The sequence below is a fragment of the Dendropsophus ebraccatus genome, chromosome 5, assembly GCF_027789765.1.
Source record: "Dendropsophus ebraccatus isolate aDenEbr1 chromosome 5, aDenEbr1.pat, whole genome shotgun sequence".
Taxonomy (NCBI): Eukaryota; Metazoa; Chordata; class Amphibia; order Anura; family Hylidae; genus Dendropsophus; species Dendropsophus ebraccatus.
Genome location: NC_091458.1, coordinates 139,614,492 through 139,666,062, shown reverse-complemented (window position 1 = coordinate 139,666,062; position 51,571 = coordinate 139,614,492). Strand labels below are relative to the sequence as shown.

At 44.9% G+C, this 51,571-nt stretch overlaps 1 protein-coding gene and 1 long non-coding RNA gene across 3 annotated transcripts; one reads left to right on the top strand and one right to left on the bottom strand.

The window, feature by feature from the left end:
• The first annotated feature begins 11,834 nt into the window (after positions 1–11,834).
• LOC138793136 (uncharacterized) lies at positions 11,835–23,178 on the top strand. Its single transcript, XR_011363215.1, has 2 exons — positions 11,835–11,891; positions 22,987–23,178. It is a non-coding gene; the product is annotated as an uncharacterized lncRNA (long non-coding RNA).
• On the bottom strand, positions 16,527–46,593 carry BAK1 (BCL2 antagonist/killer 1). Of its 2 annotated transcripts, XM_069971472.1 has the most exons (6): positions 46,473–46,593; positions 31,427–31,529; positions 30,580–30,697; positions 28,771–28,914; positions 23,278–23,458; positions 16,528–16,908 (listed from the first exon to the last, which is right to left on the bottom strand). In XM_069971472.1, the coding sequence occupies exons 2-6, from the start codon at positions 31,476–31,478 to the stop codon at positions 16,798–16,800; spliced, it is 606 nt and encodes a 201-aa protein (XP_069827573.1). In that variant the 5' UTR covers positions 31,479–31,529; positions 46,473–46,593; the 3' UTR covers positions 16,528–16,797. The 2 variants fall into 2 exon arrangements, with proteins under 2 accessions (XP_069827574.1, XP_069827573.1); XM_069971473.1 differs by lacking the exon at positions 46,473–46,593 and having other exon boundaries at positions 16,527–16,908; positions 30,580–30,692; positions 31,427–31,523.
• Between the last annotated feature and the right edge of the window lie 4,978 nt (positions 46,594–51,571).

The following is a 51,571-nucleotide window of genomic DNA, read 5'->3' as shown; positions in this document are numbered from 1 at the left end:
TTTGGGGGATCGCTTGAGAAAGGGGGAGGATCACTGAAACGTTGCAATGTAAGAACGTCTCTGTCTAGTTCCCCGAGAGTGAGAGTCTTCTGTAGACCAGGGAGACCGAAGAGCACCGTCTTGCTGGTGTGAAGACCGAATTCCCGTACGTCTCTGCACTGTGGGGATGTCTTTGTTTTGATATTCTGTATCACATTTTTTTAACAAAGAAAGAATTAGCAAAAAGTACTTTGAGTCCTAAGTCCTTTTTTATTAAACTTCAGTGCAATACAACACAATGCTGGTAATAACTGTAAGAGACGGTGCAGGTGACAGAGGAAGAGGAGAGTAGAAGTTGAGGTAGCTTGAAGAGTAAGGATGGGGACCGTCTTGGGGGCCTTGTCCAAGTAGTAGAGTACTGTGCCAGGATGAGGTTTATTAGAAGTAGAGAAGAGAAGAATACCTGTACTCATGTTTAGATAGTGTGCTATCTGACTGCCTTCTGCCCAACTAGTTCAGCGAGTGCCAAGTTGGGTGGTACAAGCCCCAGGCCTTTACAACTGGGTGTAGCAGACTGTCCGAGGCTTCCCAGAAGAGCAGTGTGTCATCAGCAGGATGGGCACGTTTCCAGCTATTTGTCCTACTGGGGGTCAGTACCTAGCTGTGGTTACTGCGCTGAGAATAGTGGAGAGGGATCCCAGGCGTGGACAACTGCTGCTGGTTTTCCCCTAGTATTCTCTAGTAATGTGCATTCTCATGTGTATTCTCATGTGTTCCTGTGTATTATTGCATTGTACAGTGGTATGCAAGGCTGTTGATCACGTGACCTGTAACCATGGTTCCTCCAATGGCCAACTAGCTCTGGCCAGGAGCAACCATGTGACCTCCCACTTCCTGCTGACAAGCCTGTTCAGCCCCTGCTTTCGAGCAAGGAGGTTGTGTTGTTCTGTCCTCTCCCTCAGAAGAGTGACTGAGTCTGCTGCTGTATTCAAGTCTTCGGCTGTATCTGCCTGCTCAAGTGACCGGATTCTTCTCTCTCATCTGGGTGTCATTCTGTTATCTCTCCTCATCGCTGCAAGGATTCACAGCAAGTATTACTCTCAAGCTAATCCACCCAGCAACGCTATTTCTCTCATACTCCTACTCCCATCATCCGGAACGTATTTTCACAGCCTATTGCAGCATCACCCATTATTCTGCTTTATTCAAAATTGCCTTATTTCCGGTTGCATCCGGAGAGACTGTTACTACTAGTTACCACCGTTACAATAAATATACAACTACCGTTGTTTCTGAACCTTGGCATTGGTGTGATCATTGGTGCCCTGACTAAGGACAACGAAGAATCGCACGCCCAGTTTTCCCGCATGGTCAGGAGCCCGGCTTCCAGCTGTATCACCCTCGTGCCTAAACCTTGACCACTACTTCCTACAGCTGCCCCGATTCCTGCACCCATCCAACATCTGTATAGCGGAGTGGCCCCCTAGGGGCCAGGGCATCGCATTCACACATTGCAGTTTCATTGTGTTACTGAATTATTTGCAGTAATTTATGATTTCATTGTGGTCCCACACAGCTTGTTGTATTCTCTACCTGTAACACCACACAGCACGCTGTATTCTCTACCTGTAACACCACACAGCACACTGTATTCTCTACCTGTAACACCGCACAGCACGCTGTATTCTCTACCTGTAACACCACACAACACTGTATTCTCTACCTGTAACACCACACAGCACACTGTATTCTCTACCTGTAACACCACACAGCACGCTGTATTCTCTACCTGTAACACCACACAGCACGCTGTATTCTCTACCTGTAACACCACACAGCACGCTGTATTCTCTACCTGTAACACCACACAGCACTGTATTCTCTACCTGTAACACCTCACAGCACACTGTATTCTCTACCTGTAACACCACACAGCACGCTGTATTCTCTACCTGTAACACCACAGAGCACGCTGTATTCTCTACCTGTAACACCACACAGCACACTGTATTCTCTACCTGTAACACCGCACAGCACGCTGTATTCTCTACCTGTAACACCACACAGCACGCTGTATTCTCTACCTGTAACACCACACAGCACGCTGTATTCTCTACCTGTAACACCACACAGCATGCTGTATTCTCTACCTGTAACACCACACAGCACACTGTATTCTCTACCTGTAACACCTCACAGCACACTGTATTCTCTACCTGTAACACCTCACAGCACACTGTATTCTCTACCTGTAACACCACACAGCACGCTGTATTCTCTACCCGTAACACCACACAGCACGTTGTATTCTCTAGCTGTAACACCACACAGGACGCTGTATTCTCTACCTGTAACACCACACAGCACACTGTATTCTCTACCTGTAACACCACACAGCACGCTGTATTCTCTACCTGTAATGCTGATATTGGAATAAAGAAAATAACTTTTTGATTTTTCTCTTGTTTTAATTTCCACGCACATATTATGATCAAGCATCTTTTATTATCTTTGAAGTTGAGCCCCACAATAAGGCTCTGATCCTTTCTGACGTTTGGCATCATTTACATGTGTTACTGCATCGTTTTGCAGTGCTGCAATGACACTCCAACATGTGTGAACACAGTCCTAATTTCACTGCACACTTCTGCACAATTAGAGAAATCAGTGCTGCACCTGCTTCTGTCCGGTCTGAGATGGTGAATCACTCAGGGGATTGGGGAATCCAGCCCTGCCTCCTGTGATATCATGCCCTGCCCCCTGTCTGCATCATCAGCCTTATCTCAGCAAATACACACAATGTGAGACAGAGGCATGGAAGATTTGTCTCCTAAGGGAGGATAGCAGAAGGAGCAGGAGACAATGTGGATTTGCACAGGGGCCATTTTTTTCACTTCCTGGATTTCTATCAGCTACCAGTGTGACAGAAACATACAGATACGGTAATACATTATATAGACACATATATTTAACTTTTAATGTACTTTTAATAGAAAACAAGTTTTTCTTATCCGGAGTTCCCCTTTAAACTGACAAATTTCAGGCAGGCAAGAACATAATAAAGAAAGTATACTTACCTGCACCCGTACCCTCGTATTTTTTTACACTTACGCTGTTTACTGTGCATGATCAGGAATGTGATTGTTTAATAGTTTGGGAGAATATGCAAGCGGCGATACCAAATATGTTTAATTATTTATTTGTATTCATAAAATAGGAAAAGGGGGTGATTTAAAAAAAACAAAGCAAGAATGGGAGGTATTTCAGTATGAATTTTGGGAGTCTATGTAGAACAGATGGTATAAAGTGGCCTCTATCATAACTATATGGGAAGGTATGGAGGTCATGGAGCAAAAAGAATAAAAATGTGGTGTGAACGAGACCTTAATATGGTGCATTTTTACACCGTCTAGTTTAAGTTTCCACTGACAAGCTAATTGACTTTTTTATTTATTTTAAAGAGGTACTCTGGCAAAAACTTTTTTCTTCTCAAACCAACTGGTGTCTGAAAGTTATATAGATTTGTAAATTACTTCTATTTAAAAGTCTTCCGGTACTTATCAGCTGCTGTATGTCCTGCAGGAAGTGCTTTGTTCTTTTCAGACAGGAACTCTCCAGAGCAGTAGCAAATCCCCATAGAAAACCTCTTCTACTCTGGACAGTTTGAGTCATGAACACTGAGGTGGCAGCAGAGAACACCGAGTGAGACTGGAGAGAATACACCACTTCCTGCAGGACATACAGTAGTTGATAAGTACTGTTTATTTTTTTAAATAAAAGTTAAATACAAATCTTTATACACCTGTTGATTTAAAAGAAAAAAAAAAGGACCAATTTAATTCTACTGAATTCACTACAAATGTGAACCAAGATTAAGACTGTTGCAAATCTTCCTGCTTTTTGGTGTTTTTTCTGGCACTTTTTCTGCCATGTTCTCATTTTAGTGTAAAGTTTAGTTCTCATTTTATCCCCTGTGGGGCTTTTTCGGTACAAATCACGTGATTCTTTATCATGTGATTCCAGGTTTTATGTTGTAGAACTGGGGAAAGAAACACTAATTTCCATATAGACATGACAATATGGGCCCCCCCCCCCCCCCTATAGAAGCTTGTGGCAAAACACAAAAAAAAACACCATTGCAGAAAAATGCCCTATGGGTGTTGTGTTTCGATTTTTCAACTAACATCTGGTCTCTGCGTTTTTGAACCCCAAAAATGCCATATGACATATTTCTGAAAAACGCCTAGTCTGAGTCCAGCCATATAGTACATGAGAACATACCCCTCTCCTAGTCATTCACAGGATAAGGGATAACAAGACCTATAGAGAATTAATGGACCACTGTCCCCACTGTTTATTTGAGGGGGATATGTTTCCCACATTCTCATAACCACTGGGACCCCAACCAATCAGCTTGATATCCCCTATCCTGTGGATTTTGCAGGGGGGGGGGCAGCTACCGAGCCCACACCTGCATGTATGGGTGTGGGGGCACAATACTCTGCCTTGCCCCTGATCCTGCCCACACACACAAGAGCCACTGGGTTATGTATATATGATGTATATTTATGGTGGTGTCTGTGTTGCTATGATTGGTGTGACCCTGTCACTTGATAAAACCTTTTGCCAAGCCTTGTAGATGTAGGTATAAACCTTATGATACATGTTTTTTCTTCAAGATGTGAGTGTTCCTTTAACCCCTTAAGGTCAAAGCCAATTTTCGTTTTTGCGCTTTTGCTTTTTCCATTTTATGTTTAAAAGTCCATAGCGCTTGCATTTTTTCACCTAGAGACTTATATGAGTGCTTATTTTTTGCGAAACCAATTGTACTTTGCAATTACAGGCATAATTTTTCCATAAAATATGTTGTGAAACCGGAAAAAAATCATTTGCGCTGTCAAATTGAAAAAAAAACGAATTTGTTTTGATTTCGGGGAGTTTTGCATTCACGCCGTTCGCCCTATGGTAAAACTGACTTGTTATGCATGTTCCTCAAGTTGTTACGATTACAACGATATATAACATGTATAACTTATATTGTATCTGATGGCCTGTAAAAAATTCAAACCATTGTTAACAAATATATGTCACTTAAAATCGCTCCATTCCCAGGCTTATAGCGCTTTTATCCTTTGGTCTATGGGGCTGTGTGAGGTGTCAGTTTTTGCGCCATGATGCGTTCTTTCTACCGGTACCTTGATTGCGCATATACGACTTTTTGATCGCTTTTTATTACATTTTTTCTGGATTTGATGCGACAAAAAAGTGCGCAATTTTGCACTTTGGGATTTTTTTGCGCTTACGCCGTTTACCGTGCGAGATCAGGAATGTGATTAATTAATAGTTCGGGCGATTACGTGCGCGGCGATACTAAATATGTTTATTAATTTATTTATTTATTAATTTATATTTATAAAATGGGAAAAGGGGGGTGATTTGGACTTTTAATAGGGGAGGGGATTTTTTATTAATAAAAACACTTTTTTACTTTTTTTTTTACATACACTAGAAGCCCCCCTGGGGGGCTTGTATATACATAGCACTGATCTCTCATAGAGATCAATGCTGTGTATATACACAGCAAAGATCCATTAGATCGGTCATAGATTGCTATGGCCTGCTGCAGGCCACAGCAATCTATTGCCGAGCCGGGATCAGCGTCATTCCGACGCTGAGGCCCGGCACGGGCAGAAGAACGGATCTCCCCCCCCGCGATCGCATCGCGGGGGGGAGATCCGTGCCACTAGACACCAGGGATGCACGGAGGAAAGCACTTCAATGCAGCTGTCAGGTTTGACAGCTGCATTGAAGGGCTTAATTAGCCGGCGCGGCAACGGGACCCGCGCCGGCTAATAGAGGCACTGCCCGGCTGCAGATTGCAGCCGGGATCGGTGCCGTTCAGAGCGGGGTCCCGGCGGGACCCCGCTCTGAACACCCCCTGCGGCACCATGACGTATCAGATACGTCATGGGTCGCTAAGGGGTTAATCCAGGGATATGCACATACAAGCAGGAGTTCCACCAGCCACCGCTCTATACTACTTTTGCGCATTGTGCAGGTGATAGATCTGTGTAGCAGGCAGATGTCCAGCTTTATGACTCTGCAATATGTGATGAACTCCCAACTCCCCCAAGTTAAACCAAAGAACGCAAAATAAAGACATAACACATTGTAATCAGGTGTCAAAGGGTCCCAATTTTATTTAAAATTACATGACTCTGAAAATGGCAGACCCCCGACTCACGAAGAGTCACCCTCCAGCACTCAGGCGAGGAAAAAACCCCTGTGGGGGAAACCTCGAGGGAGCCATGGCTGGAGAGCTGCCCCTCCCCTGGGCTTAGAGGGTAATACCATACTATAAGTATAATAAACTGGATGTGAGAGAGATGAGGCTGCAATATCTGTCACCTTATTGATGGATAGGAGGCTGTATCTCTTCTCCTTCACAGATCCAGGTCCCCTGCTAGAACCTCCAAATTTCATCAAGGGTGGGGGGCAGTAAATTAGTCAAGCTCAAGGTCCTCTGGCGCATCCAAGATGGCACTGATCAGGGTGCGGTGCATTGCTTTATGGAACCTTCTTTATGACATAAGCGCTTGTCATCACAGTGCATGGTTGCCATGGTTACTGCAGGTAAACACATCTGAAGCATTAACCCATTAATGACTGGCGTTGTGCTTTACTGCAGAGGTCTCTAAACACACTTGTGACCAAGCAAACAGCCTATGGTTAGGCAACACTAAGAACACTAAATAAGATGGTTTGATGTGGCCCATAGCAACCAATCACAGCTCAGCTTTCGTTTCTCAAATTACTCTGGTAAAATAAAAGCTGAACTGTGATTGGTTGCCATGCACAATTTAGACAGTCTAATCTGCCCATAGCAACCAATCAAAGCTCAGCTTTAATATTATAAGAGCTTGTTAATATATGAAAGGTGATCTGTGATTGGTTGCTATAGGCGAATCAGATTGTGTTTTGTCTCTGGCAGGTTGATAAAGCTGCTCCATTACTGTAAAATCTTATGATGATGATGATGACTGAAACACATGACATCAAGCTTCCCTATAATGCTTTGCAGTCAGCCCTTCCTCCTGCAGTCAGCCCTTCCTCCATACCTCCCAACTTTTTTAGAGGGACACTTGTGGTTCACAGACATTTCTATACACAGTTTAGAATCCCCTGGTATACAGTTATATATGGCGGATTTGTTAACATGAATGAGACGGCTGACAATCTGATTTTGTTGTATGTGGAAAGGGCAGCCAAAGAGTATTACTACATTTCCCAGGCTGTCATAGGAAATCGGTGATCACCCGATTAGTTGATCAATGGAGAAACTGCACTGACTGTACAAAAGGGGCTGTCAAGTTGTTTAAAAGTAAAATAGTCCACAGTATTAAAGAGGTACTGCAGCAAAACAATTATTTTAAATAAACTGGTGCCAGAAATTTGTACTTTACTTCTATCAAAAAAATATCCAGTCTTCCAGTACTTATTAGCTGCTGTATGTTCAGCAGGAAGTGGTTATTCTTTCCAGTCTGACACATTAATATCTGCTGCTAAAGTAAGTAACTGTCCAAAGTAAGTTCCTGGCATGAACAAAGGTGGAAGCAGAGAGCAATGTGTCAGACTGGAAAGAATACACCACTTCCTGCAGGACATACAGCAGCTAAGTACTGGAAGACTTGAGGGGTTTTAGTAGAAATAAATTAAAAATCTATATAACTTTGTGACACCAATTGATTTGAAAGATTTTTTTCTTAGCTTGACATCCCCTATCCTATGGATTTTAGGGGGAGCACCACCTTGAGCCCACCTGGGAATTTGATTCTTGGGGCCCACCATACCTTACACCAGATATAATAAGCACCAAACCATTCACATTACTATAGTGACCTTGCACAGAGCTGTGTATGTGACCAGCGATGCTGGCTCACTACTAGTAACTCTTCAGTCACTCTATGCGAACAGCATAATGTGCCACTTAAGTTTCTTGAAAGGAGAAGTCCCATGAAACTAACAAATCTCAGGTAGGCAGGGGGGTGCAGGGACATAATAAAGAAAGTATATTTACCCATCCCCTTGCCCGCTCAGCCAATCACTGACTGGGGATGGTGCAGTTATTAACTGGCTGAGCAGGCAATCCATCAGCCGAGGATGTGACATTGAGCTGGGGCCGTGACATACTCAGAATCTGTTCGAAAATGACTGAAAAACTTTCAGCAGCTGTGGGAGAGAGCGCGGCCCAGGGGCACAGGGACTGGTGAGTATAGTTTTTTCCACATCTTTCCACACTCCACTGCCTGACTATCATTTGTTACGAGACTTCTGTCAGCTGTAATTCGCGTTCCAAACTGCTGACACTGTTAGATGCTGTTAGGTCAAGAAGACACATGGTACCTTACATATATTTGTCTGTGCTTCTATAGCATAGAAATTGTTTTTATTCTCTGGTAGAAAGAGTCAGACAGGGAGGTCCACCTCCTGCCAGGGGCCCACCAAGGGGTAGGGCCCACCGGGGGATTCCCCTGTTCCCCTGTAGGCCAGTCAGAGCCTGGATAGGGGTAACAGACAGGAACAATACAAGATCAAAAACACATTACATGAAGGCAAATGGCAGACTGGTACATGGGGGAAAAGGACCCTGCCCGTGAGGGCTTACAATCTACCCCCCAATGGTCATCAATGGATGGGGTGGCTGGGTCTAACCTGCTGATAGTTCCCCTCTAACTGTGATGGAATCCTGAACAAGCAGTGCGGTCATTTCTCTTGGGCTGCTGACAGTATTTAGAGCGGCCTAATAAGTGGCAGGACATCTCTGACTCCCGGCAGGCTTATCTCAGGAATGAGGCTTATCCGCAGATCAGTCACTCACTTTTCACGGCCAAATAGGGAAATGGCAGGACACATTGAAATCCATTTAAATGTCACATTGCTGAATAAGAGTTAATATAAAAGCGATATTATTTCAATAATGTATTCATAAAAAATGGTAACCAGTTCTCATATAGTGGCCGATCCCGGAATAAAGAGCTGAGAAATTCATATCACACATTCTAAATTCTGCTTGGGAAAACCTAATGTGTATTGCTGCTGAGCGTGGCGATGTGACAGAGGCTCAGTATGTTCCAGTGTTATAGACCGTGCTCGGCAGGGCGACATTCACTCTTGTTACTGTAAAGTGCTGGAGGAACGTCCAGAATGTAACTAATAAAACCCTCTCACATCACCTATTAGGGTGCGTTCACACAGCTAATAAATGTGCTGTTTTGGATAAGGAAAGGTGTTGATTTTCTCTGTCTAATATTACAGCCCAAAGCCCGGCTTCCATTGACTTCAATGGGAGCTGGGGAAACGTGTTGAAAAGAGGTGACATTTCTGGTGTATTTCAGCATGGTTCAGCTTTGAAGTTTGGTAAGAGCTGCATGGACATCTAGGAAGCCTGTGTGAACATACCCTTAAAGAGTTACTCTGGCAAAATAGTTTTTCTTTCAAATCAACTGGTTTCAGAAAGTTATATAGATTTGTAACTTACTTCTATTTGAAAATCTCCAGTTTTTCAGTTGCTGTATGTCCTGCAGGAAGCGAAGTATTCTTTCCAGTGTGACACAGTGCTCTCTGCTGCCACCTCTGTCCATGTCAGGAATTGTCCAGAGCAGGAGAGGTTTTTTTTATGGGTATTTGCTGCTGCTCTGGGCAGCTCCTGACATGGACAGAGGTGGCAGCAGAGAGCACTGTGTCACACTGGACAGAATACACCACTTCCTGCAGGACATACAGCAGCTGATAAGTACTGGAAGACTGGAGATTTTTAAATAGAAGTAAATTGCAAACCCATTTAACTTTCTAAAACCAGTTGAGTTTCCCTTTACTATTTGTCACAGCTCTATATATGTATACTGTATATGCTGAACACATAGGGCATCATAACAGTGATTATAGATTAGGAGACAATTGCTTTCAAAATGCTAAAATAAATATGAACATTTAATACATCATTATGGATATACAGTACAGTCATTGACAGTTTTCATTTCCTGGATTGTCAGTAACTATATATAACGGCCACCATAGGAGCTCTATAAATCAGATAAAGATGACCATGTGGCAGGAGCACTGCCCATATGAGGAGCTATTTTGCGGTCCCGAAAAGTGGATTTGGGTAGAAATACATGCGCTTTAGGGGACGTTTACACATACAGGATCTGCCACAGATTTTATGCTGCAGATATCAATGTAACTAAAATGATTGACCTGTACATGTGAATGGACCCTTAAAGAAAATCCGTAACTCCCTAAATGCCTATTGATCTGGAGTCACCTCTAAATAGATATCAATAACAGCATTTAGATCATTCCTTTGGTTACTGTGTCTTTGTTTTTATTTCCACATTTAAAAAAAAAAAAAAATTGGGATGTAAATAGTGTCAAGGAGGCAGGAGCTATCATTCTCTGGGCCCTAACATTGCAGCGCCTTACTATTCTGTATGCACAGTGTAGACACTGAATAGGAGAAGAAGCATTCATTCAGCACAGTGAGGTGTAGTGGTGCTAGGGCCCAGGGAATCATATGCCCCGCCTCCTTGACACTATTCACAGTATGAATAAAGGTGTTTTTTGTGAAAATAAAAACACAGACACAGGCAACCAAGATATGTTCTGAATGCTGTTATTGATATCTATCCAGCAGGGCCACTAGCTCAGTATCTGGTCAGGGGGTGACAGATTCACTCTAAGGTAGGTCTGCTAATTTAAGGAGGCACACTAGACTCTCATTATACAGCAGAATACGATAGTTATCCAGGTTACTCAGTAAATATACTGTACTCATACCAAGTTGTTGCTTGGCCTGTGGTAGTGGATTTACTAAGACCTGCATTTCATACACTGGTCTTATGTAAAAGCCCTTGTGTATCAGCTGTCCTGGATTGCGCCTCTCAATAAATCCTGCACATATGAGGCTGCCTGTTTGACATCCTTTCAGAAACCTACACCAGCTCGGAGCTGGCATAGATTTCCGCTACAATTTATGCCTGCTTGCACATGTAAATTATAGTATTTTTGTGAGACCTCACAAAGCCCTCGCACAAAGCCCCATCCACTTTTAAAAAAACTGGCCCTTAAAATCAATTGTTTGCATTTAAAAAAAAAAAAAATAATAATAATAATAATCAGCTTTGTTTATGCCTTAAACCAGGCTCAAATGCATGATTAATTCCCCCTTATTTCATCTATATACTACATAGAAGTACACTTGAAGGGGAAATACATTTAACATTTAACCCTGTTTAATCCCACCAATATTTTAAGCTTGTGTGTAATAGGTTTCTATTACATGAGTTGGTCGGTTTGTCTGCAGCCCATCCTGACTCATTGCCTAAAGCTGCTGAAAATCCTCACTACCTGCTCCACTCTGTCTCCTCTCCTCTGTCCTCCCCCTCCCTTCTGAGACAGAGGTCACATGATCTCTCTTCTGTTGCCAGCCAAGTTGTAAACCCTCATCTGTAACCCAGACCCCCGCTGACATCACACAGTGATCACCTGACCAAGGGCAGGGAAACAACAGCCTCTCCTGAGTAGTATAGGGGAAAGGAGACATTGTGGTTTCATCTTTCTAATCTATAGATAGATCAGCACTACATGGGCACTACCCATCAACCCTAAGACGACCAAGGTCATGGTGTTTCAAAGTAAGGGTCCATCCTGTCCCCCCTGCCAGGAGCAGCATAGACAAGAAATCAGTTCGAGTTCATTTCTGAACTGTGACCCTGCTGTTGCCATACAACATTGCACACACTCCCACAACCCTCTTTGCTTGCATGTGCAGTGAAGACCAACTGCCAATACTAATGGGACAAATCAGGAGATTGAACTGAGCATTAGTGACCCACCCTAGTGGATGTCCAAAGGTGGGCCATAACCAAGGACAACAGGTTATCAAAACAAAAGAGACATATGGGGGATTAGTGGGTATACAGTATGTCTCATACAGTACATTTTCAGAAATTCTTGTACATTTGAACTATGTTTCACTGCACATAATACATTGAGATTATTTATAAATAATATTTGTTATCTCCACTATGTAATGTGACCTTCCAACCTCTTTGCCGGTGTACTGGCACCCAAGGTTATAAATACAGATAATTTCTCTTGCGCTTAGTATATGTATCACTGAGGTCAAAGAGGTTTCAGGTCTCTGCCTTTGTGCCAACATGAGAAGTGTTAGACTTCGTATTTCTCTACTTGCCTTAGTGGTGCCAAATCCTGGATCAAGGAAGGTCAAGCAACCAGCAGCACATTTATATACACGGTATATGCACACAGTCCGACTTCAGCTGCTGCACCATACGTTTCTTTGGTAGTTTGCACTTTATTAGTTTTGCCATGGTGTACTGCATAATAGTCTGCGACCTTACGGTGAGACAATTGACCGTTCTGTATATGAAAGTGCACGTGTATTTCTCTATAAGGTATTGTGTTTGCGCCCTTTTGCAGGCAAATTTAAGGCGGAGCCTATTATTCCCAGACCCTAGAACGGCTACACCTCACTGTGCTGTCTGCAGAGTGTAAGTAATGGATTATACAAGCAGGGCCGCTTTAACCAGAGGGCACATGGTGCACGTGCACCGGGCCCACTGGTTAAAGGGGCCCCCCCGAGCAGGCCGGCCGTTGCTATGTGCGACCAATGCGGTCGCACAGGGCTCCGGCCACCAGCCTGTCAGGGGGGAGCGCCATGGATGGGTAATCTACTTATCCCTCCATGGCGCCCCCTGCAGGGCCCCCCCGTCCGCCGCTGCCCCCGCCCGCTGCTGCTGCGGCGCTTCAGCGCTGCAGCAGCAGCGACACTGACAGAGAGAGAGCCATTGGCTCCCTCCCTGTCAGTCACTCTTGTGGCCGCACTTCCTGCGGTCACAAGAGGCCGCACTCTCCCTCTAGCGCCCGACGTCACTGGAGCGTCGGCGCGAGGGTAAGGGGAATGCAGCCTCTTGTGACCGCAGGAAGTGCGGTCACAAGAGGGAAGAGAAGAGGAAAGCGTGGACCTAGGTGAGTAAAAGTGTTTGTTTTTTTCAATGTTATATAGCAGCTATATACTATTGGGGAGCACAGGGGGCTATATAGTATGGGGGGGCACAGGGGGCTATATACTATGGGGGAGCACAGGGGAGCTATATACTATGGGGGAGCACAGGGGGCTATATACTATTGTGGGAGAGCACAGGGGGGCTATATACTATTGTGGGAGAGCACAGGGGGGCTATATACTATTGTGGGAGAGCACAGGGGGGCTATATACTATTGTGGGAGAGCATAGGGGGGCTATATACTATTGGGGGAGAGCACAGGGGGGCTATATACTATTGTGGGAGAGCACAGGGGGGCTATATACTACTGGGGAGAGTGCACAGGGGGGCTATATACTAATGGGGGAGCGCACAGGAGGGCTGTATATAACTGGAGGAGCACATGAGGGTTTATATACTACAGGGACACCTTAAAACTATGGAGGCACAGAGGTGTGTAACTATGTAGGAGTACAGAGGGGTGTAACTACTGTATAGGGGTACAAGGGACCTAACTACTGTATGTGTTAGAGCCTAAAATATTTGTCTGGCAGATTCTGGAGAGAAGATTCACAGCCAGGAGAAGACTTCAAGGTGGCCCAGGCTGGATGGAGAGAAAAAGAAAAGGTGACAGACTCTGATCGGAGAAGACGCCCCCGGTGAGTCACTGGATGTAACTTTACTCTGTTATAGGCTTGTACTGATAGGGGTCATGGTGTGGCGGTATTATGTAATGGTATCATTGGTGATATCTTTCTGTTTTGTTTAGTGCAGTTTTTATGTAATATGTAATCACTGAATGGTGGAAATAGTGTTATAACGTAACTACTGTATGTATTGGGGCTCTTGATACAGTGTGGGGGCAAATTCAGTACATTATACAATGTGCAGAAAGGTAAGGGGGGGGCCCACTCTTGAGGGCTGTGCACTGGGCCCACCAATGTATTAAAACGGCCCTGTATACAAGGTGCAGGTATACAGAATGGTAAGGCATAACGGCACTGGCCCCAGAGTATAATAATCTCCGCCTCTATCACCATTCACAGCCCAGATTAGGGTGTTTTCAAGAAAAAAAAAAATTCAGGCAAGATATGTTCTTTATGCTTTCATTTATATCTATCCAGCGGTGCCATCAGCTCAGTTGGCAGTCAGGGGGCCACAGACTCAACTGCAACATGCACGAATGAGGTTTATAAAAAAGAAATAATGGATTGTCCAAAATGCATTGAATTTATAGAGCACATTTATATATTTTATTTGGTTTTGCATGTCTAAATCAGATACCAGAGTGGCAGAGGCACTCACCTTTTTTTGGGGCTTACCTACCTTTGGTTATTCTTGTTCCCGTCAGCTAATGTTACTTTCTGTGCACCTGGAAGCTGTCTAGAGTGTGTAAGGTACAGGAGACTGGTGACAAATTGTACTTAGGGAGCACTGAGATACTGTTAGGAACTTTTTCCGCCCCCACAATGCTGATCTGCCCCTGGCCAGCCCACCCTTTCTAATGATTATCAATGGAACGAGCTGACCAGGGGTGGGGCGAATCAGCACTATAGGGATGGGGCAGTGCTCCCAAAGGTCTTACCGGACCATGGAGCAAACAACTAACTGCATGGGAACGGCACTAAGTGTCTTCTGCACAATGGGGAGCTATTAGCAGGTTAGATTTGTCTAACCTTCTGACAGTTCCCCTTTAAGGGGTTAAATAAGCTAAGGCCTTATTCACACGTCCACAAAGTTGTCTGTCATTGCGAATCCGCACTCACGGATCAACTTGTTGCCCATTGCTTTCTATTGTGCCATTCACACAGTCTGTTCCATTGCTGATCCGCAATCCGTAACACAAAAAATTGGATGTGTCCTAGAGCAGATTGTGACAGCGATAGAAGTCTATGGGATCCGTGTTTTTTGCGGACGCCCCGGATGTCACATCTGTGACGTACGTAAAAAAGGCAGATCAAATCTAAACAAACTAGTAAAATTTTTATTTTTACCAGTTCAACATTTTTGCTGATGCGGATACGGATGCACTATTCACCATATTTGACAGATGACTGAGTAGAAATAGCCTGAAAAAAATTAAACAAGTGAATGAGGCCTTACAATTAATGCACTAGGCCCTTGTGATCTATTGTCACAGTTTCCAGCAGTCCTTGCTGTAAGAACGCTGAGTGAGCTGAAAGTGAGTGCTGTGACACTGTGACAGATGCAATGTGTGACTCACTCCCTGGCAGCCATGAGCAGAACGCTTGTTCAAGAAGATGAAATGAAAAGGTTTTTAAGCGGCTTTTATTCTCTGTAATCATTATATTCACACTCCGCTCATTTACTTATTTCTGTAGAAAGCCTTTTTGGTGGTCAGATTCTGATCCACTATGTTCATTCTTGTATATTCAGGGACACATGTGCAGCAAGTATTAAAGAGTTTATTACTATATAGTGAGCTATTACAGCAGCTGAAATGAAGACCAATATGTGCATATTTAAAGGGAATGCGTCACCTAGATTTTATCTTACTGATTAGATTCAGATACAAAACATTTTATTCTAATGTTTCTATTTTCTGACCAATATTTTTTTTTATCTAATTTTTTTGTCCATAGTTATGGGGGAAGCCATCTTGCCTAAGCTGCATTTAGTGACATGCTTCACAGCAAGGCTCATGGACATAGATGACAATAGACAGTCTGTCCTCTTGAGATAAGGATGAAAATTCATATTGGGCAGGGGGTGGGGGAAAAAAAATAAAACAAAGACTGTATACTTACCAGACCTTGTGCCTCCTCTGCACCACACTACCGGGTTCCCGTACCCAACCGGACGTCTGGCTGTAAGGTACGTCACAACCCAGCTGCCACGCCAATAAAGGGCAGGATTTACCCTGCTCAGCCACTGACTGCAGTGGTGTCCCGCCCCAGTCACTGACTGGCTGAGCGGGGCATCCATCAGCCAGGTTGTGATGTAGCTGCAGGGGAGATCTGCAGACCGTCAGCAGGGTGCAGGAGCGGGTCTTGGGCACTGCGACAGGTAAATATACCTTCTTACCTACTAAGTTCCCCTTATCCTCAGACAGAAAGGATTTTTAACCCCCCAGTCCTTGCTGCACAATGACTGATCTAGCAGATCAGCGCTCACTTAAACTAGTCATCGGGCCGTGTAATACGGCCCTTATAGAGGTGTCATCTTCATAAGGCAGAATATGTCCCCCTATTCTGGGTTACTCCTAATCTGAGCACACTGAATGGAGAGTCCCTGACTGGTCCATACAATGAGGTCTCATTCACACGGCACATATAGCCCCTGTTGCACTATGATTCATCATATAGTGACGCCTGATGTAGTCATTACTGCAGACCCCCCTGGTTCAGCAGCTGAGGGTCCATAATTTAAGAGTTTTCTTGTACAATTGTTCAATACAATATGGTGAGGTGGCCGCACACTCTATTTTAAACTATTGTATTGGTGTGTAGTAATATAAAGACAGAACAAGTTGTAAAAAGGGACATTTATTCATGAATATATAATATATAGGACATAACAATTTACCCATTATTCCCTGAGACTGTAATGGAAGAAAGTTACAGATCAGCCTTTTCATGTTGGTCCAAGTAAAGGGCCAGTGTTTAAAATAAAAATAAAACCTACATATCTCATGTATGGTAGGAAGTCTTTAAGAAAATTGGTTTATTCACAAAGTGGATGCTCCTGGCTGCAGTCACAGACATAACTGAACGATGGAGGAACACGCTCCTCATTGGCAAGATGGCGATAAGCGACGCATCACAAGCTGCAGGATCAGGACAACACCCAATGCCATGAGGACGTATTTAACGCCAGAATTAGTTAGTGAAACGGCTGTCTCCTGTTAAAATAAGAACAGAGTGGGAAGAAGATCAGGTATCAGACAAGGATGTATCACAGTTAGGGCTGGGCGGTATACCGCAAAAATACCGATACCGTCACTGGCGTCGGTTAACCGACCTCAACTTAGCCAGGACGGTATCTGCGGTATTTTTGTACTTCTATCTTCCTTTCAGAGCGCCCTCTCCCCTCTCCTGTCCCGTCAGAGTGCTCCCGCACACACGCGCGCTGCCCTGCATTAGCGCTGCACGTTATGTGCAGGGACGCCGGCATCAGAGCGGGAGGTGGGGGAGGAGGAGAAGGAGGAGGAGCAGGAGCAGGGTCCAGGTGAGAATGCCCGCCCCCGCCACAAGTCCCGTCCGAGCGCCCGATCTCCCCACCCGTCTGGTCCCACCTCACCCGTCCGAGGCCCTCACCCCACTGGACCGGTCCCATCCGAGGCCTCCCCACCTTACCTCACCCGTCCGAGGCCCCCCACATCCGAGGCCCCCCGTCCGGTCTCATCTGAGCGCCCCCCACATCCGGCCGGCAAGTGCTGCACATGTGTGTGTGCAGGGACGCCGGCATTTCAGAGCTGGAGCAGCAGCTGACCTGTAGTCCTCTCAGTAAACAGTACAAGACTGTAAGTTAGGAGGAATGGATGGGCTGCAGCAGGCAGGATGTCACACACAGCAATGTCTCCTACAGCTTATCCTGCCTGCTGCAGCCCATCCATTCCTCCTAATTTACAGTCTTGTACTGTTACTGAGGGGAACTACAGTCATACATACACGCCTATCCACCCCCTGTATAGTAGCACATCCCTGTCCCCCCGTACAGTCATAGACCCCTGTCCACCCTCCCCCTGTATAGTCATACACCCCTGTACAGTCATACACCCTGTCAGCCCTCCCTGTACAGTCATACACCCCTGCCACCCCCCCCCCCCCTGTATAGTCATACACCCCTGTCCTCCCCCCCCCTGTATAGTCATACACCCCTGTCGGCCCCCCCCCTGTACAGTCATACACCCCTGTCCGCCCCCCTTGTACAGTCATACACCCCTGTCGGCCCCACCCCTGTACAGTCATACACCCCTGTCCGCCCCCCCTGTACAGTCATACACCCCTGTCGCCCCCCCCCCCCCTGTATAGTCATACACCCCTGTCCGCCCCCCCTGTATAGTCATACACCCCTGTCGGCCCCCCTGTATAGTCATACACCCCTGTCGGCCCCCCTGTATAGTCATACACCCCTGTCGGCCCCCTTGTATAGTCATACACCCCTTTCCGCCCCCCCCCCCCCCTGTAAGTCATACACCCCTGTCCGCCCCCCCTGTATAGTCATACACCCTGTCAGCCCTCCCTGTACAGTCATACACCCCTGTCCGCCCCCCCTGTATAGTCATACACCCCTGTACAGTCATACACCCTGTCAGCCCTCCCCGTACAGTCATGCACCCCTGTCGGCCCTTCCTGTGTAGTCATACACCCCCTAATAATGACAAATGATAATAATAATGATGATAATGATAGACTAACCACGGCTTGCTGCTCAGTGAGCTTTTTTACTTTTTTGATATCAAGTATGGCAAGTGGGTGTGGTTTGCATAGCAAGTGGGTGTGGTTTGCAAAAGGGGAGTGTCATAATTATCGTTCAGTTATCGTTACCGCCGCTACATGTGCGATAAACCGCGATATTGATTTAGGCCCATATCGCCCAGCCCTAATCACAGTATATATGTAAAGGGCTGAAAAAAGTGGAAAATTACATTATTGCGGCCAGTGTAAGTATAACAACACGCCTCCATGACCCAACAGCATCTAATAGCGTCAGCAATATGGAACATGAATCGCACAGGCCAGGTTCACTTTAAGGCTATGTTCACGCAACAGTTGTTACTTGATACTCAATATAATGGCCATTGTTTTTTGGGGTGTGTGGCTACCTCATGTTGGCTTGCACTCCACCCATGTCCCAAGGGTGCTATGTTGTAGGCTCATTCAGCCCAGGAGAGGCCATTGCTAGTGGGAAAATTGTTTGAGTACCAAACAGCCATGGTTTAGCATGTTCCAGCAGCCGTTGTTTCCATAGACTTCAAAGGAAATCATTGAAAAACGAACATGGCCAAAATGTATTTTACAAAGATAAATAGGTCTACACTAAAGATGAGTGAACCTTGAGCACACTTGGGTGCAGAATTTGATTAGCGGTGGCTGGAGGAGTTGGATGCCACCCTAGGGAGTCCTGGTGGACAGCCTATGGCCTATGGCTGTGTCCATATCTTTCAGGACTCCTTAGGGCAGTGGCTGAAGAAGTTGGATGCCGCTAATCAAATGCAGAGCATGCTTTAGGTTCACTACACTAATATAAAATGAAACATATTTCAAACATACAAGCATTTCCTAAAAAAAGAAGAACTATTTGAGAGATATAGGGAGACATTTATTAAGCTCGGCGTACCTTAAATTAGGCCCCACCCCATTCACCCTGCCAGATTTAGTAAGAGGCGTGGGCCACATTAATAAATGTCTCCCATAGACTTATTATTTTGCCCTTGATTACAGACCTCCTAATGCATACACAGACGGTCAAACAAGCTGAGCTCAACTGCAATCTCCTGGTCTGTGCATGAAGTACTGGCAGTCTCTACTGTTTATACAAGCAAGGTGGGGGAGATCTAGGAAAGTTTGTGCACTGCTGCATGAGTGGTGGAGGAGAATAGTTGGTAATTTTACCTACTCCTGTGGTAAACATATAATATTGAAAACTTTTCTTTGTAATAAAGACCTTGAAGGCCTTTCATCAATCATTAGTGCTTTGGAAATATGGACAGTGCACCTACAGTGTTTTCAATTCACTTTAACAGAGACTGACCACATGTGCATGGCGGGGTGCTGACATTCATCAGCTGTTAAGCACCCGCACTACACAATAACCAGGGCTGGAAGCAGTTGGCTCCCTTCGCTTTGTATAGTGGTGGTGACTAGAGAGGAGCGAGCCAAGCCTTCCAAAGCCAGATGCATTCTAAACTTTGCAAAAAATTTGGTTCACTACTGAATTAAACTTTTTGCTAGGTTCAGAACATGGTGGCTGCACATCAAAAAAATACCTGTCTCACCTCTCTACGCCTCCTCAGGGTCTTCTGAGCCTTCAGTACATTCAGTCAACCACTGACTGAGATGGGACAGTGGACGGTTACTCTTGTCTCTAGAGTTACAGCCCACTCAGCCAATCATTGGCCGCGGTGGTGTCCAGTCCAAGTCAGCCATTGATTGGTTGGACAAGAGAGACTGTCTGCTCAGCCAATCAATGGCTGACTGGAATGGACAACACCCACGGCCAGTGATTGGCTGAGTGGACTAGTGATGTCACGATACCAGAATTTTGAGTTCGATACCGATACTAACTTTTTTATTTCGATACTCAATACCAGTTCGATACTTAGTAAAGTATAAAAGAAAAAAAAAAAAAAATGGTAGAAATATAATACCCCTGCACTATTACAGTGATACCAATTTTTGGCCTACCTATTTTTTATTTTATTGTGTTAAAAATAAAGTTAGTGATATCTGTCTAAGACAGCTCTGCTGCATCAGCTATCACTAAGACAGCTCTGCTGCATCAGCTATCACTAAGACAGCTCTGCTGCATCAGCTATCACTAAGACAGCTCTGCTGCATCAGCTATCACTAAGACAGCTCTGCTGCATCAGCTATCACTAAGACAGCTCTGCTGCATCAGCTATCACTAAGACAGCTCTGCTGCATCAGCTATCACTAAGACAGCTCTGCTGCATCAGCTATCACTAAGACAGCTCTGCTGCATCAGCTATCACTAAGACAGCTCTGCTGCATCAGCTATCACTAAGACAGCTCTGCTGCATCAGCTATCACTAAGACAGCTCTGCTGCATCAGCTATCACTAAGACAGCTCTGCTGCATCAGCTATCACTAAGACAGCTCTGCTGCATCAGCTATCACTAAGACAGCTCTGCTGCATCAGCTATCACTAAGACAGCTCTGCTACATCAGCTATCACTAAGACAGCTCTGCTACATCAGCTATCACTAAGACAGCTCTGCTACATCAGCTATCACTAAGACAGCTCTGCTACATCAGCTATCACTAAGACAGCTCTGCTACATCAGCTATCACTAAGACAGCTCTGCTACATCCGATATCACTAAGACAGCTCTGCTACATCAGCTATCACTAAGACAGCTCTGCTACATCCGATATCACTAAGACAGCTCTGCTACATCCGATATCACTAAGACAGCTCTGCTAGCATCCGATATCACTAAGACAGCTCTGCTGCATCAGCTATCACTAAGACAGCTCTGCTGCATCAGCTATCACTAAGACAGCTCTGCTGCATCAGCTATCACTAAGACAGCTCTGCTACATCCGATATCACTAAGACAGCTCTGCTACATCAGCTATCACTAAGACAGCTCTGCTACATCAGCTATCACTAAGACAGCTCTGCTACATCCGATATCACTAAGACAGCTCTGCTACATCAGCTATCACTAAGACAGCTCTGCTACATCAGCTATCACTAAGACAGCTCTGCTACATCAGCTATCACTAAGACAGCTCTGCTACATCAGCTATCACTAAGACAGCTCTGCTACATCAGCTATCACTAAGACAGCTCTGCTACATCAGCTATCACTAAGACAGCTCTGCTACATCAGCTATCACTAAGACAGCTCTGCTACATCAGCTATCACTAAGACAGCTCTGCTACATCAGCTATCACTAAGACAGCTCTGCTACATCAGCTATCACTAAGACAGCTCTGCTACATCAGCTATCACTAAGACAGCTCTGCTACATCAGCTATCACTAAGACAGCTCTGCTACATCAGCTATCACTAAGACAGCTCTCCTGCACCACCCACCACTAAGACAGCTCTCCTGCACCACCCACCACTAAGACAGCTCTCCTGCATCAGCTATCACTAAGACAGCTCTGCTGCATCAGCTATCACTAAGACAGCTCTGCTGCATCAGCTATCACTAAGACAGCTCTGCTGCACCAGTTACCAAGATTGCGGAGGAAGAGAAGAGGAGGTTACACAGGATCCCACACACTACAGCCGATCTTATCTGCTCCTCTCAGCCCCGGCCACCTCCCCCACCTGCCAGCCGGCTGGATCCTCACATGTGCTGCACTTCCCCCGGATCTCACAGACCCCCGCTCTCCCTCTTCATCCTCCCCACCTCCAGCCTTCTCCGTCCTCCTCTCTCCGAGACCTCCCGCTCTCTTCTGTGCAGCTCCGGCTCCTCTCCCGGACATCCCGCTCTCCCTCCAGCCTTCTCCTCCGTCCTCTCTCCCGGACCTCCCGCTCTCCCTCCAGCCTTCTCCTCCGTCCTCCTCTCCCGCTCTCCCTCTCCAGCCGCTCTCCGTGCAGCTCCGGCTCCTCCGCATAAATCATCTCTCTGATAAGAGAGTCTGGCGGAGCCGGACTCTAATCAGAGAGACACCAGCAGCGGGGGTCTGTTACACACAGTAGCCGACCCCCGCTGTATATGGAGCGGGCTCAGGAGGGGTCAGATGCCGCTGTCAGTGTGACAGCGGCATCTATATACTTAAATAGCCGGCACTAGCAATAGCTAAGTGCCGGCTATTTGAAATTGGCGCCAATGGGAGCGGAGGGAGGGAGAGAAGAGGAGGAGACTGCAGGGGGCAGGGGGAGGCACATAGAGAACACGGCCGGCGCTCAGCTAGCCGCCCACCGTGTTCTCTGCTTAACTTAAAGTTTCGATACCAGGAAATCCTGGTATCGAACGGTTTTTTTGCCCGAAATATCGATAGTAGTATCGATATTTCGGTGCATCGTGCATCCCTAGAGTGGACTGTCACAGAAGAGGAGACTGGAGAAGAAGAACATTGGGGGAAGTGTGGACACGTAAGTTTAACTTTAAGAATAATAAGTATAAGAACTTTAAACCGCATTAAAACAGCAAAATATCTACAATTGTTAAACTATCTTAGTCCAGTTTGGTTAAAGTTCTGACGAACCTGAACTTTACATTAAAGTTCGGTGAACCCGCCGAACTGAACTTTTAAAATGTTCTCTCATCTCTAGTAGTGACCCATTCAAGGGAATGTCAGCTGAACTACAGTAAGAAGGCCCGGCTCCTAGACAATGAATGAAGCCAACTGCCCCGGATGCCGTTCACAGTGTAGTGCAGGAGCTAAACAGTGCATGGCTCATGACCTGTCCTGTCGATGAGCCATCAATCGGTTTTGCCCAGTAAACCACTTTGATCTATCAGGTTTCTGTTATTTTTTACTTCTAATTTTGGACACATAGCTGCTGTACATCGATTATTGCATTGCACATGTTTATTCAAATCCACAAATTTTATCCACTTACCCAACCGCCTTGTCTGGCTATCCAGCGTGCAATGTAACTTTCCACTAGATATCTAGCAAGCAACCGAGCAATTGTCTTTAGAAATCCATGCTGTCCTTTTCTCCAGATGTAGACAGCCATCCGATACCCAAAACCAAGCAGGGTTAAGATGCGCCCCCAGTTCACCTCAGTTTCAAAAACTCTGCAAAAGAGGTTTTCAATCATTAAAACATTTTGTAGTTTTTTTTTTCATGAAAATATAACTGAGATGACAGCATAAGGTAGGGATGGGGAACCTAGGCTCTCAAGCTGTTGCAAAACTACAACTTTGGCTGTCCAGGCATGATGGGAGTTGTAGTTTAGCAACAGCTGGAGAGACAAGGTTCCCTACCGCTGGCATGAGGGACATGGAAACCGATAATGATAAAACATTGCAGAGAGAAAATAACATACATGCTAAATTCATGCAAAAAAGGAAGAATTTAGATAGAAAATGTAAATTTTATTATTATTTATTTTTTGTTGCAGGTTATAAAAAAAGAAGCAATTAAACAAAAAAACAAAAAGCAACCGGTCCTGGGGGCCACCTATGAAGAAGCAGTGAGAAGAGACAGCCTGACCCGGTTCTATCCTGGATTGATCTGTGTCCACAACAACAGGCTCTTACTACGACTCTCGGAACGCCCTACACTTATGAAGTTCTCAGGGTTTGCTGGGAGTTGTAGTTTTTGAGAGAACCCTTTAATAAATGTGTTGTGCAAAAACTCCTAATGAGGCGGTAAGTCACAACCATCAGCGCTGAAGGTCCATCAATGACTAATCCTACGACAGTTAGGGTCCTATTACATGGGCCGATGAAGGCCCGATCAATGTTTTAAACGAACTCCGATCTGCTAGGTTGGTGCTCATTAACTGAGCCTGTTACCAATAATTGTTTGGTAAGGGCTGCACAGACATCTTTAGCAATGTCCGTGCAGCCCTTGCCCAAATAGTTAATACTTTACCTATCCATCTTCCCGGTCTTCTCCTGCACTCTGCTTGCTTCCCCATCCCGCGGCTGCAGCTTGAGATCGGTCTCTGAGCTAACAGGCTGCTGAGCCAATCACAGACCGGAACCGCAGTGGCCACTAATTGGCTGAGCGGCCGGTCAGCTCAGAAAAGCTGCGGCGCCCAGAAGAGAGCAGAAGGCAGGAGGAGACCTGGAGCACGGACAGGTAAAGTATTAACAGTTTGTTCAATCATTAGGCGTCAGCCGTGCATCGCTATTACATGTAGCGATGCGCACCCAACGCCCAATGATTTTAGGTCAGAGCCTATAGGGCTCTATTACATAAAGCAATAAATGGCCGAATTGGCCTGATTTGGCCGATTATCACGCCGTGCAATAGGGCCCTTACACTGGACAAAAAATGGTTTTGAAAAATTTTGCTTCCTTGAAAATTTGATGTGATTATGATAAACGATTTGAGCTATGGAGAAATATAATTTCGGATAATTTCTATCACATAGAAATTGTGAGAAACATGAGATTACATTTTATGGATTATGAAGCCTTTATATGCTACCTGCAGCTTTAGCTTGACTGAACAACTCAGGAAGCAAAATCTTAATTGTCCAGTGTTATCCGAGGGTCATCTGTTCATATGTACTACAGATCCCAGCATATCCTGACTATTCAGGGCTGCAGGCTGTCAGTAAATGCTGGGAGTTGTAGTGTTTGCAGCTGTTGTAGTTAGAGGGGGGGGATAGGTGTATTGTACACTGGATGCTTTGTGGGAGATCAGAATGCACAGATCTGTGGGGGCTCAGTGTGTGGAAATGACCCTAGAACCGCACTAATAGGACAGAGGTGTCAGCAGAGAGCACTGCGTCAGACTGGAGAGAATACACCACTTCCTGCAGGACATAAAGTGGCTGATAAGTACTGGAAGACTGGAGATTTTTCTTTTCTGTCATTCTCTATGAGCGTTGGGGGGGGGGGGGGGGGGGGGGGGTCGGGAGCCTGGCAGGCTGTATCCATGTTTTCCTGAACTCCCTAGGGCGGCATCCAACTTCTCCAGCCACCGGTCATCAAATCTAGCATGATTGAGTTGTGCTCATCTCTGATATTTCACAAACAAATCAGTTGTATATGAACATATTCCCCCATTGCCACTAGCCATTCATGAAAGTCTATTGGGCCTGACTGTATCTCCATATGGCTATGTTCACACAAAGCCCTTTTTTGGCCATTTTGCAGCAGTTTTATTTGGACGGTCATCATTTTGGTGCCAAAACATGTCCGTTTTATGCAAATGATGGTCTGAGATCTTCTAAGAAGCCAATGGTGTTCCGGTTTATTTAGTATAAACTAATGGACATAAATTGTAAGAATATTTTTCTCTTCGTTCTAGTTACACAGAGGGAACAGTGCATAGCGACTTGCTTGTGTATGAAGGAACGGCTAGACATCACTTTTGTAGAAGTGTCACCTTAATTTAATGCGTCTCATAAATGTTTCATAAGCCTTCCCTTCCGATGTCACTTCTGCGCGGACGTAATTACAAATTAAAAAGGGATAATTATTTTTCATTATGCAGTTGAATCAACACATTAGGTTTGCTATTCCAGTGTGTTTTTCTACACAAACATTATTTACAGGAGCCGTCCCCCCTGGGTTCTATATAAATCACCTTCAATGCTGTCACAATTAATCCAGCTCTCTGCACAGCCAGGAAATCAAAGAAATTCTCTACCACTGTGTTCTCATTGTAATTCGGAGGCGATGCTCACTGATATACCCCTGCTGACTACAGTCTCTTTAGAATCCTTCCTGATATACGCCTGATACCTAGAGCTCGGAGAAAAACTATGTGACATGTGTACAAGGATTATATTCTTATATCTGTGGAAATTAGTGGCAAATATGCATGAAAAAAGTAAATATATATATGTATTTGTTTTTAAGACTTAAAAGGAAAAAGCTGGAAGAACTGCAGAAGAAACAGAGAGAATCTCTTAGTATGAAATTACCTGAGGCTGAACGGAGAGTTCTAGCCCATAGTGGGCTGGGAAGCAGAAGAAAGAATAGACAGGTTACACAAGCACAGTTTTTCCTGATGTCATTTATATACATAACACTACACAATGCACAGTATCATATTCTGCACAAGAAATTAGCTAGGTTTTCCCTAGACGTATATAGATATTATGGTCTTGGTTAATAGCCTACGTAGTGCACCTGTCATTTAAAAGGACAGTGGCATCAATATGTAACATATATAGTTAACTTTATTTAACAACAAAAAAACTAAGTCTGTGTGTAATTTAAAGTTAAAACATTGGCCACTAGATGTCACTGTTTCTGCTCCTCTGCCTGTTGTCAATACCTATTTGTCTATGACAACAGAAGGGTTTGGACAGAATGCAGGAAGTGTGGGCAGGACATTCAAAGTGTTGTGCTCTCCTGTGCTGTCAATCACAGTGCAGTGAGCCCACCAACAGACTTCTTAAATATTTGTGAGCTTAATTATGCATTTACTTTTTCATAGACCACTGAAAATGTAAACTTTTTTGGGGGGGATTCTGACTTTCACGTTCTCATGTCTATCTTGATGTGCAATTTAACTGCAATCCTAAAATTTTTGAGAAAAGAATGCCATTTTTACAAAAATTGTGCAATTTTTCCAAAATTTGCAGCTGCAAAATGTTGTTCTTTTTTTGCAATTTTTCTAATTGTGTTAATTTTGGCTCCAAATTAAAAATACTTGTGGAGAAATCACAGCAAAAATGGTGTCCTTACTGCAACTTTTGTAATTCTGTTAAAATAACACAATTTTTGCTGTGATTTGGCCACAAACTTTTCAAAATTATTTTAACAAAATTACCAAAGTCACCGTAACATAACGCTATTAGGCTGGGTTCACACTATGTATATTTGAGGCTGTATTTGTGAGGCTGTATAGCAACCAAAACCAGGAGTGGATTGAAAACACAGAAAGGCTCTGTTCACATAATGTTGTAATTGAGTGGATGGCCATCATTTAATGGCAAATATTTGCTGTTATTTTAAAACAACGGCTGTGGTATTGAAATAATGGCCGTTATTTACTGTTATATGGCGGCCATCCACTCAAATTCAACATTGTGTGGACAGATCCTTTCTGTGTTTTCAATCCACTCCTGGTTTTGGTTGCTATGAGGACCTGACATGAGGACCAAATACAGCCTCAAATATACATAGTGTGAACCCAGCCTTATGCTGCAAATTTGTAGCAAAATGGCAAATTTATGGCAGATTTCACAATAGCGCTTAAAGATAGACATGACTGTGGAGAACATGAAAGTCATAATACAACAACAATAACAACAAAAATAATAACACTTTAAGAGGTCTTTGAAAGCTGCTCACCTAATCCTCTATAAGAAGTCTGCTGCTGGGCTCACTGCACTGTGATTGACAACACAGGAGAGCACAGAGCTCTGAATGTCCTGCCCCTACACTTCCTGTATTATAGACAAATATGTATTGACAACAGGGAGAGGAGCATTAATAGTGACACCAAGTGGCCAAGGTTATAGCCTCTAATGAATTAAACATATGTTAGATATTGATGCCTCTTTCTAAATATGCACAATTTTTCATAGTGATGGTGCATTTTACAATTATTTCTTAGAGGAAGCTAAGAGCAATACACGTACACTTACTCATGCATATAAATCAGAAGCTAACTGCACAATTATGTACCAGATCTTCATCGTCATGTAGACAGATCAAGGTATATTCTGGCACTGCTGTGACTCCCCTAAGCTTTGTCTCTGATGCAATAAAAGCTTGAATGAGTTCTTTGTGCAACTGCTGTTGGATCTTAATATTCTGCTTCACCATAAGTCCTGGGGGTATCTGAGTACTGGAAGTCATTGTTAGGACTCAGGAAAGACCACAGCTAATGATTCCCACAGTCTTCCACCTCCGTGGAGAGGGTGGTTACAGCCGGAGGACCGCCTGGAAAACTGGAATACAGCCCTAGCCATATGCTGTATCACAGTTTTCCAGGCAGTCCTCCAGCTGTATCCACCCTCTCCACGGAGGTGGAAGACAGCGGGAATCATTGCCGAGAGTTCAGGTTCGGGCCATCTCTAGTGCCAAAGTCTATGGCATTAAGAGCAGCACTGTAATATTCTATGGCTAATACACTGTTACCCTATGGTGTTCCCCAAGTTTGGAATCTTTATCTGTTTGCATCATTATTCTTGTTGCTGTAAAGTGCTTATCTCTTCCGCAATTGATGTCCTGCTATGTGCCAGGACAAGGATACAACAAAAACTACCGTAAACCTTTTAACAACCTATACAAAAACATTTTTTTAAATTATGCAATTGAGTTTTAACGTATTGCTTGACACATATGTAGAGGACGTGGAGTGTGGGTGTGCACACAGGGGGATGCTACACCCCTGTGCCACATGTCAGCTGAGACCTGCAGAAAAATGTTTATTCATACATGTGATACAGATTTCCGAATGTATTCCTTACCTAGAAGCTATTTTTTTGAAGATGTCATAAGCGTTTTCCAGGTTGGGGTTCAGGTCTTTGAGGAAATTGTCAAACGTTTCCTCGTGTCGTTTATATATGTCATCGCCAATTGCTGCTAACTGCTTCCCCAAGTTGTCTAATTCGCTATTAAAAAAAAAAAAAAAAAAAAGGTAAAATTATTTTTTATACGTGAAACTTTTGTTACTCGAGAATGGTTACCCTGGTTACCCTGATAATTAAAGGGAACTTGTCAGCCCCCATGCTAGACCCCGACTGAACCCTGCTGGAGCCTGGCATACTTAACCCTCCCTGGAAGTCCCACTCCTGGACCCTGTCCCTGGTCAGTGAAATCATGGCCTGAAGCTTAGCACATGCATTATTTTCTATGGACATCAGACTCATCTCTACTGCTTTGCATAAACCGCGCACTCAGCTTCGGGCTGTAATTTCTCCGCCCAGGGACCGGGTCCAGGAGTGGGACTTCCAGGGAGGGTTACGTATGCCGGGCTCCACCAGGGTTTGGGCGGGCTCCGCCATGGCATCCTGGCTGACAGGTCCTCTTTAAGGGTCCTATTCTACAAGCCGACCAGGGCCTGATCAACAATGTAAATGAGTGCCGATCTGCTAGATCTGTGCCTATTCCACGGCCCAATAATCGTTTAGCGAGGGCTGCAGGGACATTGTTACCGATGTCCTTGCAGCCCTTGTAACCTAATTCTTTACCTATAACATTCAGTTTGAAGGCAAATTCCTTTTTTTTAATGTAATCATGTACTAATATTTTACATCAAGCACAAGGATTTTGTGATAGTAATTACTTATCCCGCACTCAGCTGGTACTCAGTTCCCTCTTTTTTTTTTTCTTTTTTTTTTAATGGGTGTTTTTAATATTGGATGATCATGCATGATTCTCGATGTATTTATTGTGGGTGGCGAACATTAGGGCTAGTTCACACAGAACAAAAGCAGCTGAATTTCTGCGCTGAAATTTCAGCCGTTAAAATAGGTGCAGAGCTAATTTCCATTGTGTTGAATGGAAATTCTGCTCTGCAGTTCACACGGTGGAATTTCCGCACTGAACTAATCCGCTTTCTGCCAGAAGAATGAACATGTTCATTCTTCCGCTAGCGGAAGCCTATACAAACCAATGGGGCTCTGATTTTCTGTTTCAGCGCGGAATACAAGCGGAAATTACGCGCTGAATCTGCACGGAAATGGGGAAAAAAGGGGGGAGGAGGATTCTAGTATATATTCTGGTATAGTCTAGTTTACTCGCCAAATACTCGCTGAATTTCAGCGCTGAATTCATGCAGATTCCTCGAGTATTCCGCGCTGAATTTGTCAAGAGCTGATTACAAGCTGAACAATTTCCTAGCGGAATACGCAGGGATTCTGCTTATATTCTGCTCGGAATTCAGCGTCAGTTGATTTCAGGCGGAAATATTTCCTCGCGTAATCCGCCCCTTTTGCTCTGTGTGAACGTAGCCTTATAGGTGTTGTTCAAGCACTACACTACACTGCAGATATTGTGCTACACTGCAGAAAATAAATAAATAATTTAAAAAAAAAGGAAAAAAAAATACTTGTGCAACACTTAAAAATGTTTGTGCAAAACTGAGTACAGTTGGAAAATGAGGCATTTCTTTTTCTTTAGGCCTCAAAACTGGCATGCAAGCCTTGATAAAACCCCCTATGGGTTCCATTTATCCAAAAAACATTTTTGGGTGGATACAGAGAACTTCTTGAGATGGGAATAGCCCTTTATTTTCAATACTGAATGATTGCTGTTAGATCTTTCCAGATAAGTACCTGTCTCTTTGTCTTGCATCTTCTAGTTCATCTCTAAGTGGTCTAGAATCCTCATTTTCACTTCTCATCATAGTCATGTGAAATGTGTAACTGAGGAAAACAGCCTCCGCCTCCTGCTCTGTAGAACAAAAAGGTTATTAAAAAAAAAAACATAAAAGCCTTGAGACCAGGATCTAACATCAGTGATGTGTCTGCAAATAATGTAAAATCATAATGGGATGTCAACTCACTCCAGTATATAATTGATAGTAAAATTAGAATATAAACAAATAATACAAAAAAGCTTCAAGCTGGCCTAAAAAATAATAGGTGACCAGACATTTAAAGGGGTTATCCAGTGCTACAAAAACATGGCCACTTTCCCCCTACTGTTGTCTCCAGATTGGGTGGGGTTTTGAAACTCTGTTCCATTGAAGTAAATGGAGCGGGGGAATTGTCCTAGACCAAACTATACACCAGACGATTAACTCTATATCCAGGGGTGTAAAATAGGCTCGGCCATAATGTTATCACTTCACTGGTTTTCTCACCTCTGGCCCAGGCCACAATATACCCCAGGGAATATATTTTCTATACCCAGGGGTGTAAAATAGGCTAGAACAGACTTTATCCCTCAAAACCACAAAAAAAATAATATATAAATAATAATAATAATAATAAAAAAAATATATATATATATATATTATATTTCACTGGTTTTCTCACACTGTCTCTAATTTGTTGGAAAGTGCACTGTCTCCTATCTCTGCGGGGTTTCCAGTTCACCTGATCAGTGTATGACATGTGGCACCACACTGGCAGATGTAATTTTGTTGGGATGTAATTAATGTTGTGATGTGTCACTCACCTTCTTTTTCATCTACAGCTGCATCAGTAGTGTCTTCTCCTCCGGTTGCCATGACTGATAGAGGAAACCAGGGAAGGGAAGGGTTCAATATACAGTAAGGATCCTGCAACATTCAACACATGAAAAATTCATTTTGAATTTAACTATAACCCCCAGCACACACAAATCTAACGTTAGTCTAGACCAGGGATGTCAAACTCAGGCCCTCCAGCTGTTGCAAAACTACAAGTCCCATCATGCCTGGACAGCCAAAGCCTTAGCTTTGGCTTTCCAGGCATGATGGGAATTGTAGTTGTACAACAGCTGGAGGGCCAGGAGTTTGACACGTTTGGTCTAGACAGTCGAAAAATGCAGCCTGAGCCACTATAATAATCTGTCCCATTCTCTGACTGATTGTCTAGTCTTATGCTGGGTTTACACGGAACGACTATCGTTCGAATTTGCACGATAACGATCGAATTCGAATGATAATCGTACGTGTAAACGCAGCGAACGATCGGACGAGCGAGAAATCGTTCATTTTGATCTTTTATCTTCTTAAATCGTCGTTCGACGATCGTTTCGTGTAAACAGTCGTCGCGCAAAAGTCCGGCCTCCCGCAGCCCGGCCCCCCACTCGCAGCTGGCCCCCCGCTCATCCGCAGCCCCCTGCGCCGGGTCGATCACCACCCCCGCCTCCCCGATCGCCACCGCTCTGATCGTCGACGATCGCCGGGCAGCGCTGATTGGCTGAAGAGGAGCACTGATTGGCTGAAGAGGAGCCATTTGAAATTCCCGCCTCATCTCTTTAGCCAATCAATGCGCTGAAGAGGGGAGCCGGGGATTTCGAAGACCTGCTAGGCGGAGCAGGTAACGTATGCTCGTGGCCGGAGCGGTGGGGGCGATCGGAGCGGTGGCGGGGGGGGGGGCAATCGGAGCAGCGAGGGTGGCGATCGGAGCGGCAGCGGGGGGGGGGGGACAATCGGAGTGGCGGAGGTGGCGATCGGGGCGGGGCGCAGGGGGCTATCGTTTCGCGTAAATCCAGCATAAGGTCCATTTACACAGAAAGATTATCTGACAGATTATCTGCCAATGATTTGAAGCCAAAACCAGAAACAGACTATAAACAAAGATCAGGTAATAAAGGAAAGCCTGAGATTTCTCCTCTTTTCAAATCCATTCCTGGCTTTGGCTTCAAATAATCTTTCAAATAATCTGTGTAAATCTGCTGTTTGCAGTGTTTAAAGGGGTACTCTAGTGAAAATGTTTTTCTTTTAAACCAGCTGGTTTCAGAAAGTTATATAAAGTTGGCAATTTACTTCTATTTAAAAATCTCCAGTCTTCCAGTACTTATCAGCTGCTGTATGTCCTGCAGGAAGTGGTGTAATCTTTCCAGCCTGACACAGTGCTCTCTGCTGCCACCTCTGTCCATGTCAGGAACTGTCCAGAGCAGGAGAGGTTTTCTATGGGGATTTGCTCCTGCTCTGGACAGTTCCTGGCATAGACAGAGGTGGCAGCAGAAAGTACTGTATCAGACTGAAATGAATACACCACTTCCTGCAGGACATACAGCAGCTAATAAGTACTGGAAGACTGGAGATCTTTAAACAGAAGTAACTTGCAGATCTATATAACTTTGTGACACCAGCTGATTTAAAATAAACAAAATCCCAGAGTACACCTGTAATGGTGTCATATGTACAATTAAAGTAATAAATGATACAAGGCCAAGCTTTCTTTTAGCAGTGATTAAAGCGACTCTGCACCCACAATCTGACCCCCCAAACCACTTGTACCTTCGGATACCTGCTTTTAATCCAAGATCTGTCCTGGGGTCCATTCGGCAGGTGATGCATTTATTTTCCTAAAAAAAAACAACTTTTAAACATGCAGCCCCGTGCCAAACTGGCGTGGCTTAGAATATCTCTGCCCTAACTTTGCACCACCCCTTGGTCCCTCCTCCCCACCCTCTTCATCATTAGGAATGCCACTGGAACATTTTCTCCATGCTGAACATTGCACAGGTGCCTTAACGATCCAGCCCATGTGCCGTGCTAACACAGGTGATGAATAGGAGACAATCTGCCTGGAGCATTCCTAATGATGAAGAGGGACAGAGAGGGTGTGCCAGCCTAATGCATACACAATCTAGGCCACGGCCGTTGGTCACGGGGCTGCAAGTTTAAAAGTTGTTTTTAGGACAATTACTGCATCACCTGCCAAACGGACCCAGGACAGATCTTGGATTAAAAGCAGCTATCTGAAGGTACAAGTGGTTTGGGGGGGACAGATTGTGGGTACAAAGTCACTTTAAGTATTTGCAGGAATTAGATTATCACCAAAGAGTAATAGTAGTAATAATTTTCTTATAGGTCCAATGACCTAATGACAGAGCCATGATGTCTAGAAATAGAAATATACGCTCCGCAGACACAAGCCTACCAACAGGCAGAGACACGCTCAAGATAAGGACAATTACTGCCCAGACTCTAAAGCAGATAAACCTGTTCTATATGGCTGCCACATGATACATTGACTTTATAAATCCAAATTTTATCTTTGAAGCCAAAACACTGTATATGATGCTGCAGAGTGAAGATGCAGAACCAGACAGAGACCCTTATATATGGACAGTGACTGAGGATTGGTAACGTGCCAGGCGGCCAGACCCTCTTCCAGTAGTAGCAATACTTTAATATCTAATAAATTTATATATTATATTATATACACACACACCGACAGTGGTGCCTTGGATTACGAGCATAATTAGTTCCAGGACGGCGCTTGTAATCCAAATCACTCTTAAACCAAAGCACATTTTCCCATAACAAATCATAGAAATGCAGACAATTGGTTCCACGCCCCAAAAATAATGATTTATTATTCTGAACAACATGTAAAACAGATGAAAAAAACATTCAGAAACAGCAGAATATGTGATATTATAAGTTACTGTACAGTAATGGAGAGGATGGGAAACACAAGGGCGGACAGAGACTGCAGGGAGCATGAAGGTATGAGCAGGGTATAGGGTGAGCATAGTATAGCAGCACTCTCTGTCTGGGGAGAGAGGGGTTACAGCTATGAAGAGATTAACAGTCCTGTCCCCTGATGTAAGCCCCAGCCTGAAGTGGATCTGCTATGATTTGGAAGGTGAGGGAGACTTCCTGGGTCAGAGTACAGTGCTGTAGACCCCGCTATACAGACCATACCCCTCCTCCACTCCCACCCAGTACAGGGAGCTCTTACACCAAAGCAATGCTCTTAAACCAAGTCACAATTTTGAAAAACTGTGAGCTCTTAAACCAAGGTTCCACTGTATATATATTATTATAACTTCCTTTACAAGCAGGAGTAATCCCATCCAGGAGGAAGGCAGAAAATACAATTCTTGTGCCTTTTTGCTGCACTTTCTATTAGCTGAATTAAAGCCCTGTATGCTGCAGTCTGATCTGTATACTGCACTGTATGCTGCAGTCTGATCTGTATACTGCACTGTATGCTGCAGTCTGATCTGTATACTGCACTGTATGCTGCAGTCTGATCTGTATACTGCACTGTATACTGCAGTCTGATCTGTATACTGCACTGTATACTGCAGTCTGATCTGTATACTGCACTGTATACTGCAGTCTGATCTGTATACTGCACTGTATACTGCAGTCTGATCTGTATACTGCACTGTATACTGCAGTCTGATCTGTATACTGCACTGTATACTGCAGTCTGATCTGTATACTGCACTGTATACTGCAGTCTGATCTGTATACTGCACTGTATACTGCAGTCTGATCTGTATACTGCAGTCTGATCTGTATACTGCAGTCTGATCTGTATACTGCAGTCTGATCTGTATACTGCAGTCTGATCTGTATACTGCAGTCTGATCTGTATACTGCACTGTATACTGCAGTCTGATCTGTTTACTGCACTGTATACTGTAGTCTAACCTGTATACTGAACTAAGAGATGAGGTGGGCACCACCAAAATGAATTACAAAAATTGATGAATGAAGTGGGTGCAGCTGACAACCCTACAAACAAATCTAACAAATCACAAAAGGGGGGGGGGGGGCAGAGAAAAATAGGGTCAAGCGCACACCAAATGTATGAATGCAAAAAAATAGCTTTAATAAACACTAGCTAAACAACAAATTAAAACCATCTAAAAAAAATCAAGAAAAAAAAGGACAGCAGGGCCTATAGTGCAGGTTAGACTGCACTGCTACAAAAAAACAGGCCAAATAAGCCCACAGAAATGGCACTGAGGAAGAGGATAAAAGAAAACAACAATGAAATATAATAAATAATAATATAAAAATATAAATCATACAAACAAAAAATACTGAGTCCCTATGTAGCAGAAAAAATTTCAACCGGCTCCCCTCTTCAGCCAATCAGTGCTGCCTTGCATTGATTGGCTGAAGAGGGGAGCTGGGAATTTCAAACGGCTCCTCTTCAGCCAATCAGTGCTGAAGAGGAGCACTGATTGGCTGAAGAGGAGCCGATTAAAATTCCCAGCTCCCCTCTTCAGCCAATCAATGCACTGAAGAGGGGAGCCGAAGACCTGCTACGTGGAGCAGGTAACGTATGCTCGCGGACGGGGCGGCAGGGGGGTTGGCGGCGATCGGAGCGGCGGGGGGGGTTGGGGATCAGAGCGGCGGTGGCGATCGGGGCGGCGCAGGGGGCTGCGGTTGACCGTGGGGCCTGGCTGCGAGCGGCGGGGCGGGCGCGCAATCGCAAAACAATTTTTCCATACGATATATCGTACCGTCTAAACGCTGATCGTTATGAAAAAAAAATCGTTACTCCGACATCGTTAATCGTACAATCGGGCCAATTATCGTTTCGTGTAAACGCACCATTAGGGTCCTTACACAGAAAGATTATCTGACAGATTATCTGCCAAAGATTTGAAGCCAAAGCCAGGAATGGATTTCAAAAGAGAAGAAATCTCAGGCTTTCCTTTATGACCAGTTCTCTGTTTATAGTCTGTTTCTGGCTTTGGCTTTAAAAATCTGTCAGATAAATCTCTCTGTGTAAACGTACCATCACATGGATTCATTAACTCAGTACTCAGTGCTAGATGCAGGCTGAAGCAATCGCCAAGTCAGGCAGCACCTGGGGGCCTAGAGAAGTCCTTGGATCAGCTCCCAGTGATCTCGAGGCGGGGAGTTGATTGCGACCACCAATGAGGTATGTTAGGGCCATTTAACCCCTTAAGGACAGAGCCAATTTCGATTTTTGCGTTCTCGTTTTTTCCTCCTTGTGCTTAAAAGGCCATAGCACTTGCATTTTTCCACTTAGAAACCCACATGAGCCCTTATTTTTTGCGTCACTAATTGTACTTTGCAATGACAGGCTGAATTTTTGCATAAAGTACACTGCCAATCCAGAAAAAAAATAAATGTGTGGTGAAATTGAAAAAAAACGCATTTTGTTTATTTGGGGGAAATGTGTTTTGACGCCATTCGCCCTGGGGTAAAACTGACTTGTTATATATGTTCCTCAAGTCCTTACGATTAAAACGATATGTAACATGTATAACTTATATTGTATCTGATGGCCTGTAAAAAATTCAAACCATTGTCAACAAATATACGTCACTTAAAACCGCTCCGTTCCCAGGCTTATAGCGCTTTTATCCTTTGGTCTATGGGGCTGTGTGAGGTGTCATTTTTTGCGCCATGATGTGATCTTTCTATCGGTACCTTGATTGCGCATATACGACTTTTTGATCGCTTTTTATTACAATTTTTCTGGATTTGATGCGACCAAAAATGCGCAATTTTGCACTTTGGGATTTTTTTGTGCTGACGCCGTTTACCGTACGAGATCAGGAACGTGATTAATTAATAGTTCGGGCGATTACGCACGCGGCGATAGCAAACATGTTTGTTTATTTATTTACTTTTATTTATAACCTGGGAAAAGGGGGGTGATTCAGACTTTATTAGGGGGCTTTTTACCAATAATACTTTTTTTTTTACTTTTACACTTATACTAGAAGCCCCCCTGGGGGACTTTTAGTAAAAGTGCTTTGATCTCTCATTGAGATCTCTGCAGCAGATCCATGAGATAGGCACTCGTTTACTTCCGGCTGCTGCAGCCGGAAGTAAACGAGTGCCGAGCCGGGGACGGCGCCATCTTGGAGCGGGATAACATCATTGAGGAGCGATCTCCCCACTAGACACCAGGGATGACGCTGCGTCCGGTAATCGGATGCAGCTGTCATGTTTGACAGCTGCATCCGATTACTATATTAGCGGGCACGGCGATCGGACCGTGCCCGCTAATACCTGCGGTCCCGGGCTACAAGCGGCACCCGGGACCGCCGCGGTTCAGAGCGGGGTCGCCGCGCGGCCCCGCTCTGAACGTCCTTAACGGCATCAGGGCGTAAATATACGCCTTATGTCGTTAAGGGGTTAAAGCGAATTTGTACCCACAATCTGACTCCCCCAAACCACTTGTACCTTCAGATAGCTGCTTTTAATCCAAGATCTGTCCCGGGGTCCGTTCGGCAGGTGATGCAGTTATTGTCCTAAAAAACAACTTTTAAACTTGCAGCCCCGTGCCCAACAGCCGGGGCTTAGAATATCTGTGTCCTAACTTTGCACCACCTCTCCGTCCCCCCTTCATCATTAGGAATGCCACTGGAACATTTTCTCGTGTCTGATTATTGCACAGGTGCCTAATGATAAAGAGGGTGGGGTGGAGGGGCAAAGAGGTTGTGCCAGCCTAATGCATAGACACTCTAGGCCACAGCCGTTTGACACAGGGCTGCAAGTTTAAAAGTTGTTTTTTAGGACAATAACTGTATCACCTGCCGAACGGACCCCAGGACAGATCTTGGAGTAAAAGCAGCTATCCAAAGGTACAAGTGGTTGGGGGGGGGGGGGGGGGGGGAAGTCAGATTTTGGGTACAGAGTCACTTTAAATATGGGGTGACTTGACGTGGTGAGAAATTGAGTAACACATTTTTGGGTGCCTAAACTCCTGTAATTCTTGTGGAAATTAGTAATTTTGAGCTAACTATAGATATTAGAGAAAAAAAGAATGTACGATTTTATGGTCCTATGCTAATAACTTTCCTCAAACACCTGTGGGGTATTACTTCCACTCTGCTAATACCATAGAGGGCACTGGAAGTGCCCTTGGCACCCTAAAACCATTGCAGCAAAATCTGCACTAAGGGTACAAACACACTGGGCGGATCCACTGCAGATCCCTGCCCTGTGCACTCTATGGGCAGACAAACCCAGACATCCTGATGCGAGTTTGTCCGCAGCCCGCCCAGTTAACTCCCCGCCGCCGGAGCGTATATATCACCTACTCCAGCTTGCTTCGGGACTCCCGGTGTCTTCACGTCCCGCTCAGCCGATCAGTGCACTGCGGCAGGGCAGCGCACTGATTGGCCGAGAGGGACGTGCCGGGAACCCCCGAAGCAAGCCGCAGCGTGGAGAAGGTGATGTCTGCCCACAGAGTATACAGGGCGCAGATCTGCAGTGGATCTCGCAGCGAGATCCACCCAGTGTGTTAGTACCCTAAAAATGGTTCTTCTTTCCTTCTGAGCCCTGCTGAGTGCCAAAAGAGCAGTTTATGGTCACTAGTAGAGATGAGCAAACCTGGAGCATGCTCGAGTCGATCCGAACCCGAACTTTCGGCATTTGATTAGCGGTGGCTGCTGAAGTTGAATAAAGCACTAAGGCTATGTGGAAAACATGGATATAGTCATTGGCTGTATCCATGTTTTCCAGACAACCTTAGAGCTTTATCCAACTTCAGCAGCCACCGCTAATCAAATGCCGATCGTACGGGTTCGGAACGACTCAAACCCGAACCCGGTTCGCTCATCTTTAGTCACTAGATATGGGCGAACCGGGTTCGAGTTCATCCAAACCCGAGCGTTCAGCATTTGATTAGCGGTGGCTGCTGAACTTGGATAAAGCTCTAAGGTTGTCTGGAAAACATGGATACAGCCAATGACTATATCCATGTTTTCCACATAGCCTTAGGGCTTTATCCAAGTTCAGCAGCCACCGCTAATCCAATGCCGAAAGTTCCGGCTCGGATGGACTCGAGCATGCTCCAGGTTCGCTCATCTCTAATGGTCACACATGGGGTATTGCTGTTTTCAGCAGAAACTGGGTAACAGATTTTGGAGTATTTATACCCTTGTATTCCTTGTTAAAACAAGAAACTTTGGGCCCCAAATTTAATTTTATTAAAATATATATATGCTTTATTTTTTAGAGCATCATGCTAAAACTTTCCTCAAACACTAGATGAATTTTTTAAGTGGTGTATTTTCTAAAGTGGGGCAAGTTATGGGGGGTTTCCATTGTATTAGAGGGCACATGGCCCCATAAATGGTTCCAACTAAATCTGAATATGCAAAATATCCTTCCCTTCTGAGCCCTGCCATATGCCCAAACAGTTTCTCTTGGGGTACTGCTGTACTCCAAATTGAGCAACACATTTTTTAATTCGTATTCCCTTTTTTTTGTGGAAATTAGAAAAATTTAAAAGTGAAAAATTAATTTAACTAGAAAAAAAAATCCATTTTCATGGCCTAATGCTAAAAATTTACTATGTAAAATTTACTATATACTTACTTCACCCCTAGATTAATTCTTTGAGGAGTGTAGTTTCCAAAATGGCGTCAGTTCTAGGGGGATTTCCACTGTACAGGTACCACAGAGGGCAAATACGAATGGTGTCCAAAAATGATTCCAACCATATCTGTTCTATACATGAGAGATGGCGCTCCTTCCCATCCCAGCCCTACAGTGAGCCCAGACAGCAGCTTATCACCACATATGGGCTACTGCTAAACTCTGAAGAAAACACATTTTTGGTGATTATAAACCGAAACAGAATATTGGAAAAAATATATTTTTACTACATTTCCGACTAACACATTCTGTGAAACATCTGTTAAGATCAGAAGCTCACTACCTCCCTATAAAAAATTCCTTAAAGGGTGTAATTTCCAAAATGGGGTCTCTTGGAGGTGGGGGGTGGATTTGTTATGGTAATTTTGCAAACCCAACATGGTACATGAAAAACATCCTAATAAATGGAAGGCCCCAACATCCAGCACACCAAGGCTGATAATTTTTAAAAAGTACAGATTTAGAGTAATGAATATTCAGTTTTTTCTGTTAAAGGGGTTATCCAGCACTACAATAACATGGCCACTTTCTTCCAGAGACAGCCCCACTCTTGTCTCCAGCTTGGGCGGGGTTTTTCTGCTCAGTTCCATTGAAGTGAATGGAGCTTAATTGCAAACCGCACCTGAACTGTGTCGTGTTGTCTCTGTAAGAAAGTGGCCATGTTTTTGTAGCACTGGACAACCCCTTTAATACTTGCTGTGATTAATGGATTAAAAATTGAAACATTTATTTAAAAAAAGTTGAATTTTTTAAAGTGTTACCTTTTTTTTGCTTTTATTTCTGTGAACCACCTAAAGGGTTTAGAATATTTCTATGGGCTGTTGTGAATTGTTTAGGGGGTGCTCTTTTTAAAATAGTGTGCTTTATGGGGGTTCCTAAAATACAGACCTCTCAAATCCACTTCAGATATAAGCTGGGCCCTTAGAAAACCAATTTAAGGAACACATGTACACGGTTTGGGCACAGTCTGTATACCGCAGACCGGACCTCGGAACCTCTGGCACAGCCTTGCACAGGCCGTATATTATAGACGTGTAAAATGGGTCATGTTCTAGTTTTTGGGTCATTTTTCTTTCCTCTGAAATCAATGGGAAAACAGCTTTTAGATCACATTTTTTTTTTTTTTAAGTCTGTAATTTGCATTTATTTTTTTTTTCGGGGGGGGGGGGGCTCCTTAGCCAAAATACATCTTTAGGCATGTATTTTGCGATATAACTTCCCAATAATGCACTTTTCTAGAATGGAAACAGCAGAATGCAGTAAAAAAATGCTGCACCTTCCCCTTTCTCTTAGCCCTCAACATATTCATAGATCAGTGAACCACAGATTTCCCCACACTTTCCTCTTTCAGGGTATGTTCACACTGAGGAATAGGCGGAGAATTGAAGAGAAAAGTCTTCCGCCTGAAATTTCTTTTTCTTCAGCTCTGGCAGAATAAGCGTAGAATTTGAGCAGAATGTGGGCATGTCAATTCTTTGGGCAGAAAGTGGATTCGCTGCTGAACATCCCATGTGTAAATTACAGTTTGAACAACAGAGCAGAAATCCCATTGAACTCAATGGGGCATTGCTCTGTACATATTTTACTTGTGGAATTTCAAGCGGAATATGCGTAAAAGTAAAGGAGTACACACACATCGATCAATGAATTTGAAGCAACAATTTGGTTTTTATAACGAGCCTTTAGACGAATAAATCGTTAAAAATATTGTTAGAAAATTCGTAAGGAAAATCGTAATTTGCGATCGCTTAAGCCTATCTCACACATAGGGTGAATTTTTGAAAAACTGTTTACACGAAGCGATCGAGAGCAAACTGCTGACACTTTTAGATAGCTGTTAGGTCAAGGAGACACACGATACCTTTGATATATCCATCTGTGCCTTTGCAGTGGCAGATCATTGCAGGGTCAGGACCGACCTTTCCAGTGCCTGTATGTAGTGTCCCAGTATGGATGGTCCACTAAGCTACCTGGAACCTGACGAAGGGCGTGACGGAAACATGCATTGGGGTGTTTCTGAGGGTAAGAGAGTTGCACGGCATTACTTCATATGGTAACTGTTTTTCAGCCCTATTTCCTCTACATTGTGTGGCATCCATCTACCTTTATCCAGTTGTTCCCTGCAGACTCCTGCAATTGCCATTTACGGGACCCGTTCTTCTTGTTTGGTTATACATGCTCACACAAATGTATACCATGTCTTCCTTCCTATATTAGTACAAATTTCTAAGGATGGGGTTGATTATCTTCATTATGTTTATGTTATATGTACTTTATGAATTATTTTCTGATGATTTTGCAAATAAAAATTGATGAACATTTTTTCTGAAAATTAATTGTGTGGCTCAAAATTTTGTGTTTTTCTTTGTGGTTTTTCTTTTTTTTTTTATTCCACCTGGGTAAAGTGCCTCTGTCAGGGGATTAAGGTGGTGTTGTGTGTTTCCCCACCAGGTGAAAGTTTGTTGTCATGTGTTATGTTGTTGTCCAATCACAGGGGCAGATGTGTTTTCCTGTCTTTGGGTGGGTTCATACTGAGGAATTCTCGCTGTCTGTCCGCGTGCACGGCTGCGCACCTTTCCGCCAGCTCCATAGACACCATTCTAAGGGACGGCGTATTCCGCTATCCACCGAAAGAAGTGACATGTCACTTCTTTCGGCGGATAGCGGAATATGCCAGCTCATAGAATGGTGACTATGGAGCCGGCGGTAAAGGCGCGCAGCCGTGCACGCGGACAGACAGCGGAATTCCAAGGACATTATCCGCGAGAATTCCTCAGTATGAACCTACCCTTTTTTCACATATTACACTTCTCTGTCCTGTTTCCAGCATCCCTACCAATCCCCAGCACCTTAAGTACCCCTATAAAATATAGCTAGTTGCTGGTGGGAGGTGCTGCAGTCTCCACCCTGGCCCTTTCTTCTAAGGGTCCCATTCCACGGGACAATTATCGTTAAGTCGTTCGAATCTAAATGAAAATCGTTCGTTTGAATAGCAGTTAACGATTAACGACCGAACGAGAAATCGTTGATCGCTTAATAAGACCTGGACCTATTTTTATCGTTGCTCGTTTGCAAATCATTGACATTGAATAAGATGTCGTTCGGTTGTTCGCAGTAGTGACGAACGCAATAGCGACGACAAGACGACCGCAAGAACTATCATAAGTAACAATTATCGTTCCATGTAAATGGGCGAAATTTCAGGTCTTTCGCAATAGCGGTCGTTTGGATTATTTATCGTTAACGATTATGCAAACGATATTCGTCCCGTGGAATAGGGCCCTAAGTCACAGCTTCCTAGTCATGTCAGTGGGCTACTCTGAGGGGAACTCTAGGCAAACCCTGTCTGTGCTGGAAACGTCGCTTTTTCTACAAACCCTGCACCAAGGCTGCAGGAGGTCCTGTGCCGAAACCCTGCACCAAGGCTGCAGGAGGTCCTGTGCCGAAACCCTGCACCAAGGCTGCAGGAGGTCCTGTGCCGAAACCCTGCACCAAGGCTGCAGGAGGTCCTGTGCCGAAACCCTGCACCAAGGCTGCAGGAGGTCCTGTGCCGAAACCCTGCACCAAGGCTGCAGGAGGTCCTGTGCCGAAACCCTGCACCAAGGCTGCAGGAGGTCCTGTGCCGAAACCCTGCACCAAGGCTACAGGAGGTACTGTGCCAAAACCCTGCACCAAGGCTGCAGGAGGTGCTGTACCGAAACCCTGCACCAAGGCTGCAGGAGGTGCTGTACCGAAACCCTGCACCAAGGCTGCAGGAGGTACTGTGCCGAAACCCTGCACCAAGGCTACAGGAGGTACTGTGCCGAAACCCTGCACCAAGGCTACAGGAGGTACTGTGCCAAAACCCTGCACCAAGGCTGCAGGAGGTCCTGTGCCGAAACCCTGCACCAAGGCTGCAGGAGGTGCTGTGCCGAAACCCTGCACCAAGGCTGCAGGAGGTACTCGGTATGTCGGAACCATGAGTCTACTTAGAACCCCAGCTGAAGGGACTCGACGGGGCCCCACAACCCCAGGCCAGACACAAGCCCACTGCCGTCTGTAACTTATCACCTTCTGTCTCACCTGCACCTGTATGAGTTTTAAAGTTAAAAAGTAAAACTGTTCTACTGGTTAAGCACTTTCCTATTTTTTGTTGTCGCACCTGCACCTTGCACTTGGGCTATCCCAGTTTTCAGCCGCAGTGCCCATTTGTCCAGGGGTTGGGTTCCAACACCACTCCTGGCCACTATGACAAGTGCCCCTACACCCACCTAGCTACCACCACCACCTCACAGCTACCCTGAGCCACGGCATGTAGACTCTCTCTACCTCATCCAGACTGCTGAAGTGCATAATAATAATATAATATTGCATCATCAGCAAAGCAGCCGCAGGAGGAGGGAGGACAGACTGGTGAGGGAAGAGAAGCTGGTGGAAGGGAGGGCTGTTTAACCCCTCCCAGCACAGTGCAGAGCTTACTCAGAAGCCACAGCTGTTGAGACAATGCTTGGGTCGGTCCTGGAAGTTTCCCATAGATACTGGAGTTAATAGCGACCTTCTTTGCATCTTAACTGGAAGAGAAGGCTCTCCATCATCAACTCTGCAGTAGATTGCAGTACTCCGATGGTTGCCAGATAATGGCCCCTGGGTGTGCCCTGTAAGGAGGCCTGTGAGAAACTAACACGGTGCACTACACGGAGCACAGATATCATCATCCAGGAACTGCAGTTTTGCAACATCTGGAGGTGGAAGGTTCCCCAGTAGAGATGAGCGAACCGGGTTCAGGGTCGAGTCCATTCGAACTTGAACGTTCGGTATTCGGTAACTTGGATAAAGCTCTAAGGTTGTCTGGAAAACAGCCAATGACTATATCCATGTTTTCCACATAGCCTTAGGGCTTTATCCAACTTCAGCAGCCACCGGTAATCATATGCCGAACGTTCGGGTTGGGATGGACTTGAGCATGCTCCAGGTTCGCTCATCTCTATTCCCCAGCTCTGTAGCGTGTGCCATTTTATTACTGACATATCTATACCAAATTGCATGATATAAAACCTAAAGTGTATAGACTGCCAATACATGTACATGGGGCCTCATATCTTAACTTTAGGAAAGGAAACTCTGTGAAAATTAAGTGTGCTAAAAACATCTGTTACAAAAAGAAGAGAAAAAAAAAAGACAAATCGTCATTATTTGCAGATTTTCATGGGGCGGAACTTTCTGCGGATTTTACCCCTTTGCAAAATATGCTACTTGTGGATGTCCCAAAACTGCAGCAGCAATATACACAAGAAATCCACCATAACCAAGCTGCTGGCAGAAAGCACAATAGAAACAAGCAGAACATGATGCCAGTCCGGGGTCCGGTAAGATGATAAAGGACAGACCGCAGTTACAGCTGGGACGCAGTCTCGTCACCTACGAGTTATAATCCATATGTTATTAGTTTGTGAACTTTTAAGCTAACAACACAGTGGACAGCCACTCTGCTAAGCTGTAAAAAGGAAGTGGCGTGCGGCGAGCCTAGACAGCAGAATGGAATGTGAGCAGTATACAGAGAAGAAGAGAGCAAAGAGGGCGAGAGACATCCAAATCTACTATCCACCATCACCATTTATGTAGAGAAGTGGTAGGGAACCTTGGCTCTCCAGCCGTCGCAAAACTACAACTCCCATCATGCCTGGACAGCCAAAGCTAAAGCTTTGGCTGTCCAGGCATGATGGGAGTTGTAGTTTTGCAACGGCTGGAGAGCCAAGGTTCCCTACCCCTGATGTAGTGAAATGCTCCCGAAATCTGTAGCGTCACCTTGTAGCGTTAACCTTTTAAATGCTGCCAGTTTTATTCAATAACAGCTATTAGAATTTGCACGCATGTACGTCACACTACACAAAATAAAATAATAAAATCATTCAAGATATAATATGTATATTTTAGCGCCCCTTCAAGTATTCTTTAATGTAACTTGCGATAATAGAAATATTTTGGTTTCCTTATAGTAAATATTTATCTTATTAGAATATATAGCCATAGTATTACAAGAAAATATCTGAAATACTTCGCCAAGCAAGGCCTTGCGACTCCCTATCCTCCGCCATCCCCTGCCCTCCCACATATGCTTATCCTACCCACCTGCATCAACTTTCATTCTGAAGGACAATCATATTATATCTAGCAATGCTCAAGTTCCTACCATAGGCTATGGCTGCACACAGATGCCTCCTGATGTAGCAGAGCTGCATGAGCTGGAAGTCATCCACATGTGTCAGCGACAAAGACACACACGTATACTGTATATGCACACACACACACACACACACACACACTACTGATACATAGGACACAAAAAGCAACCGATCACTTTAAAAGTTTCATTTGGACCCGCCGCCTGCCATCTATGAAGCCCAGCTCACTCACCCTAAGGATCCTCCCTTCCTTCCTCTCTCAGTGCTGGCTGCTGCTGCTTGTTCATAGACAGGAGGCTGAGTCTTCTTCTTTAGCTCTGACTCCTTCCTGGAGGATGGGACAGGGCTGGGCCCAGAATTAACTATTTCACGTCAGTGCTGCAGCTGCAGAGAAGGGACGTCTTCCTGGAAATGAAACTTGTTCTCAGAAAATCCTCACTTTGCTCTAACACTATGAGCACAGAAAGCGAAACAATGACCTGACTGGAGGGATGAACTACTGCTGACATGTTAGTTCCTGGTTGGAGCTGAGGATGATGATGTACAACAGGGCCGGGGCAAGGAGTTTTGGTGCCCTAGGCAGATATGGCAAATAACAACCCCCCCTGCCCTGCATAAAAAAAACACATATATACACATAGGGGAGATTTATGAAAGGGTGTAAATATACACCTAGTGTAAACTGCCCACAGCAACCAATCACAGCTCAGCTTTTATTCTACCAGAGCTGAGCTGTGATTGTACTGCTACTAAATAAAAAAAACACTGTACAGAGTCCAGCATTATCCCCCCCCCCCCCCCACCACCACCACAGTGACAAGATAGTGATCAGGGTGCAGTGACTCACAGGTGACGTCTTCTCTCATCAGAGTCGTTCACTTTCTCTTTTTTTTCTCCATTTGGATCCAGCTCCAACTAGCCCCTTCTCTTCCTCCATGCTGTAAATAATTCCATTGTGCCCCCATGTAGTCATAATCCCCCCATCCAGTGTCCCCATGTAGTCATAATCCCCTTATCATGTGCCCCCATGTAGTCATAATCCCATCCAGTGTCCTCATGTAGTCATAATCCCCATCCTGTCTCCTCATGTAGTCATAATCCTCCCCATCCTGTGCCCAGTGGTTGTCATAATGCCCCATCCAGTGTCCTCATGTAGTCATAATCCCTCCTGTGGTTCCCCTCCTGTGTCCTCATAACTCCCCTGTAGTCCCCCTGCTGTGTCCTCATAATCCCCCTGTAGTAGCCCTGCTGTGTGTGTGCGTGCTATGGCTGCAGCAGGCTGTGTGTGCGTGCTATGGCTGCAGCAGGTTGTGTGTATGTGTGTGTGTGTGTATGCTATGGCTGCAGCAGGCTTTGTGTGTGTGTGTATGCTATGGCTGCAGCAGGATGTGTGTGTGTGTGTGTGTGTGTGTATGCATGCTATGGCTGCAGCAGGCTATGTGTGTGTACTATGGCTGCAGCAGGCTGTGTGTGTGTGTGTGTGTGTGTGTGTGTGTGCAATGGCTGCAGCAGGCTGTGTGTGTATGCTATGGCTGCAGCAGGCTGTGTTTGTGTGTGTGTGTGCGCTATGGCTGCAGCAGGCTGTGTGTGTGTGCTATGGCTGCAGCAGGCTGTGTGTGTGTGTGTGTGTGTACTATGGCTGCAGCAGGCTGTGTGTGTATGCTATGGCTGCAGCAGGGTGTGTGTGTGTGTGTGTGTGTGTGCACCCGCTATGACGTGCCCCCACACCCACAGTTACCCCTCTATATCACAAAAAATTATCCAGAGTTGCTAAACGGCACTGTGTGGCTCAATGGCTCAGGTAGGGTGCTCTGCCCCTTGGTCCCAGACCCAGGTGCCGGTGGTAACACGAAGAGTAGAGAAGAGGCAGCACTCCAGACTTAAGTGAACAAAAATTGTTTGGTTTATTCACCTAGTATGCAACGTTTCAATCTTCAATCTTTGATCTCAGTGCTTGACAAAGATCTCATTGAGAAGATTGAAACGTTGCATACTGGGTGAATAAACCAAACAATTTTTGTTCACTTAAAGTGTCACTGTCGTGAATTTTTTTTTTTGCAGAAATCAATAGTCCAGGCGATTTTAAGAAACTTTGTAATTGGGTTTATTATCCGAAAAATGCATTTTTATCATGAAAAAGCAGTTTGAAGCTCTCCCCCCTGTCTTCATTGTTCTCCTATGGAGAGAGCTAAAGAAAAGACCAAAACAGGACAACAAAGAGTTAATCTACAAATCCCTCACGGGATATCTCCTGTGACAGTCACCAGTGACCTGTCTGAGCTCGGATTACAGCTGTCACCCAGCTCCGTGCCTGTAATCCTCTGTTATCTGCTTTCTGCTGCCAGCTAACTCCCTCCTTCCTCCTCCCCCCTCCCCTTTCCCTAGAGCAGACAGGGGATGTCTCCTGCAACAAGTCACAATTTTCAGATTTTTCAGAGTGGATGAAAAAGAGGAAGGAGTGGGGGACCTGGGAAAAGGCTTTTTACATGCAGATAATGGCAGATTTGGCTAATAAACCCAATTACAAAGTTTCTTAAAATCGCCTGGACTATTGATTTCTGCAAAAAAAAAAAATACGACAGTGACTCTTTACGTCTGGAGTGCCGCCTCTTCTCTACTCCTCTATATCACTATGTTTGACTTCTCTATATCACTATGTGTGCCCCCTCTATATCACTATGTGTACCCCCTCTATATCACTATGTGTGACTTCTCTATATCACCATGTGTGACCCCCTGTATATCACTATGGCTGACCTCTATATTACAGTTATCTGGCATTGATAGCAGTGTTTCTGTGTGTATGTTGAATATTTAGTTAGAAACATAGAAGACTGTCAGCAGAAAAGACCCCCTGCTCCATCTAGTGTAGTTGTGAGTTGTTCAGGACATGGAGGCTGGAGTTGGAGTCGGAGCTGCAGCTTACCGACTCCGCAGCCCTGGTTCTTCTGTCGTGTCCCCCCTGCTGTGTCCTCATAATCCCCCCTACTGACCTCACCAATCACTCCCATGCTGCTGTGGCTTCCTGGATGCTGCACACAGATCTCATGGAGCAGCCTGACCAGGAAGACATCACTGGCTGCTCCAGATGACTTCTAGATCACAGCCCTAACACAGCCTGCCATCTAGAAGTGAATGGCACAGAGCAGAGAGCTGATGTCTCTGATGTGTCAGCTGTGTCTGCTGTCCACTCCTGGTTTTGGTTGCTATGAGGACCTGACATGAGGACCAAATACTGCCTGAAATATACTGTGTGAACCCAGCCCTAAGCATTAAAAATGTTTTTCTTTCAAATCAACTGGTGCCAGAAAGTGCCAGATCACAGATAATACTGATGAATGCTAATGATCTAATGATTGCGGTGTCCCAGCATGGGTGTTGCCATTGGTTACACCCTTCAGAAAAAGCCTGTACTTGTTGTACTTAGTGTGATGATGAGTAGTAATAAAGTTTTGCCACTAGATGTCACTCTTCATCCACTCACAGCACACTTTAGATACGCTGAGGAAGGAAGTCACATGGGTAGAGGAAGTGCATGAGTCTTTTGAGCTGGACATCGTAGAGGAAGGACGCAAGCCAGACAGCTCTCTACAGTGGTCCTCTCTGGGCCCTGGCCCTCTGCCAGGTCCCCTACCCTCAAGGGTCAGTCTTAGTCATCGTTGAAGGGGTTGGCCACTTTATAGTACAATAGTTTTGTATACAGTATGAGTAGGTGTACTCACTGTATATACTGACAGCAGCTCCCTGTCTACCCCATAGAGCTAAAATCAGGCTCCCCTCATCCAGGCTGTGTTGCCCTGCTCTGTTGTGAGTCTGTCCATAAGATTGCTGACATGGAGGATCATGTGACACCCCCCCCCCCCCCCCCCAGTGTACTCCATTGGCAAATACAGGCTCAGTGGTGGACATTGGGGGCGGGGCACAGTCACATGCTCCTCCTTGTCAAAAAATGACAAAAATAGGGTATTGCGTACGCCATGTCCAGGGCCGTTTTAATACATTGGTGGGCCCAGTGCACAGCCCTCAAGAGTGGGCCCCCCCCCCCCTTCCCTTTTGGCACATTGTATAATGTACTGAATTTGCCCCCACACTGTATCAAGAGCCCCAATACATACAGTAGTTACCTTATAACACTATTTCCACCATACAGTGATTACATATTACATAAAAACTGCACTAAACAAAACAGAAAGCTATCATCAATGATACCATTAGATAATACCGCCACATCATGACCCCTAACACTACAACCCTATAACAGAGTGCAGTTACATCCAGTGACTCACCGGGGGCGTCTTCTCCGATCAGAGTCTGTCACCTTTTCTTTTTCTCTCCATCCAGCCTGGGCCACCTTGAAGTCTTCTCCTGGCTGTGAATCTTCTCTCCAGAATCTGCCAGACAAATATTTAAGGCTCCAACACATACAGTAGTTAGGTCCCTTGTACCCCTATACAGTAGTTACACCCCTCTGTACCCCTACATAGTTACACCCCTCTGTGCCTCCATAGTTTTAAGGTGTCCCTGTAATATATAGACCCTCATGTGCTCCTCCAGTTATATACAGCCCTCCTGTGCGCTCCCCCATTAGTATATAGCCCCCTTGTGCACTCTCCCCAGTAGTATATAGCCCCCCTGTGCTCTCCCACAATAGTATATAGCCCCCTTGTGCTCTCCCTCAATAGTATATAGCCCCCCTGTGCTCTCCCACAATAGTATATAGCCCCCCTGTGCTCTCCCCCAATAGTATATAGCCCCCTGTGCTCTCCCCAATAGTATATAGCCCCCCTGTGCTCTCCCCAATATATAGCCCCCCTGTGCTCTCCCCCATAGTATATAGACCCTTGTGCTCCCCAATAGTATATAGCCCCCCTGTGCGCTCTCCCATTAGTATATAGCCCTCCTGTGCTCTCCAATAGTATATAGACCCCCGTGCTCTCCCACAATAGTATATAGCTCCCCTGTGCTCTCTCCCCAATAGTATATAGCCCCCCTGTGCTCTCCCCCAATATTATATAGCCCCCCTGTGCTCTCCCCCAATAGTATATAGCCCCCCTGTGCTCTCCCCAATAGTATATAGCCCTCCTGTGCTCTCCCCAATATATAGACCTCCTGTCCTCTCCCCCATAGTATATAGCCCCCTGTGCTCCCCAATAGTATATAGCCCCCTGTGCTCCCCAATAGTATATAGACCCCTGTGCTCCCCAATAGTATATAGCTCCCATGTGCTCCCCAATAGTATATAGACCCCTGTGCTTCCCAATAGTATATAGTTCCCCTGTGCTCCCCCATAGTATATAGCTCCCCTGTGCTCCCCCATAGTATATAGTTCCC

What these genes read in the sequence shown, in the direction of transcription:
- BAK1 (XM_069971472.1), bottom strand. Translation starts at nt 31,478, where the DNA reads ATGGCAACCGGAGGAGAAGACACTACTGATGCAGCTGTAGATGAAAAA. An exon ending in AGCTGTAGATGAAAAAGAAG is followed by an intron (nt 30,698 to 31,426) that starts GTGAGTGACACA and finishes TTTGTTCTACAG; the next exon opens with AGCAGGAGGCGGAGGCTGTT. An exon ending in GATGCAAGACAAAGAGACAG is followed by an intron (nt 28,915 to 30,579) that starts GTACTTATCTGG and finishes TTTTTTTAATAG; the next exon opens with CGAATTAGACAACTTGGGGA.